This window comes from Lactuca virosa, chromosome 2 (assembly GCF_052849685.1).
Source record: "Lactuca virosa cultivar CGN04683 chromosome 2, Lactuca_virosa_CGN04683_v6, whole genome shotgun sequence".
NCBI lineage: Eukaryota > Viridiplantae > Streptophyta > Magnoliopsida > Asterales > Asteraceae > Lactuca > Lactuca virosa.
The window spans coordinates 127,437,827-127,509,915 of record NC_136427.1 but is presented as its reverse complement, the minus strand read 5'-3'; the positions used below and the strand labels follow the sequence as shown (position 1 = coordinate 127,509,915).

The following is a 72,089-nucleotide window of genomic DNA, read 5'->3' as shown; positions in this document are numbered from 1 at the left end:
GAATTGTTGAATCGAGTGTTCTTCTAGCAATTTCGGTTTGATTCAACTAGTTTGTTTTCAAATTTCCAAATCTTCTTAAGAATTTTCAAAATCAACTTCCGTACAACAATGGCGAGTTTCAATCTCAATTCGATGACCTCGTTTTCTCATTTGTTAGGATCATCAACCAAAATTCCAATGCTAATCCCTGAATACTATGATCAGTGGGCTGATCGTATGCAGGATTATCTGAATGGTCTTGATGAAGAATTATGGTCGTGTATCACTGAAAATGTTAATGTTCCAGTGACTGTTCAAGCAATTGGTTCATCTACTACAAGTTCTGTTGTTAATAATCAAACTGATCGTCTGAAGAAACTGGAGAAGAGGTGTATAAGAGAATTGCGAGGAGCTTTACCTCCAGTTGTGTACAATTATGAAAGGAGTTGTACAACTGCAAAGGAGATCTAGAACAATCTGAAAGATAAGTTTCAAGGAAGTGAGAAGACTAAAATCAATTCAGTCAAACAATGTTTGGTTGAGCTGAAAGATTTCAGACAAAAAGAAGGTGAAACAATTGAAGTCTACTATGATCGACTGAACGAGTTAATCTATCGTTGTAATCGCTATGGAATTACCAGGACTTCAATGGAATTCAATCTCATTTTTGTGATGGGTCTTCGAAAAGAATGGAGAAGCGTAAGTATGATGGTGAAGAATCAGCAAAGTTTTGATACATCAACTCTCAATGATTTGTACAATCAGTTGAAGACACACGAATCTGAGGTAAATGAAATAGCTGAGGAGACGAAGCTGAATTTGGGAGGTCCATTGGCACTTGTATCAAAGATATCTGAGAAAGAAGCTGAAAATGGTGATTCTGAGGAAGAAGAAGGATTCATCATGAATTCGGATGATGAGACAATAGCTTTTTACTCGAATAATCGGGTTAAGAAGTTTTTCAAAAAGCCGTTCAATCCGAAGACTAAGCTTGCTGAGGTAAAAGGAAATGTTGTGAGTAAAACTGCTGTTGAGGAGAAAAAGAAAATTGAGAAGAAAGATTCGAAAATGTCTGAAGGAAAAATCGAGAAAAAGTTGAAAGGTGATGCTGGTGTAGATTGTCATTATTGCAACGGAGCTAATCATCTTGCAAATGATTGTATGCTTCGAAAGAAGGATGAGAGGAAAAATAAAGTTCAATATGAGGCGTATTATGCAGAGAAGCTTGAGGAGGTTCGTGCAAAAGCCAAAAACTTGTCATTGGTTGCAAAAGGTGAACATGAGGATGAAGATGGAAGTCATCCGGATCAAATGATGAAGAAATGAGGAATCCAACACATGGAGCAATGTATGCGAAAATGGAGGAGGACTCAGATGACGAGGAATTTGAAGTGAAAGGACGATGCTCCATATCCAAGACAGCAGACAAATCACCAATGACAACAAAGGTACGTAAAATTCTCGAATCTTTCAATATTCCTACACATGCTTATGATTCTGAACTAATATCTTTTGATGAGACGGTTACTTATTTTGATTCAATTGTTGTGTCTGCTAGCAATGAGGCCAACAAGTTGTCAATGAAGTTGTTAGAGACCAAAAAGCGATTAGAAATGAAAATAAGTAAAATTGATTGTTTGGAATTACAAATAACAAATATTATGTGTGATAGGGATACTTTATCAAGTGATGTCAAACTTTTGCTAGCACAAAGAAACATTTATTGTAATGCTGCTAAAAGACTTTATGGAAAATTAACTGATTTACATCATTCATGTGAAATAAGTAAAGAGCAACATAGAAAGTTACTACCTTTTCTAGCATACGAAAGAGCTAAGGTAGATAATATTTCGTATGATTGTGAGCAAATTATAGCTGATTTTGACAAAGTTCCTGATGATAGATATAAATATGGAATTGTCAAAATTGATGAATGTCTTGATGCGAATGAATTAGTTAACATAGTGAATGATACTTTGACTAAATCTGAACAAATTCAAATTTTGAAAAAGACTGAGAATTCAACATCTGATTCTCAATCTAATTTTGCTGATATTGAAGACAATTCTGACAATATTAGTGAAATTAGTGAACTTGAGGATGTTGATTGTTCCCAGTTGTCTATTGTTAATGTTGCATCTACATTTAAAGGAAAATAAAAAGTTAAGGATTTGATGGTTGAGAAAGAAATTGATATATCTTCAACTTCGAAAGTTTGTGATATGAACTTCGTGGATATCAAAGACAGTCAAACTGATGATAGTGATGATGAAAATGAAGAGAAAATTTCGAAGGAAAAGAAATCTTCAAAGGAAGAAGAAACTCCACGAATAGTGGTTGATCAGGTGTATGGTGATACACAAAAGTTCGAACAAGTAAAGGCTGAAAAAGGTGAACATTACCTTGAAACAAATAGTGTGGTTTATCCAAATTTCAAGTGTACAGATGATGTCATTTTTCCAAATCAAGTTTTCGTAACAACTGGGAATGTTGAGAATATCAAACCAGAATTAAAGAAATTAGTTGAGGAGGATAATTCAAGAACAACTGATGAAGGTTTTTTCGCAAATCAAAGCACAGTTGAAAACAACTTAACAAAGAATTCGTACGTGTTTCAACGTCAAAAACCACAAAGAAAATGGGTTGAAAAATCAAAAATTGAAAAAGAGAATTCAAAACAAGTTATAAAGGAAAATGAAAAAGTTGTCAAACTAAACTCCAAGGAATTCAAAGATCAAATTGACAGATTTTCGAAAGAAAACAACATTTCAAAAAGACAAGCAAGAAAGAAAATATTTTGGCAAAATGTTGAGTCTCAAAAGATGTCTGAATCACAATCACCCAAAAATGTTTTTAAAGTTAAAATTTCCTCTTTTTCAACAAAACCTCAACATTCATCTCAATCAAATCATTCAAAGTCTGAAGTGAATAAACAACCAAGGTTTTCGAAAGTTTCAGAAACTAATATTCCAAGAACATTTTCAAATAACTCAAATCCAAATCAAAAATTTCTTCAACGTCAACATTTTAAATCAACAGTTGATACATCATATGCTCAATCTTTTATAACAAATCCAAAAGTTGATTTTGTTCCTCAAAAGCCAAATTTTCCAAATCAAACGAAGAAAGAAACTATGAAAATTTCACGAGAAAAAGGATTGACTTCAAGGAAGAACATTGATCATTGGCTTGAAGGCAAAGGAAAGATGTATCAGTCGAATACACTTTCAAAGGAGCAAATTCACGAAGCTTATGAGAAGGATGTGAATACTTCATCAAACGGCAGTTCATCTTCTAAGGATTCGAACATATCAGTCAAAGCTTGGAAACCAGTAATAAAAGCAAAAAATGTTCATTCACAAACTCAGAATTCGAAGGGTAATGTCATTGAACAATCGAAACCATCAAAAACTTATGTTTCGTTTCCTTTAAATGAAGATGTAAACTTAATTGATAGTCTCAAAACCAAAGTTTGTGATTGGGCTAAAAGTTCTTCATTTCATTCGAAATTGAAATCTAATTTCCAAGGACCCAAAAAGCCTTGGGTACCTAAATTTTTCCATTGATTGTAGGTACTATGTGACAAGCAATATGATAATAAACGGTACATCGATAGTGGTTGCTCTCATCACATTACTGGGAAGAAGGAGAATTTACGTGATTTTCGAAGTCTAAAAAATGCTGGAGTTGTGAAGTTTGGGAACAATCAAAAATGTCAAGTCAAAGGATATGGGAAGATCACGAACGGACAATTCACAGTGAATCGTGTGGCGTATGTTGAAGGTCTTCAACATAACTTGATAAGTGTTTCCCAACTTGTTGTGGGCACTGGCAATCAAGTTCTTTTTAACGAAGAAGGAAGTGTTATTTCGAATGTCAACACAAAAGAAGTGTTACTGAAATCCAAAAGGAAAGGTGACATGTTCACTTTGGACATCAATCCGATAGTAGGGAAACCTGCTATATGTCTTCTTTCGAAAGCAACATCAGACTTAAGTTGGCTTTGGCATCGAAGACTCTCTCATCTCAATTTTCGAAACATCAATAAACTAGTGGTACAAGATTTGGTCAGAGGTTTACCTATACTTAAATTTGACAACAATTCTTTATGTGCAGCTTGTGAAGTTGGAAAGCAACATAAACAAGGTCATCCAATTACGATTGATTCGAAAATTGTTGCACCTTTGGAGCTCTTACATATTGATTTGTGTGGTCCTTCAACCGTTTCAACTCTCAACAAGAAAAGGTACATTTTAGTTATTGTTGATAACTTTTCCAGATTTACGTGGGTTTATTTTCTCAGGCTTAAATCCGAAGTTGCACAAATCATGATTGACTTTATCAAAAAGATGAAAACAACATTGAAGAAGATTGTTCGAAAAATTAAGAGTGATCATGGAACTGAATTTAAGAACAAGGTCCTTGATTTATTTTTGGTGGACAAAGGAATTTCGCATAACTTTTCATCTCCATACACACCACAACAAAATGGTGTTGTTGAACGAAGAAATAGGTCTCTATGCGAAGCGGCAAGGACTATGTTGGCATATGCGAATCTTCCACAATACCTTTGGGCTGAAGCAGTATCCACTGCATGTTTCACTCAAAACAGATCTTTCATTCATCGTCGTTTTAACATTACTCCATATGAAATTCTCAACAATCGAAAACCTAACGTCAAATTTTTTCATGTTTTCGGATGCAGGTGCTTCATTATGAATCTCAAGGATAATCTTACGAAATTTCAAGCTAAATCAGATGAAAGGATTTTCTTGGGATATTCGCATAATTCAGTCGCATATCGTGTGTTGAACAAAAGAACACGAAAAGTTGAAGAAACTTTTAATCTTACATTTGATGATTACTACATAAAATAAACTACATTGCAGTTTGAAAATCATCCTATTCTGAAAAACATAGAAGATGAATCAGAATCCTCACAAACCTTAGATATTGATTATGATTTAATTTTTGGAATTTCAGATCATGCTGTTGATGCTGAAATAAATGCAAATGATAATCATTTCTCTGAACTAACGAAGCTTACTGATGATTCAACATCAACTTCTCCAGAGAAAGGCGAAAGTATGCAAAACAATCCAGTGGAGGGGGAGCAATTGGATTCGAATACTCTAGTTGAGGAATAACATTCTTTCGAGGGGGAGAATGGGAGAGTGAATGCTAATGTTGAGGGGGAGCATGATGTTGAGAGGGAGCATAATGTTGAGGGGGAGCATTTAGAAAACATTGAGAATAATAATGATTTTGATGATGTTTGTTCGATTGCAGGTTCAGAGAATGATGATATATACGAAGATGCACCTTTGGAATTTGATCCAGCATATCTGCCAATGGAAAAATGGACAAGAGATCATCCGAAGAATCAAGTGATTGGGAATCCACAAGAGGGTGTTTTAACAAGAGCTCAAGTTCGTGCAAAGAATGAGGTATTGAATACTCATCAAGAATTTTGCATGTTCAATGTTTTCATCTCTAAAATTGAACTAAAAACAGTTAAGGTTGCAATGGAACACTCAGATTGGGTTGTTGCAATGCAATCTGAATTGTCTGAATTTGAACGAAACAAGGTTTGGAGATTAATTCCTAAACCTGAAAATGTTTCGATTGTCGGGTTAAAATGGATTTTTAAAAATAAAACCGACAAAGATGGAAATATTGTTCGAAACAAAGCCAAACTTGTTGTTAAGGGATATTCACAACAAGAAGGAATCGACTATGACGAAACTTTTGCCCCTGTCGCAAGACTCGAGGCGGTTCGTATATTTCTGGCTTATGCAGCTCACAAAGACTTTGATGTTTATCAAATGGACGTAAAGTGTGCATTTTTAAATGGAGAGCTTGAAGAAACAGTTTACGTGGAACAACCCCCAGGTTTTATTAATGAGGAATTTCCAAATCATGTTTATATTTTACATAAGGCAGTTTATGGTTTGAAACAAGCACCACGAGCATGGTATGCAACTCTTACTTCATTTTTGAAACAATCTAAATTTAAACAAGGATCTGTTGATCCCACATTATTTCGAAAGAAAGTTGGGAATCATCTAATGCTTGTTCAAATTTATGTTGATGATATTATTTTTGGCTCAACTGACCCTGCTTTATCTAGAGAATTCGAAGATTTGATGAAAAGTAAGTTTGAAATGAGCATGATGGGAAAAATCAATAATTTTCTTGGTTTGAATATTCGTCAAAGAAGAGAAGGAATTTTTATTAATCAAGAAAAATATACGAAGAATCTGCTAGAAAAGTTTGGATTGACGAATAGCACAAAGTTACGAGTTCCAATGGCGACTGGCATAAAGTTGACACCTTCGTTAGATAAACCTGCAGTTGACATAACTCTTTATAGGAGCATGATTGGTTCATTACTTTATCTTACAGCAAGTAGACCTGATATCATGTTTTCTGTGTGTAATTGTGCAAGGTATCAGTCTAATCCAAGAGAACCACATCTCACTGCTGTGAAGAATATATTTCGTTATCTTAAAGGAACAATTTCGTTAGGATTGTGGTATCCTTCGAAAACTGGGTTCTTTGTACAAGAATATTCGGATGCAGACTTGGGTGGGTGTAATCTTGATCGAAAAAGTACAAGTGGTGGATGTCAATTTCTAGATGGCAAATTGGTGAGCTGGCAATCGAAAAAGCAAACATGTGTATCCATTTCAACAGCTGAAGCAGAATATGTGGCTGCTGCTGCTTGCACTTCACAAATTATATGGATTCAAAGTCAATTGTGTGATTATGCAATCAATATGAAAAAGATTTCATTATATTGTGATTCTCAAAGTGCAATAAGAATTTGTCATAATCCTGTGCAGCATTCGAAGACTAAACATATAGCACTTCGTTATCATTTCATCAAGGATCACGTGGAGGATGGGAATATTGAAGTACATTTCGTGAAAACAACTGATCAGTTAGCTGATATTTTCACGAAACCTTTAGATGAAAAATCACTTGTGAAAATTATAGAAAGACTTGGAATGATCGATGGAAGTTCTGTTCCATGTGAAAAAGGTGAATGATGAATGACCAGGAATGATGAATGACCAGGAATGATTCATAGGCGCTGAATGAAAGACAAGGCAATATCCGTCAGCATTCAGAGGTTACTGTTCATAGTCAACGCTTCGACCCCTTCGAATTCGTAAATTTGTCCCTTATTTTAAGGGTTGATTCAGAGGTTACTGTTCATATTCAACGCTTCGACCCCTTCGAATTCGTACATTTGTCACTTATAAGGAGATGATAAAATTTCGTATTTTTGCAACAATTACAGTTTATTTTTAATTTTCGAAAAATCAAAAATCCAAAAAGATTTTCTTTTATTCTGTCATTCAATTTTCTAAAAATCAAAAATCCAAAAAGATTTTCTTTTGTTCTGTCATTCAATTTTCGAAAAATCAAAAATTCAAAAAGATTTTCTTTTGTTTTGTCATTTAAGTTTTGAAAAATTAAAAATCCAAAAAGATTTTTGTTTGTTCTGTCTCTACTTTCGAAAAATTCAAAACAACAAAAATATTTTGAATCTTATTTCTTTTTAGTATTTTGTTGCAGAACATCATGAAGATATAGAGTGGATTATGCTTGCAGTTCTAGGGTCAGGTACATTTTTTTTCGTATGAATCAATACATTTTTCATCACTTGAACTAGCTAAGTTGTCCCTAGAAGCATGCTGCTGCATGTTGTCCAAAAGCCTCCAATGACTCAATGTGTGTGTACGAAAGCCTTAATGAAATTATTCATACGAAAATTTCTTCCCAATCAGGCTTATATTCACATTAGTCTCTGAGCTACCTGACTCTTCTCAAAATGAGTTAAGACTTTACTGTTTGGTCCAAAAATAACAGAGGTACTTTTCGTGTCTTAAATCAATCTTTTTCACCTATAAAGTTCTTACACGATCACACACGAAGACATATGTCCGAGAGGTCTCTGATCAAACCCATCGAGACTTAGACATATCAAAAATCTGTGTTTATGATCTGACATCATGAGACCGTGATGAAAGTGAAACCCAATTTTCAATATACTTTTAAGGAATTGACGGGGAACAATGTTCCAGATTTTCACGAAACATTTGTTTCAGTACCAAAATTCGAAACTCCAAATCATATTCATTTCAAATGAGTGGTCTTGATCATACATTCGAAAACCATGATGTTTGTTACCCAACAAGATCCAGCACAAATTTTTTTTCTTGAATATGATTTCCGTGTGAGTTTCATTCGAAAGTCCATGTCACTTAAAATTTTCAAAACACACTTGTCACTGACTACACCGGTTAAACAAGTAATTTATGTTACAATTTTTCACCTTATGTTTAGGTTGATATGTAACGAAATTTTTTCCTACCCACGAAGCATTATAAAAGAAACCCTTCGATACTTATCAACAAGTACTCGATTGTAATTCATGGGAACCTACACAAGCTGTTGATCATTTTTCTTAATGACTAACAAAGCAATCTTTGCCCGGGATTTCATCTGCTTTTGTGTCAAATTTAAATTTTGACATCACAATATCCCAAATTTTTCTTATCTTTGTTTCTTGTCTACATTCTTTGGAACACTGCACTCACGAAATCCTTGAGGTTTTGAGTAATACCAACTCAGGTTGATGATTTCAAACATCTGGCATATGACTTCGCTTTTCATCTTCCATACGAAGGGTTCTGACGGTTACAATCATCATGGGGATAACAATAAAGGTTGTCTATAAATGACGTATGGTATTCTGTCCGATTTTCAAGGAGATGTGACAGCTACTTTTTGACGCATGGCTACTTTTACGCAGTAATGGTCCGATTTTCAAGGTGCCACGTCGGATATCATTAAATACCTATCCCACTTCAAATTCAAACTTCAGGGTTACATATAAAAGGGGATTCAAGGGGTTCATTATCAGTTTACGCGATCAAAAAGAACAATTCCCAAATTCCCTAATCTTCAAATTCTTCAAACCCTAATAATGGCGACTTCTGTTCATGTTGATTCTCATACCACTGAAGATGCCTCTTCATTACCAATAATGAAGATTCAAGCAAAAACCTATCACTTGGAGGGTGATGTTTCTCAATATCCGGAAGAATTGAAGATGCTAATCGTTGCCTTGAAGAACTCTGTTTTGTCTAAGGCAATGTTCATTTCATTCTCTGTTCCAATGTCCTGGCTTTCTCAAGCAGGATCAATTGCTACTTACAACAAAGCTTCTGATACGATTACTTTTCATCTGGTGAACGACAAAAAGGTCAGGCTATCCAAGAAACTCTTTTGTCAAATTCTTGAAATTCCGAATTCACCTCCATATGTTGCTTTCACATTTCCTCAAATTGTCAATATGTTTAATGAGATGGGATATGAGCCTCCACTATCAAAGATCAGTGATTTTAAGAAATCTGGTCTTCCACGACTATCGAATTTCTTATTTGGAATTTTTCTAAGATGTTTAACTGGGAGAACAGTTGGTCTTGATAAAGGAAGAATGGAGGTTTATGCAATGGTTGCTGGAATCTATTATGATCTTCAAGTGGATTATTCTACACAATTATGGAAGGAATTCCAAAAGGGTGTAGCATACACGAATGCTATTCATGGTATTTCGTGTTCAAGATACTGGAGCTTGATTTTGCAATACTTTTACAACAAGGAAGGGATTTTGGTACCCAATGATGAAGAAAAAGCCGTTTTTCAATCGTACCACTATCCGAAGGATGTCACAGATAGTGCTGAAGTTTTTCCATCAGTTGCTCGTATTCCCGATGCAATGCTTAAACGAGTTGATCCTTCGAATTCTGTCTTGGTGGCATATTTGAAGACCATTGATTCTACAATCGAAACTGGCATACTATTGGGAAGAGATGATAAGAAATCCAAGAAGACGAAGAAGACTGAAACAGAGTTAAAATCTTCGAAATCTCCAAAGAAGAAGCCTGAAACAGTTGAAGTGTCTGTTGCTGAGACTCAAGTGATTGAGCCTATTATTGAAGAAACACAAGAGCATGTTGTCATTCCTTCAAAGACTGGTATGTTTCGAAGAATCAAAATGAAGTCAACCCATAAAATCAAGTCTCCTACAAATAAAGTGGTTCGAAAACCTCAAATCACTCATCAAGGTGTTTTAATTAGAGAAGAGCCAGCACCTGTTTCTCCGGTGTCCAAGAAACGAAGGGCTGAGGATATGGCAAAACATTTGTCAAAGAAGAAGAAGAAGAAGACCCGAAAACTCGTGATTTCTACTGAGTCAACAGAAGACGATGATGAAAGAATTCCAGAAACACCAGAGTTAACTCCTCACGCAGGAAGTTCAACTCCTGAGCAGACAGTTGTCATACCACCTGAAGATTCGGTTGCCAAATCAGTTTCTGAGGCGGTACGAACTTCAGGCATCCCTGCAAACGTATCTGATACATATGCAAATGTCAATATGGGTGACGGAGATGCGAAGAATGAAGATCCAGGTCAATCTACTTCTGCTTCCTTCGAAAGTATTGTTTCTTTACCACCATCCATTATTCCCACTACTTCAACCACTGATTCTCCTACATTCGAAAACATTATCAATCAACCATTCACTTCTATTTTTTCTTCTCAATCCACTGACACACCCAAACCGAATTCGAATGTTCAAGAAATGGAGACAGAAACTGATACTGAGGGGTTTTGAGGTACGTTTGAAGAATTAGAATTTCATGAAGAGGAAGAGGCGTATCCAGATCATATGCTGCTGACCATGAAACAATTTAAAATTCTGAATCAGAAGTTGAATTCTATAATTCAATCTCAAGCTGATCTGGGGGGTGGGTCGTCTGTTTCAAGTTTGGAGGTTGATTCATTGTTGAAAATGTTCGAAGCCAGAATTGTCAGTAAAGTATCGGGGATGATTCAAGACTCTGAATCTCGAATTTTGGAGAAGGTTGATCATAATGATCAAAATAATGAACTTCGGATCAATTCTCAAAATTCAAAGTTTACCAGTGATGTGAAAGAATTGAAGAATGTCACAAAAGAACGGCATGTTCTTTTTGTTCAAAAAGTGAAGAAAGTAAGGGAGGATGTCAATTTGCAAATTCGTGAACTCCGCGAAGACATGCAAAAAGAAATTGGAAATTTTCAACAAGATTATGCTTCTCTGAATCAAAAGGTTGATATCATTTGTGATGCAGTCACAAGATTTGTTAAATTGTATGAAAATTTGACTCCACAACTAACTCGACTTTCAACATCCGAAAGTGACAACTTTTTGGAAGTGATTACTTTGTTAAAAGAGTTAAAAGATCTATCAGCCAAGCCGGTTTCTTCTTCCCTAATTACTCCTGAATATTTATCACAAAAATTCATACAATTCGAAGCACTTCTCAACAAGCAACTCGCTCCTATATTTCGCATTACAAGCCTTTTTCCAACAACATATGCCCCACCTGTTTTCACAGGGGTGCAAGGGGGAGAAAGAAAAACTGGTGAATCGAAGGCGAGTGATGAAGATGCAAAAGTTGTAGGAAAGGTATTTTCTTCAAAGATCCCAACAACAAAGCCAGTTATAGTTTCTGCTGGGATGGTTTCTTCAACAGTCGTTACAACGTTACCTATTACAAGACCTATTTCGAAAGGAATTGTAATTGGTAAATCTACAGAGACTAGTGAGAGTGGTTCGAAACCAAAAGAAGTAATTGATACTTCAGCCTTGAAAGATAAAGGGAAATCGATTGTTGTGGAAAAGTCGAAAGAAGAAAAGAAGGCTGAAGCAGAAGCTGAAATTGAAAAACTAAGGTTGATTCAAAGCATTATGGCTCAGCGTGCTGGTGATCCGAAGGGAATGGATAAAGGTGATCCATCCAAACACTACAATTACGAAACAATTGAGGCCAAGGTAGCGTATAATCACATGTATTCGTTTGAGAAGAAACCAAAACAAAGTTATTTGGTCACGAATACTGATGCCAGCCAGCTGGATTTTCCAATAAACGAAATGATGTTCATCATGCCTCAGTTCAAAGCAGAAGGAAATTTTAAAGAAAAGGATGAAGGTACACACATGAAAATTCGTTTTCATGTTGTTCTTGCAAAAGCCCCTGAGGAAGTGTGGTCATTGATTAAAATCAAGAAAGTGATCAGTATGAAAAAGGATGTGGTATTCGAAAACACAGTCCAAAATTTCAAGTATGTGGTTGCCAGGGCAAATGGAAATATTTGTGAGTTTACTGTTGTAGATTTTCCATTAATGAACTTGTATGATCTTATACAAGTTGCATTAATTTTAAAAGACAAATCATTTTCATACCTTCAAAACACAGAACCTGATGAATTCAAGCTTGGGGTTGCTCACATCAAGATTTTCATCGAAAATTACTATGAGTGCTTAGCTCTTACAGATGTGGAGTTAGCTACGGCTAAAGGTATGGAAATTAAAGCTCCAATGGCTCCTACGAAGACTCAGGCAGAATTGAAGAAGTATGCTGATGGTGAAATTTGCTTGAAGCCTTTTGGAATGGTCTTCGCAGGAAAAGACAAGGCTGGTAAAGCAAAACGTTTCTTGTTCCAGGCATGCGAAGTGGAAAGGTATTCAACGTCTCAATATACGAATTTAATTGTTCGTATGAATCACTGTAAGAAGAACAATGAAGGATATAAGAAAGAGCTGAAGAAGATAATCTCCTGGTACACGGAGATTCGAAGAGTAATGTTGTATTCCATCCAGCTTCTTACAAATTAAGTAGTTCGACTTTGATTACAAAGGGGGAGATTGTAAGGGTCGAATTATCGTAATAAGTCGAATTGTATTCTGTACTCTTCGAATGTCTTGTAATGTAATTTACTAAGGCGCTTTTATTCGAAGCGTTAGTGTCTATGCCTTAGTATATTTTTTGTACGCTTTCTGTTCCCTATAAATAGGGATATTTACTAGAGTTAGATAAGAGTTTTTACAGACCTGTCTTTATTCTCTGTAAACATTCGAAAGCGTAATAGAGCTGAAACTAGATCATATTTACATCTGGTGTTCAATCTCGCATTCATTGTTTCATCAAAGTGGACATAAATAGATCTAAGAATCTATAAGTCAAGATGAAGACTTGATTACCTGAAAATGATGGAAATGAGATGGTGTTGCTGGATCTACAAGTTCCTCCTTGAACCTTCAATCTCCTTCTTCTTCTTCTATCATCCAAGAACACCAAAATACCCAATAATGGCTCACACACTCACCAAATGATCTAGGGTTTCGTGGGTTAAGTTCTGGACAATGGGGGCTGGGAATGGAACCAAGAGGAGGAGAATAAGATGCTTAAATAGGGTGCCAAGTCCCGAATTTAGGGTTTCCCAAACCCTAACCAACTCGCCGAGTCGGTCTTCCGACTCGTCGAGTAGGTCACTTAACCCGCGACCCGGAACGCGCTCCTACTCGTCGAGTCACCCCACCTACTCGACGAGTCGCCTTCTGATTTTTGAGGTTTTCCTTTTCCTTTCTAGGTATTCTGAATTTGGGGTGTTACATATTTGTAGGAGTTTTGGGTTGCACGTCGCGCAATATGTGCACAAAACAACCTGATGCTGACACGTTTCCTCTACCTATGGGGTCATGTCATCCATATCCTGGAGGATTGGTGCGTCAGAAAGCCCTGCGCGCATGGCGCGCGAGTGCATGCGAGAGTGTTTTCTAATCTTTGAAAATTCATAACTCTCACATAAAAAATCCGTTTTAAAGGACTCATATATTCTTGTAGATTTCATTGTTCTCTACAACTTTCCTTTTGGTCTTTTTCGTTGGTTTAGACTTTTATTTTTCAGCTAGTTTTTACTACCGTTATGATTTTGTAAATATCATATCTTTCTTATATGATTTCCGTTTTAGGGGTTCTTTGCTCCATAATTCCTACTTTAAGTTGTACTACACTTGTCTAGTTGGCGACATTTTCCAAAAGTCAACCATTCTCCTTGTAGTTTTCATCGTTGCAAACTTTTAAGTACAGTTGAACTTTATTTATTGCGATAGTCATATCTTACTCATATCGAGTCGTATTTTTGTGAAATTTATATTTTTGGAATTGCGGTAGCGTGTATATCTAAGTATGTTAACCTGCTCGCAAAGTGATGCGATTTTTTGCACATTTATTTTGCACACTTATTTTTAAGCCTATGGTTTGACGTCAATGAGTTTTGTAGTTGAAATTTTAGGCGTTTGCAAAATTCTATTATCATTTTTTATGTTGGCTATCGACAGCGTTTGAGGTCGTATTTTCTAGGTTGTCATAATTACCGGCCGATCAAGTATAGGGTTGCACACACGGCTCCTTAGGTGCATGAACGTGGGGGTGCATTAGTAACCCCAAATGGCATCACTACAAAGTCATAGTATACATACCGAGTTCGGAAGGTTGTCTTGGGTACATCCTCCTCCCTTATTTGCGTCTGATGGTATCCCGAATGTAGATCAATCTTGTAAAACCATGATACACCCTTAAAGTTGGTCAAAAAATTTGTCAATACTTGGCAGTGGATAACGATTCTTCACTATAAGTTTATTAAGTTTTGTGTAGTCAATACACATTCTGTGCGACCCATCCTTCTTCTTGATGAATAAAATCGATGCTCCCCAAGGTGAATTGCTCGATCGAATGAACCCCTTATCTAACAACTCCTGATGCTGAGTGAACAGCTTCTACATCTCTAGTGGTGCAAGGTGATATGGTGCATTGGTTACCGGAGCCACACAAAGGATCAAATCGATGCTGAACTCAACCTACCTCTATGGAAACACACCCGTCAGATCCTTGGCAAAAAAATATGGAAACTCATAAGCCTACTGGTATGCTGTAAACCGACTGCTTCTTTTCCATCTAAGTGTCGACAACATAAGCAAGATACCCCGCACAGCCATGTTGCTTCTGGTACCCTCGCCTTGGATGGTAATTTCTCCCCTACTTGGGGTTTGAACTCATACTAACTTTTGCTTACACTTAATTTGGGCCTGAAAATGGCTCAGCCAATCCATACCCATCACTATGTTCATTTTACACATAGGAATGGGAATGAACTCTATCGGGAATTTGACACTATAAACCTTTAGGGTACAGTCACGGTAAAGTCTAGATGATCTAACCATCCAATTGTCATCTATCTTGACCTCTAAAAGGTGGTCCAAATCTCCTATGGTGACATCGCAACTCTACTAAACGTAAGAGATACGAAGGAACGGCTAGCCCCCGAATCAAACAACACTAATGCAGACATATATTTGACTAGGAACGTACCAGTCATGACATCTGACACCTCTCTTTCCTCTTATGGTGTGTGTTGAAAAACTTGTCCCTTGGCCTTCGGAGCTTCAGCTCTGCCCTTGCATCGATCGGTTATCCTCAAAGTTGCAAGTGTTGGAATCTAGACTGCACCCGCTAATCGTAAAAGGGTATAGTCGACCTTGAAATTGCCCAACTGGGTATAGTTGAAACAAACATGCATCTCCTGCTTATAGTCTAGGCTGAAATGCCCCCTCCTTACTAGACTTGCTTGCTTGATTCCGAGAATCTATTTGCGAAGATTTGAAACTCTCTCTTCCGAGAAGTATTTTTCAAGAAATAGTTTTGCGATCTCATTTCATGTGGTTATTGAGTCGAATGGAAGATAATACAACCATTATTTAGCTGAGTCTTACATTGAAAAGGGGAATTCCCTTAGCTCTATTTTATCCTTTGTGATGGCGTGTGGTTTCATTCTAGAACAGACAACATGAAATTCCTTGATGAATTTATGCGGGTATTCGTTTGCAAGGCCTCAGAATGTAGGGAGGAGGTGTATCAACCAAGATTTAAGCTCGAAATTTTGGGATTCAGGGAAAGTGATGCAGGGAGGTTACTGAGTGACCTCTTGTGTAGCCTACTGTCTGAGAGTCTTATCTTCGCCTTCTCCATCACTCATGGATAATTTGTCAGATTCAAAGTCAGAAGGATCAGTAGATTTTGATCTGACAGATGGTGATGGGTATGTCTCTTGTTTACTATGAGAGGGTGAAGATGGTGGTTCTTTTGGGAAAGAAGAGAATGTTGGTTCGGGTTCATTCCACAAGGGACTACCTTATGGATTAGTTATCTCCAGGGTTAGAGAAGATGATGAAGCAAAGAAACATGTTGAGTATTTTTGAAGTGTCGCTTCTTTCTTCAGTTTTCTCACTGTCTGCTTAATCTATGGATCTAACCTTAGTGGTGTACATGTACATGAAGATCATGGCATAAAACGATTAGTGTTTGTCATCTCCCCGACAACGGCACCAATTTGTTAAGCGTGTCGTAAGCGCCTAAAAATAAATAAGGGGTATAAATTTTACTGTTTGGTTGCACAAAGGGTTAGCACATGAAAGCATGGTCAAATCCACAGGGACACGTCCTAATAGTCTATGCCCTTTTTGCGTAAGTCACGTACTAGTCTGGTAGTAAATTAGGGGGGAGGGGTGTTGATGATTAAAACTAATACTAAACACTTATTTGTATTAAATAAAGTGAAAACAAATAACTTATAAAAATTCAAATAATTAAAAGCAATTTTAGTTATGTAGTGGCTCTCCTAATCATGCCATAACCTTCAACTTGATTGTTTGAATTGTGCTCGGTCTAAAATGGTACTAAAAATCATAACCAAGCTCTAATAATCTTCTTTTACCAAATACTCTTTAAATTAAACCTTAATTTTTACTAAGTTAATCCAACATACGCTTAATTAATTTAGAAAAGCAGCATTAGTATCAGTGTAAAATTCCAAGTCTAGTGCAATACTTCTCGTAAGCTAGGAAGCGTAAAAACTTGTTCAATCAATTTATACTTGAATTAAATCCTAGCACAAGACAATCTAATATCCATTACTTATTATCAGTTGATTAAAAAGATTACGGATTCTAATAAACAGTTAACTAGAATGATCAAATATCAATTCAAGTGGCGAATACAATATTGAATCAGTTTTTCTTGGGGGCAAGCAAAAGACTAGTGTGGGGTAGTTTGATAACGTCTATTTTATACATATATTTATGAAATTTTCTTATTATTTTATACTATGTTTTTATGTTATTTAGAACTAAAAGATACTTAATATGCTTTGAAATGTTCAGTTATAGTTAAAATGGGAGCTGGAATGCAAAAGGAGGAGAAAGGAGCTAAAAAGACACAAAAAGGATATTGTTAGACAGCTTGACCCCTCATCAGTGTTTTGGCCATATCTCATTACTCGTAACTCCGATTGACGAGATTCAAAATGTTCTGAAAACTAGACACAATTTCGGATGACTTTCATGTTTTTAGAAATGATGATTCCCCTACAACCATGATGTGGTGATCCAACCACGACTTTTTATTGCTTTATTTTATTTAGTATAACCTATAATCAAATTTTCTAATATTAGTTCACCATCATTCCCCTTGTGTTCAACACCCTTGCTTATCAAAATTATATTATACTCGATCAGGTTCACTTCCAGTAAGGTGTAGTTTTAATGCGATAGACTAGGAATTATAAATAAAAAACTAGTGCATTAAATATATACATCACCTCCCAAAGCTTACACCTTACTAGTCATCGTGTAAGGAAAGAATTGGCATCGGAATCAAAAGGGAATTGCGAAGATGACAGGAAGGGAAAACTAAACAAAACTAGACTAGACTAAACGGAAACCTAAACTAACACGAACAATAACCGCATACAAAAAAAAATACGAATATGCATGCAAAATGATAAACAAAAAGAAAACAAAACATAACTAAATAACTAAATATTTTTTTATCTTTTCACACTATCAAACTTTACGCTAAGGAAGCTCGATTGGAATCACTACCTAAATGACAATTTCAATACCTCCAATGCACTCCACATTTCAAGGTCAGAAAGACGCTTAACGGTGTAAACTGATAAACCAACCATAAATTTTCTTTAAATTTTATACTTTACTTTACCTTATTCACAAAATTAGCATATTTTAGTGTATTTGAGCCAACATACGTTTTAGTGTATTTGTGGTTTCCCTATCCTAGTGAAATCATGGAAGAAAAACACGACCTTGCTTAGTTTGAGGGTCGCAATATGTTTTGCATCGTGTGCCAGAAATGTATCCAGGAGAGCTTATCTAGTCATTGCACCTTAGACTAATGCCTCTAACCAATAAGAGTTGAACTTAAGTTCCCTTGCTTGAGCATATGTTTTTTTTATGACTTTTTTTAGTTTTAAGTGAAAAAAATGAGAAAAGAAAAAAAGAGGAAAAAAATTGTAAAAGAAAAAAAGTTGCAAAAGTTTGAGAAATAAGAGTCTACAAAGCTATGAAGATCAAGAAATATCATGAAGAATGACTTAAAATTATCGAAGGCTCAAGAATAAGTCAAAATTTTGTCAAGTATTTATTATTGTAATCTTTTATTTCTATGTTATTTTTCCATATGTATGCTTGGGGGCTTAACCAAAAATACCTTGAGGTTAAGAAAGTTTTATGCGGATGGATTCGGAGGGATGCATAAAATGAGTATTGTTCAAAAGAAGTGAGCAAATGTTTATGAAGATTGTGAGTATTTAGGATAGGGAGGTTCTTAGGAAATTTTACAGACAAATACATGCATTGTGGTCTTGGAGAAACGGAGAGGCTCAAAATGGATTTTCATGTGCGATGTTGGTATCTAAAGTGTTGATATAATGATAATAAAATCAATTTTGCTTGGGGCAAGCAAAATGTTAGTATGGGGTAGTTTGATAATGTCTATTTTATACATATATTTATGACGATTTATTATTATTTTATACTATGTTTTTATGTTATTTAGAACTAAAAGATACTTAATATGCTTTGAAATGTTCAGTTACTGTTAAAATGGGAGCTGTAATGCAAAAGGATGAGAAATGAGCTAAAAAGACGCAAAAAGGATGTTGTTGGACAGCTTGACCCCTCGTCAGTGTTTTAGCCATATCTCGTAACTCGTAACTCCGATTGACGATATTCAAAATGTTCTGAAAACTAGACACAGTTTCGGACGACTTTAATTTTTGAGAAAATGATGATTCCCCCTCACCACGACGTGGTTATCAAACCACGACTTTTTATTTCTTTCTTTTATTTAGTATAACCTATAATCAAATTCTATAATATTAATTCACCATCAGTTCCCTTGTGTTCGACACACTTGCTTATCAAAACTATATTATACTCGATCAGGTTCATAGCCGATAAGGTGTGGTTTAGATGTGATAGACTAGGAATTATAAATAAAAAACTAGTGCATTAAATATACACATCACCTCCCCAAATTTACACCTTACTAGTCATCGAGTAAGGAAAGAATTGGCATCAGAATCAAACTGGAAATGCAAAGATGAAAAGAAGGGACACCTAAACAAAACTATACTAGACTAAAGACAAACCTAAACTAACACGAACTATAATCATACAAAAAAAGAATATGCATGCAAAATGATAAACAAAAAGAAAACAAAACATAACTAAATAACTAAATATTTTTTTTATCTTTTCACACTATCAAACTTTACGCTAAGCAAGCTCGAATGGAATCACTACTTAAACAGCAATTTCAATACCTCCAATGCACTCCACATTTCAAGGTCAGAAAGACGCTTAACGGTGTAAACTGATAAACCAACCATAATTTTTCTTTAAATTTTATACTTTACTTTACCTTATTCACAAAATTCATTTCCATTTAACTTCACCATGAAAACTAAACCTGGCCAATCCATAAAGACCTTCATGGAAAATAAGCTTTCGCCAAAGAAGTCGGCCCACCCGAAGGGGCCACATTCTCCTATGCTTTCACTTTTTTGAGAGCATCATATACCATATCTCACAGTTCTTCTCGTGTGTCAGATTTAACTTGGAGGTGGTGTTTGGCTTGATTGAATCTTGATGTTTTTTTCATATTTTTAATCGTCTTTGAGTATGTATTGAGATTTTTTCGATTAAGTATTTGAGACTTGCTTGCGTACCGGGTTTGACAATTGGTACCCGCAATGAGCTCAGATATGATAGTTTTGCTCATTTCTTCGTTTTTATTGGTTGTGTGAATATGATATAATACTCTCAGTTACTCAGAAGGGTAACGTGTGTCAACAAATAGGTCCCAATTCTATGAAGTGAAGATTTATCTAGTCGAGTTCTCTCTTAAAAGTTTCAAGAAATTAGTTCAAAAACTTTTTTTCATACGCAATGCTTCGATATACTATTTATTTTATTTTTACAATTGCCCTAGCAGCCTACGGTGTCTTGCAATCCCCTAGTTGTGGAAACTGCTAGTACACTTACCACTAAAGAACTTGTCATATTCGGACTTTTATTTTCCACATTCACAAATCTATTGAATGTAAAGAGTTCTATCATCTCGTGCATTTAAAAAAATTTATGAAGAAAAATGCTAAAAGAAAATATTTTTGGGATTTTTTGTATATGCAAAAACAGAAAAATCTTTTTTTTTTGAAATGCAAATAATTCTAGGCACATGCAATAATAAAGAATATTATTTTTTGTTGTTTTTAACTAAGAAACCAAAAAGGAAAATCTTATTGGGATTTATTTATTTATTTATTTCGAATAAAAAGTCAACTAATGCAGATAAAAAGATAAAAATTTTACAAATAGCCTCCTCAAGCTTAAAATCAAGCATTGACCTCAATGAGGTCGAGGGTGCGGATAATGCATATAATGCAGAATAGAAGGAGCTGGTGGGTGTTGGGATGAAGAAGCATGTTGCAGATTAGGCCGATTACTTACGTAACTGATGTGGGTAGAAATTTTGACTTACCATTTCAATATCTTGAACTTGAACTAACATCTCGGGCAAGCCCAAGATCCTGGATTTTGATTAGTATCTTGGCTTGTCATCGTATTTCTTGTAATATATTATGCATGAACTTAAGGATTAATGAAAAAGTAATAGACCAAGTCAACTACACGTGGTCAATGCCTCATGAATGTTGAAGACTCTTGAGAGAGCCGAGTCAAACAAAGATCAAGGAGAATCCCAAGAATGTCGAAATTTTAGTTATTATTGTTATGTATTTAAAGACAAGATGATCGATGCACACATTGAGACTTCCACTTCTTCTTCTTCTCTGATTCTTTCGACACTTGAGCACATTCACATTATTTCTTAAATCAGCTAGCACCTGTAATTTTATTTTAATTTAATACAAGTTCTAAGGCATGTGATTGCATCAACTCCCAAAGTTTTATGTCGGAGATCCAAAAGGATTAAGGGATTTCTTCGTATATCACTGTGTTCTTACATTGATTTTACTCATTTATTATTGTTTGATCGATTACAACATTTTTGCATACTTATTTGATGGTTAATCTGTCTTCGTATCACATTATCAAGATACTATGTGGTATCTTGATACCTTTTTGAGTATCTTAAAACTCTCTTATGCAAAATCACTTTTAACACTATTTTTGTCTGAAATATTTCAAAAACACTATTGATTACACTTTAAAACAAATCAACCTCATCATATAATTTTCTGAATATTATTGCTTACTTCCCAGGATCTTGGGCACTACGAAGATCTTCGACATATTTCAAGATTTTTAGTATCTTATTTCTGACATCACACCACACTTATTAATTTGGTTACGAAATTAGTTTGTTGGTTTTTGACCAAAAGAATTTGGCGCCCACTGTGGGGAAAGTGGTGTTATTATATTTTTCTATTTAAAATTTCTCAACAACGTTTTTCAGATTTTTGATCACTTACACATTTTTACTTAAAAAATGTTTTCTTTACCAAAATAAGGAGCGTTGAGATCCCTAGAACAACTATTCCAACATCCTCGCCAGTCCAGTACTTAGGAAGTGCAACTCAAAAAAATACCAATTATGGCCTTGAATAATGAGATCATATCCATTCTGACAAAGATGGACCAGCACATCACTGAGAAAAGTGAAACCAACAAGATGTTATTCGATTGGATGGAAGAACTAGGCTCAAGCTTGTAAAGAACTGTGGAAACTACGCCAACTCCATACTCCATCTTACAACCCCGGATCCTGACTTTCGAGACTTGTGCATCCTCAGAATTCCAAGTTGGACACCTCGTATCAAGGCAGGCTCCCATCTTTACAGATGAAGAAACTCATAGTAGAGGAGGTCCTATCTCCTAAGATCTTGGAGGGATATTCAACATCCCACGTAATACCCAAGATCATGGGATAATTCCAATCATGGCAGAGGAACTCTAGCAACTAACAGATATGATCTCAAATGTATTGGGTGTCATTCAACCAATACCATTATTTCACCATGTCGCCCAATATAGAGAATGCATGGAGATAGTCCCAATTCTGCAACATCTCAAGGAAGCTTTCCTATGTAAGGATTTCGGTTCAACCCTTACAGGATCCGCATTAAATTGGCTCCAAAATGTTCCCCCTTAATCTATTACTTCTTTCGTACATTTAGTTAACTTGTTTAACAACTAGTTTTCTTGTTGTAGAAGCTTTATAAAACTAACAAGTGATCTTTACATAGTAACTCAAGGAACTGATGAACCCTTGAGATATATCCTACATCTAGACTTAGCAACAACTGTGAAAGCTTTCAATATGGGAATAAAGAAAGATTCACCATTTTACAAGGATCTTGTCATGACCCCATGCAAGAAATTAGATGAAGTTAGAAATAGATCCTTGAGATTCATCATGCTAGAAGAAGACAAGAAGATCCAAAAGAGGACAAACACTTCATATGATCATCCTAATAGGAAGAATGAATCTTCCTCCCAAAAATACTATACAGATAAACCTTATTCAAGATCCGAGAACCATAGGGTCAATTCTCTAGAGGATGAAGACGAAGATGAAATTTATCCTAAGATATCTTATTACTGTTTTTCGTTTAATGTTTCAGGTCTACTATATGCAATACAGAAACTTGGTTACAAGGCAAGATGGCCCAATAAAAGTGATAAGACCTAATGATGGAAAGACAAGTCCAAGTGGTGTACATACCACGAAGACTTCGGACATCTTACTGAAGACTACTTTGAACTCAATAAATAGATTACCTATCTATTGAGAAATGGACATTTTAAAGAGCTCTTCAGAAGAAAAAAGATAAGACTTCCCAAATATCCCAAGATCCTGAAATTCTAACACAGAAAATAGCATTTCCTCCCTCGGACGCAAAGGTAATCAACTTTATCTCTGGTGGATCTGACATTTGTGGAACCTCTTATTCTATAGCCAAAACACATGCAAGAAGTTCCAAGATTGAAAATGAATATGGGACAAGAAAGAATGCATTCTTGATCGACAAGAAGGGGATCTCTTTCGATGAAGATGACAGGGAGAATATCCTTGATCCACACCATGATGGGCTAGTCATAACACTATATGTGGCTAACCATTTAGTTCGAAGAATCTTATTAGATGGTGGCAGCTCAGTGAACATCATCCTATTAGAAACACTCAATAAGATAAACATCCTGGAACCTGAGATAGTTTTAATACCCTCAATCTTAGTAGGATTCAGTGTAAAAACCAAGAACACCATTGGAGCGATCAAATTACCAATATAAGTAGAGGGAGTTAACTATATCCAACATTTTGTATTGTTGATTATTTGTCTTACTATAATATTATCTTAGGCATGCCCTAGATCCATGAAATGAAAGTTTCCCCTCAACTTACAATCAATGTGTAAAGATTCCAACACCATGGGGAATAGTCGAGATCCATAGCAAGCAACAAGAAGCTAAATATTGCTATACCATTTCAATGAAAAACTCAACTACTCCTAGGCAAGCATCGCAATTAAATAAAAAGGAACGAGGTGTTCTGTAAGTCAAGGAAAGTGAAGTCAAAAAGGTCTGCTTAGATCCTGAGGATCTTGACATCAAAGTGCTACTAGGCACGGATCTTGACAAAGATCTTGAACACGATCTTACCAAGTTTCTAAAATACAGAAAATCAACCTTTTCTTGGAAAAATGAATATTTTACAAGTATATCTAAGGTTGTAATAACGCATAAGCTTAATATTGATCCAAGCTTCAGGTCAATTCATCAAAAAAGAAGAAAATTTGCACTTGAGCGGAACTTGGTCATCCAAGAAGAGGTTGAAAGATTTATCAAGGCTAAGATGATCAAAGAAGTAAAATTTCCAAGATGGTTGGCCAATGTGGTGGTAGTCAAAAAGAAGAATGGAAAATGGAGAGTGTGTGTAGAATTTACGGATCTTAATAAAGCATGTCCTGAAGATCCATTTCCTCTTCCACACATAGATTCTTTGGTAGATGTAACTGAAGGTCATGAGATCCTTATCTTCATGGATGCTTCACCCGGATTTTAACAAATCCCAGTGGAGCCTTCAGACCAGTGCGGCATACCAAAGACTAGTGAATAAGATGTTAAAACATCAACTTGGAAAAAACATTGAACTCTATATAGATGACATGGCCGAAAATCATCTACAAGATCTTGAAGAAGCATTCAACATCCCGATCAACTCAACATGAAGCTCAACCCTTCCAAATGCCAATTTGGTGTCAAAGAAGGGAAATTCTTGGGCTATATGGTAACAAAGAGGGGAATTGAATCTAGCCCATAATAAATTAAGGTTGTCTTGAATTTACAATCCAAATCTTCTACCAAATATGTCCAAAGATTGAAAGATAAAGTTACAGCCCTAAATAGGTTTATATCCAAGGCATCTGAAAGATGCAAACCCTTTTACGATGTCTTGAGGAAGAACAAAAAGTGTGAATGGACATCAGACCATGAAAGGAATTCCAAGAGCTGAAGAAATATCTATCTTCGGCTCCTTTGTTGTCCAAGCCTGAAGTTCGAGAACCGTTGCATCTATACTTAGTTGTGTCCAAGAATATAGCAAGCTCAATCTTGTTCAAGGAGCAAGATGGTACTCAATGTCATGTATATTACGTAACTAAAAGTTTCTTAGACACTGAAACTAGGTACTCACATTTTGAAAAGCTAATTTATCTCTTGTTAGCGCTTCAACTAAACTACGTCACTATTTTCAAACTCACCCTCTTTGTGTGAAAACTAAGTATCCAATAAAGAATGTGATGAGAAAACATGAGATGTCAGGGACAATGGCTAAGTGGTATGTATAATTAAGTATATACGAATTAAGATATGTGCTAATATTCGCAGTAAAATCACAAGCATTAGTAGACTTTGTGGCTGATTTCAGTCTGATTCTTCAACCTGAAGCCAGAAAAGATGTTCAGTGGCTTCAAGATATAGAAGAACCAAAGAAATGGGCCGTCTTTATAGATGGAGCTACTAATTCTACGGGATCAGGTCTTGGATTCGTACTAAAATTGCCACAAGGGGACATGATACCCCATGCAGTGAGTTGTGATTTTCAAGCAACCAACAATGAGGCAGAATTTGAGGCATTTATCTTGGGTTTACAAATCGCTCAAGATCTTGGGATAAAAAAAAACTTCAGGTACATGTGGATTCATTACTAATTACTAACCAATTTAATTGTAACACCCAAAAAACCAGAAGTCCAATTAAGGAAAGAAAAACCCTAAATCAAGAGGGCAACTCGTCGAGTTCCAGGAGGAGAACTCGACGAATAGGAGCAGATTTGGGACGCGGGTTGGGAAACCTACTCGACGCGTTGGAGGGACCAACTCGACGAGTTAGTATGAGTTTGGGAAACCCTAAATCCGAGTTTTTGTACCCTATTTAGGCATCCTAATCCCCACCTTTCAGCATCATTTTTAGCCTCCATTGTCTAAACCCTAATCCATTTTGAGAGCTTGTGAGCCATTTTTGAGTGAATCTTGGGTGCTTTGGAGCTTGAGGAAGAAGGAGAAGCTTGGGGATCTAAGAAGAAGCTAGTAAATCCAGAAACACCTTGCCTTTCTCATCATTTATGGGTAAGAAAGTCTTCACCTTGCTCAATGAGTACTTAGATCTTCTTAGCACATTTTCTAGTGGATTTTTGGTCCAAGAAGCTAGACTCTTGGGATTTGGACGTCCTAAATGAGGAACACTTCAGATCTAGTGTCTAGAGGGACTCTCATGGCATAAAGGTGCCAACTTTATGGCCATGGAAGTCCCATGCAACCTCTAAGCCTCTATTTTGGCCGTTTTAGCTCCAAAGGGCCATGCATGTGGATAAAGCTTGAAGCTTTATGTGATTTGATTACCCCTAGAGTCCAGATCTACTACCCCATGGGTTATCTTACAGTTTTGGTGAAGTTTGGATTAAGACCTTAACCTTTTTGGGTTAATGTTTGAGCTTAATCCCTTTAGGAGAGGTATTAATGGGTAAAGTTGGAAACATTACTGTTCTAGTAGCATTTATAGCCCAGACTCGGAGTATAGAGTGTAGATTTGAAGGATAAGGGCTTAATGCATCAAGAAGAGCTAACAGACTAGAAAACTCGACGAGTTCATGGAGGAACTCGACGAGTTGGCTTGGAAATGTCCCAATCCTGAAAAGGAAGAACTCGCCGAGTTGGGTATAAACTCGACGAGTTGGGTCGCGATACATCGATTCTGATTAGCATGAAAACTCGACGAGTTAGGAAATAACTCGACGAGTTGAGTCAACTCGGAGCGTTGACTTTGACTTTGACCAAGTTCGACCTAGTTTGACTTTTGAGGGCATTTTGGACTAAGTGTTATTTTGGTATTGATAGCTCGGGGAGCCGAAGGATTAACAGTTCGGGGGAATTGCCAGTTAGCAGCCAGAGGATTATCTGCAGGACTTCAGCAGTGCAAGGTGAGTCTCATCACTGTTTGCATGGGTCTAGGGCCACAATACCGGCCCATTTAGTTTATGCATGATAGGAAGACCCGGGGGTTAGCCCTAGGCATTGTATGATGGTATGTTATTCCGGACCAGAGTCCGATGTCGGGCGGTGCCCGAGGAATGTTTACATGTTAGATTATACGTGTTGTCTGTATGATACTTGTATGCGCCTGGTAGAGAGGTGAGTATGGGTGAGGCCCCGTATCTCATCACTAGTGAGTATGGACGGGGTTCCATATCTCATCCATAGCAGAGTAGGGGCGGGCCCCATGATAGGAGAGAAGTGAGCGTGAGCGGGGGCCCGTATCTCACTATCAGTAGGAGTATGGACGGGTTTACATGACTCATCAGTAGCAGGACAGGGACGGGGCCCAATATAGGCGAGGCCTTAGGACAGGAAATACATCTAGTGAATGTTTCTTTATGTGCTGGTATGATTATGTGAAATTGTTGTATGCGTATAGCGGGCGAGGCCCAGCGACAGGCAAGGCCAAAGAGAGACAGATCTGTATACTGAGCGGGGCTCGATGCTAAGCGGGGCCCGATGCCGGATATAGTGCAATGTCGGGCGGGGCCTGATGTAAGGGCGGGGCCCCAGTATATGTGGTTATGTGTATGGTATGTGGTAGTATGGGGAACTCACTAAGCTTCATGCTTACAGTTTTCAGTTTTGGTTTCAGGTACTTCCAGTTGCAGAGAGAAGAGCTCGGGGTGACTACATTGCACACACCAAGATGTTTTGGCCTGGGATGTTTACTCTGATGTTTTAATACTCAAATAATAATGTTTTGAGATATTTTGAATGTGCTTTGATGAAATTATTTGATAACTACGATTTATTTAATGATTTAAAATGAAACTTTTGGACCGTATTTTTGGGATGTTTCAAGTTGGTATCAGAGCCTTGGTTTGAGGGATTCGGGCACACTCTCGGGTGTGTCTGGACTCAAACTGAGGACTTGGTATGAAAATTTTCAAAAGAGAATCATTTTTTATAAAAAGAATTTTGGAAAGGCATTTTTAAAAAAGAGAAAAGAACTTTAAAAAGAGAAAAAGGTGTGGCGCATGCAATCAGCCGAGCTCAAGTAAGTTCTCCCAAATTACCCATACAAGTTTATGTTATGTTATGCTTATGAGAACTACATACTAGATTAGGTCTAAGGATCTAGGAAGGATGCCTTATGTGCCTGTTATATGTGTATGAGCTTTATGAACTGCATGCTAGTACAGATTAGTCAGTGATATGATGGCCTGATTAGGATATGCTTGATTTTGTTTACTCAATGCTCGAATGTTGCTTGCTTTGTGCTTTTAGGAGTTCTAGTTATCTCTAACTAACTAGTAAACGAATATGTTAAGTTACATATTACAATGACTAAATAATTTCAGAAGGTTAGGTTTAGGGGTTGTTTGATCGTTGTTGATCAAGTAAGATCTGACTGAGTAAGAGGCCTGACTGGGTCTAAAATCTGACTGAATCTACGTCTGACTGAAACCATACTGTTTGATTATATATCTGACTGAGTGTGCAGAATGAAAACAATGACCATTTTACCCTTTTGTTAAAACATATTATATTGTAAAAAACAAATGATCTATAACTAAGCCTCATAAAACCATTCTAAATTAGACCTAAATCAAACATCAATAACCAACAAAAAAATAAACTTGGTTATTACATTCAATACGTTCTAATAAATGAAATTTGAGCCAATTTAGAAGAACAAAGGATAAGCAACTTAACCAATAAAACATTTATACATAATTTTCTACAAGAATTACAAAGAAAATTGCAAAACCAATGGAATCGATTAACCATTCAACCCCACCCATCTCCACCCATTCCAGAAACATTCATGTATTGTTCTGCAACTTACAAGTTTGTTGCCTGCAAACACACACCCAACCACCTTTTAGCTTCAATCATCACAAATTCCAGATGTATTGTAACATGACAAGCAAAAGCAAAGACTGGACATGCTCAATATAAACATCATCCCACAAACCAATCAAGAAAAAAAACAAGAACAGGAAGAAAACATAAAAAAACGACCCAAAATAGTTCATATTGTTACAAGATCTTCGTCAAAATCATCATTGAACATCAACAGTTACAAATACTCAAGAAGACCCACAAGTTAATTTCAGAGATGATGGCATGGAGGCGCGATTTCAGGGGCTGTTTGAGGGGTAAGCATGTCCTTTTTTGAGAGTCGATTTCAGCTTGGGAGTGTCGAAGGTGAGTGTCGGTCATATGAGGAAGGCGAGGGGGAATTGCTGGAGGAAGAAACGATGATTACTAATGATATGAGCGGCGACGCGGGAGTTTGATTGTCTGGGGAAAAAACAAGGAGAAGGGCACGTTAGGGAGAAAAGATTAATGGTCTCGGTCAGCATCTTTTTTTTTCATGACCGAGTCAGCTATCTATGGACCGAATCAGAGAATTTTTTACATAAATCAAACAAGCTGACTGGATTGGGTCAGACAAAAATGTCTTACCGGACCCAATCAGACTATAATCAAACAGGCCCTTAGCCTTGTATCACAGCTCTCGTTTGAGTCTAACCGTTATAGGGTAGAACCTCGCATTCGAAGAATTATCTAGTCTTAGTGATATGTAATGGTATTCGCGAGCTAGGTAGGGGGAGATAGCAGGGACTTCTTATGTAACTGGTGGCAGAGAGTGGGTTGGTGATTACCCTAGGGCAAGCCTAGGATGAGAGTAGTGCTAGGAGCAATAGTAGGAGTGAAATGGACTTGGTGGAGTCGAGGCAATTCTTGAGGAAAGTACGGATAGATGTGGAAGGTAGTATGGGCCCATACTACTGAAAGTAGAGGAACCGTACTCGAGTCAAGGAGGGCTGAGATAAAACCAGGAAACTTGTAGTGTGTATGTGTGTGTGTGATCCCTCTAGTTATGATGAGTATTCTGATGTTTGATATGGCGTATTTTCATAATGGTGACGTTACGCACTAGACCAGTTGGCAGTTCAGGTGCCGGTGAGAGATCAGGCTTGGGCTCTGGAGCCGGGCAGCTGGATGAGCAGATGAAATAGTTTATATCATCTGCGATTACGCGCAATATTATGGACCAGACTTCTGTGATCTTCGGTACGGTCAAGGAGGGCATTTTGGAGATTGTGAACGAGAGGTTGGGTGCATTCCGCACCGAGATGGCGGCCATGATGGGGGCGCGCATATTGAACTTCAGGGAGTTCAGAGCCTGTGGAGCTCCAGACTATCATGGGGTTAAGGACCCCATTGCTAGCAGTCGGTGGTTGGAAGATGTCGCCAATGCTTTTCGTACTAGCCGGTGTCCCGAAGGGGACAAGGTCCGACTCGCCTCCTGTCTTCTGAAGGACAGAGCACGTGATTGGTGGGAGGAGGTTGGGCATGCCATTGGTGATGATGTCGCGTTGGACGCGATGACATGGAGTGACTTCTCGTCCCGGTTCAGGGTTGAGTTTTCACCAGTGATTGAGGTTTAGCAGTTGGCACGGGAGTTCCAGGACCTCCAGCAAACTACAGAGACGGTGGCTGAGATCACCGCTAAGTTCAGGGAGAGGGCCCTTCTTGTTCCGCAGTATGTGGCAGACGAGGAGATGAAGAAAGCTCAGTACCACGAGATGCTGAGGAGTAACATTAGACAATTCGTGAGTCAGTCCAGCTGCAAGACGCTGGAGGAAGAGGGAGATCGACTTAGAGGCAGAGAGGAAGAGGAAATCAGATGAGGTGCATACATCTGCAGGGTAGGGAAAGAGGAACAAGGTATCTGATTCTAGATCGAGAGGTCATCATGACCGTAGCCGTTGTGGCAAGTGCGGCAGGACACACGAGGGTGTGTGTAGGATCGGTAGTAGTGGTGATTTTGGCTGCTTCAAGTGCGGTCGGATCAGTCATTATAGCAGGGATTGTACTGCTACCACCACCCATGGATTAGACCTGATCTGCTTCCATTGCAGTCAGCGGGGCCACAAGAAGGCCCAATGTCCGAGTTTGACGGCGGCGGGACAGGTGATGGCACCTACCCCTGCAAGATTGAGGATCACTGACGGCCGTCAGGGCCGGGCAGAGGCGCTTGCAGAGAGGAGCAAGGCTTTCCAGTTGACTACAGAGGAGGCATGAGCGGCTTCCGATGTTGCAGGTGTGTATCTTTTGCTTTCCTATCAGTTTTTATCTATGGTTTTATTGCTATGGTCTTGCATTTATATGAGTAATTGTACCTTGGAGTTATACTTCCTGCTTATGTTCGGGTTATATGCCATCCGCATACCATGAGTCTTAGGGTAGTAGTGTGAGGTCGTCTCCTTATATAGTGGGTTCTCAGGATGCGGATGGCATATAACCCGAACATAAGCAGTGAGTTGATTGGATTGAGGAGTAAGTGAGTTAGGAGTTTGGGAAACTTCCCAACGTATGGTTCACGTCTTTTAGTGTTTGATAGTTGGATTTGGGGACCAGGTTGAGGAAATTCTCGTCAGGATGCGAGTTCAGCCAGAGTGTTAGGCCGTGTGCATGCTCGACATGGAAAAGTGTTGTAAGACTGCGGGATAGTCGTAGCATTCACCAGCAGCCAGACAGCGTGGAAAGTGTTGTAAGACTGCGGGATAGCCGTAGCATTCACTAGAAGCCAGACAGCGTGCGAAATGTTGTAATACTGCGGGATAGTCGCAGCATTCATTAGCGGCCAGATAGCGAAGTGTGTGCGGGGGGCCGTATCTCCCAGTTAGCGAAGTGTAGGCGGGGGCCTGTATCTCCTAGTCATCAGAGTGTGGGCGAGGCCCGTATCTCTAGTTAGCATGATCGGAATCATGAAAGGATAGGTAAAGGGGAGTCGAGGTGGAGTTGGACCTGTGTAGCCCTAGATAAGTGAGACCTGTGGACAAGGCCACTCTGTAGCATGATTTGGGCGAGACCCATGGGCGAGGCCCGTGCGATCATAGCAAGGCAGGTGGGACCTGGAAGAGGTCGTAGGGTCCAGGTAGGGGATCAGGGATCCCAAGATTATAGAGCCATGAGTGGCAATGTAGATAGAGTAGTTCGATAGTCGAAGTTTTCTTTGGAGGTCGCTGGAAGCGACTAAGAAGGTGTTCTTTAGTTCAGCAACCGGGTGGGAGTCCGGTGTTCCAGATAATGGCAGTTAAGTTGGGACCTTGGAGGTCTCAGGTCGGTTGGAAAGTGGGTAAGAGGCAACAGGATCTTCGGTCAGGTAGTGATAAGAGAATTCTTATGTGGAGCAGCCAGTTGAACGAGAGATGCTAAGTCACTCACAATGGGATTAAATAATCTCAGAGTTAATGATTTGACTCTGTTCCGCAGCTCTCGTTTGAGTCTAACCGTTGCAGGGATGAATCTTTTACTCGAAGGATTATCTGATTTACATGCTGAGTTGGGCGTTCAGCATCTGGACATAGTAAGTGGAATCATTCAGTGGGTAATGATGAAATGACCGGCATTGGGAGTGGCTGGGATTTCAGTAATGGCAGAGGATTTATCCTTCATAGAGATAGGAAAATGTTTTGTTTCTTATGTACAGTTGCCTTGTGAAGGCCATTGACTGCGCAGGGTAATGGTTGTACCCCTTAGGATGCCAAGTATAAGTACTCGGGGAGTACCGGAAGGATTGTCGGCTAAGGTGAGAGCAATGTATTCAGGGTTTATAGTGATTAAAGTGGTCTCAAGATTTTACCTCCAAGGAGTAGCATTTTGCTCAGGAAGCAGGGTGGAGGGCCAAGTGTAGCGGTCCTTTCGAGGATTGGACCGAGCAAACAAGGTGTTACATTGTATAGAAAGTGTTGTGAGCTTTCAGGCTAGCTCAGAGTGACAATTGTATTCCATGAGAGGCATCAGTTAGTCTGGGGTAGATTATGGAAGCCGAGGGCGGGACGCGTGAGAAATATCTGAGATCGGTAACTGCAGGTGACTTCGAGGGAGAAGTCTAGTTTAAGTGGGGGAGAGTTGTAACACTCGGAAAACCAGAAGGCCAATTAAGGAAAGAAAAACCCCAAATCAAGAGGGCAACTCGTAGAGTTCCAGGAGGAGAACTCGACGAGTAGGAGCAGATTTGGGACGCGGGTTGAAAAACCTACTCGACAAGTTGTAGGGACCAATTCGACGAGTTGGTGTGGGCTTGGGAAACCCTAAATCCGGGTTTTTCTACCATATTTAAGCATCCTAATCCCCACCTTTCAGCCTCATTTTCAGCCTCCATTGTCTAAACCCAAATCTTCGAAACCCTAATCCATTTTGAGAGCTTGTGAGCCATTTTTTAGTGAACCTTGGGTGCTTTGGAGCTTGAGGAAGAAGGAGAAGCTTGGGGATCGAAGAAGAAGCTAATGGATCCAGAAACACCTTGCCTTTCTCATCATTTCTGGGTAAGAAAGTCTTCACCTTGCTCAATGAGTACTTAGATCTTCTTAGCACCTTTTCTAGTAGATTTTTGGTCCAAGAAGCTAGACTCTTGGGATTTGGACGTCCCAAATGAGGAACACTTCAGATCTAGTGTCTAGAGGGACTCTCATGGCATAAAGGTGCCAACTTTATGGCCATGGAAGTCCCATGCAACCTCTAAGCCTCTATTTTGGCCTTTTTAGCTTCAAAGGGCCATGCATGTGGATAAAGCTTGAAGCTTTACGTGATTTTCTCACCCCTAGAGTCCAGATCTACTACCCCATGGGTTATCTTACAGTTTTGGTGAAGTTTGGATTAAGACGTTGACCTTTTTGGGTTAGGGTTTGAGCTTAATCCCTTTAGGAGAGGTATTAATGGGTAAAGTTAGAAACTTTACCCTTCTAGTAGCGTTTCCAGCCTAGACTCGGAGTATAGAGTGTAGATTTGAAGGATAAGGGCTTAATGCATCAAGAAGAGCTAACAAACTAGAGAACCCGACGAGTTCATGGAGGAACTCGACGAGTTGGCTTGGAAATGTCCCGATCCTGAAAAGGAAGAACTCGCTGAGTTGGGTAAAAACTCGACGAGTTGGGTCGCGATACATCAATTCTGATTAGCATGAAAACTCGACGCGTTAGGAGATAACTCGACGAGTTGAGTCAACTCAAAGCATTGAATTTGACCGTTGACTTTAAATTTGACCAAGGATTACCTAGTTTGACTTTTGAGGGCATTTTGGACTAAGTGTTATTTTGGTATTGATAGCTCGGGGAGTCGAAGGATTAGCAGTTCGGAGAATTGCCAGTTAACAGCCAGAGGATTGTCTGCAGGACTTCAGCAGTGCAAGGTGAATCTCCTCACTGTTCGCATGGGTCTAGGGTCATAATACCGTCCCATTTATTTTATGCATGGTAGGAAGACCCGGGGGTTAGCCCTAGGCATTGTATGATGGTATGTTATTCCGGACCAGAGTCCGATGTCGGGCTGTGCCCGAGGAATGTTTGCATGTTAGATTATACTTGTTGTCTGTGTGATACTTGTATGTCCCTGGTAGGGAGGTGAGTGTGGGCGAGGTCCCGTATCTCATCACTAGTGAGTATGGACGGGGTTCCATATCTCATCCATAACAGAGTAGGGGCGGGGCCCATGATAGGAGAGAAGTGAGTGTGGGCGGGGGCGGGGGCGGGGGCCCATATCTCACTATCATCAGGAGTGTGGACGGGGTTCCATGACTCATCAGTAGAAGGAAAGGGGCGGGGCCCAAGATAGGCAAGGCCTTAGGATAGGAAATACGTCTAGTGAATGTTTCTTTACGTGCTAGTGTGATTATGTGATATTGTTGTATGCGTATAGCGGGCGAGGCCCAGAGACAGGCAGGGCCTAAGAGAGACAGATCTGTATGCCGAGCGAGGCTCGATGCCAGGCGGGGCCTGATGTCGGGCGGGGCCCGATGCCGAATATAGTTCGATGTCGGGCGGGGCCCGATGTAGGGGCGGGGGCCCAGTATATGTGGTTATGTGTATGGTATGTGTTAGTATGGAGAACTCACTAAGCTTCGTGCTTACAGTTTTCAGTTTTGGTTTCAGGTACTTCCAGTTGCAGAGAGAAGAGCTCGGGTGACTGCATTACATGCCAAGATGTTTTGGCCTGGGATGTTTACTCTGATGTTTTGATACTCTGATAATAATGTTTTGAGATATTTTGACTATGCTTTTATGAAATGATTTGATAACTATGGTTTATTTAATGATTTAACATGAAATTTTTGGACCGTATTTTTGGGATGTTTCATTAGTGGAAATTATGCAGTAAAAAATGAAAAGCTAGCTTCATTGGAGATATGGTATATTTAGAATACTACATCTATATAGTGGTGCACTTTCATTCATGTTTTGTTATAACTAATTGATACTTTCCTCACATTATTTAATAAAAAAGTTATTTCATTGGACGTTGGGAGTAAAACAATGCATCTTTCAAACATTTAAACAATTATGAGCTTTTGTCACTTGATTTATAAATTGGTTTAAAACTCATTTGACCTATGTAACGAAAATTATTGTCATGTTATCTTTTCACTAGCTTTAACCTTCTTCAATGGTTAACCTCTTCTGATAGCTAACTTGTAACATCCCAAAATACGGTCCAAAAATTTCGTTTTTAATTATTAATAAAACCATAGTTATCAAATCATCACATAAAATCATTAGTCATTGTATCTCAAAACATCATAAACATCTGTCAAAATATATCAGAGTAAAAACATCCCAGGCTAAAATCATGGTGTGTGCACTACAGTCATCCCGAGCTCTTCCCCTTGCTACCGGAAGTACCTGAAACCAAAACTGAAAACTGTAAGCACGAAGCTTAGTGAGTCTGCCAAAACTACCACATACCATACACATAATCATATAATCACATAATAACATATCATGGGCCTTTCCCACTACATCCCCATGTAATGTTCGGTATACTTAGTTCACTATAAACAAGAGCTCTGATACCAATCTGTCACACCCCCAAACCGGAACGGCGGAAACGTTCGGGGGTGGAGGACGTCATTGTAGTATCACAACCATTGCATCATAGTAAGCATAGTAAACACAACCAAACGTCGAATACACATATGAAAAGGTTTACATTGATTTAATACATAGTTTCATTCTAATCAAAAGTGAAATAGAAAGACGTGACTCTAACGCGCCGACTTCTCCAAAAGCCTGGAAGTACCTGTCTAATAAAACCCTGAGAATACAAGCAGTTTGAAAGAATATCAGCATAAAGCTGGTGAGTTCATAAGCATTTAAGTTTTATGGAAAAGTGTTCCTTTGGTTCCTTTTGAAAAGTGTTTCTCAAGAAAATCCTATATTTTCTTATGAAATATGTTTGAAAACCCATTCCTTCCATGACTCCCAAATCCATGCAAGGTATGTACGATCCAAGGTGTCATGGAGTGAATATGGATATTTGTTAACTTCTTGTAAAACAATCCATTTATGAAAGGTCGAGTTATCCCAGAGAAAATCCTATATTTTCCCTAAAGTTGATGGTTGATTATCCGTTCTAAACTGAGGTGTAAAAGTATCTACCATACTTGTATCGATGATCGAAGTTTCCTGAAAAAGCCTTGATTTCTCTCGATGGAGTATATTAGCCTTATTTTATAAACAAAACTAATAAGAACGGGGTGAACTAGATCCTAAAGGTATTATTAATACCTTCTAGTAATCAAAACGGTTATTACTTTGAGGTTAGTTCACTTGATTCATTATTACAAAAGTAAATCCCTGTTATCTAAGTTGCGAGTGTCATAACCATACATAAACTTGATATGGCACGTAACGGGGCCAGTATCCTTTATGACTTTGTCACCCCAGGCATGTCTGCCTAACTGTAGCTAGCAGTTCAGGTGCGGGATAGTCAGTCTCGTATAGATCTATACACAACAGTCACGCTCTCCCTACAAGAGATTCTGGTTACAAGTGCTAGTCCTACACCCGGATTCCGTTGGGGTGTTACTAAGGACGTGTCTCCAACCTTAGACTAACAAATTTACTAGTAACAATACCGAAAATTCTGTTTATGATTTGCATGAATCCTTTATAAAATAATACATTTTACTATAAGATTCACAAGTTAATTATCCTGGTTTTGAAAACTGTTTTCTACGAGTTGATTTCTTAATCGGTTGGTAAAAACTGTTTTCCGTGTTAAAAGCATACTGAGCATATAATTAACTTATACATCGTAAATTACTTTGAACACGAGTTTCCTCATGTTTTTGCTTGTATTCCCCCCCCCCCCCCCTGAAAACATGAAAAACTCGGAAAAGCGTAGGGGTATGAACTCACAGTTTAACGTAGGATTCAGGTGTACGATCGGTTACGAGTGCTGAGTGTCAACTGATGTTTCGTATGCAAGCGGATCCTATTAACATATAGTACACATATATGTATTAGATTTAAGGTATTCCATGACAAAACATGACGGTAAACCACCCTAAAGACTTGGAATTGCTTTAACTAAGTGTCGGAGCCATAAATGATCGAACGGGAGAGGTGTATGGCCATAAGAGTGTGTGTGCGGCCAGGGTGTGCGGCCAGGATGTGTGTGCGGTTGCACACAGGAGTGTGCGGCCGTACAGAGTGTGTGTACGGCCGTACACAGGGGTGTGCGGCCGTACACTCTTCGTTTATGCTCCAAAAGTCGATTTTCCAGTGTTTTAAGGTTCAAACCAAGTCCAACTAGAAGATAGGGGATCAAACTCTCACTTTGGAGGGTCCTTGAGGTGTGTACGGCCACCTTATGAAGGTGTGCAGCCGTACACCTTCAAGTGATGAAGAACACGAAGAACATGAAGAGTTTTAGGCTTAGATCAAGGTGTCTTACCAGTATAACAAGCTGAATGATGGATTACTTCATGTTTTTGAGGCCTTTGGAGGGTCCTTATGTGAAGATTCTAGAGAGAGAAAGTAGTGTGCAACCAAAAGGGAAAAAGAGTGAATGAAGGGGGTCTCCTCCTATATATAGAGGTGGGTGTACGGTTGAGGGGTGGGTGTGCGGCCGCACACCCATGTGTACGGCCGTACCCTCCTCCCAAGAGGGTGTATGGGCCGATTTTGCTACCTTACGACTTTACAGTTCATCCCTAACCTCAACCTTGGTTGTACTCAAGCTTAGAACACTTAAACGGACCCTTAAACGGTGATAAAAGGTGACGGAGTCGAGTTTAACCTTGATAGAAGTTTCGGGTTGTCACATTATCCCCCCGTTAGAGGGAATTTCGTCCCGAAATTCAGGCATAGAATACAAATGGCAGACTCAGAAAAAGATGAAGATGATTCTTCCATGAAGTGTAAGCTCTCGTCTAGCTCTGAGCGGTCTTCATCCTGAAGTTCATGATAGGACTCATACCTAGTCCATCCATCATTGTCTTGTGTACACAAGTCGTATATAATTAAGATTGATAGGATGGTCGGATGGGTGACTCTGCCCTAGGTCCACAACCAAACAAGGAACAGGAGATAGGGCGGAAACACACATCCTAAGTCCGTAGGACCTTAATTATATACCACCCTCGCGTGTACATTTAACATTGATAGGCTAACCGTATTTGTCCCTAGTCTCTGTGCTTGAACTTGGCTTACTGCGCGAGTGGGAATCCTAGATTGGTCTATCAAGAATGTTTAAGGAAGGTTGCGGTTGGATGACATACTTTTCACGTTCATACTTTCGGGTTTCGGAAGGGAGATGTACTTTTCGAAGTTCGCATCTATTTTGCCATTATGTGCGACGTGGGTTTTGGGATTCGAATGGTTTAAGGCAAAGGGTCTTCTTAGGGACGTACGGGTTTGGTATAACGTAGACTTAGTCGGTCTAAGCGGAATGACGTCGTTGAATTGCGCATTAAGTTAGTTTGGATGGAGCGTTTTTGTTAGAACATTAGTGCCTCGGGGTGTATATTTCTGATGTTTCCTATTTTTGGTTCGACGTTAGCGGGTATTACTGGTACGAGGGTTCTGATACTTCGGAATTATGAACTTTTTATGAAATGATCCTTACTACGTCTCTCTAAAATCGTTTGGTGTATACTAGTCATTTATAACTGCCCCTGACGTATACATTAACCCATCATAGTTCACCCATTAGGGCTTCAAAGTTTATACGGATGTTGGGATTTAACTTGAACGAAAGAGTAATCAGAATTATAGGCAATTATTGGGGTTTTAAAAGCGTACCAAAATATGGCAGAGTTCCCTGTTGTTTCCCCATTTCTCTGGGGGGGTCAAACTCCTCCTGCTTCTCCGTCGTTCTTCTCTGTTGGACAGTCTCTCTTAAAATGTCCCATTCTACCACATAGGTGACATGTTGGACTAGCCTTATCATTGGTAGTCGGAGTGATGTACTCGACTGGAGTCCTACAGGTGCGGGCGGTGTGTCCCTTTTTGTTGCATCTAGTGCAATGCGGCACTCGACAGACTCCACAGTGATCGTAGTTGCATTTTCTACAATACGGGAGGTTTCCCAAGTAGGTTGTGGGTTGTGTACGAATAGCAGAGCTGACGGAGGCATTGATTGCCCCAATTTGTTGTCCTTCAGTAGGTCCTTGAGTTGAACAACTCCCTATCTCATTCTCTAACTTGCGTTTCAGGGTATTGGGTTTAAAGTCAGGTGTGTCTTTTCTAGCAGGCACTGGTTGCTGAAGTTGGTTATCACCACGATCAGGATTGCCGCTAACACCCCCATTAGCATTCGCACAGCTAGGGTTAAGGATAGCCATGGCGGCTGCTACGGCTGCTGTGACGGCAGCTTGGAACGTAGCTGAATCCATCTGAAGGTTTGGCGTTTTACGAGCGGGTTGATTACGTTTCTTCGGAGGCATGATCTGCTACATGTCAAGAAAATGAGTTTGTGAGCAACAATGGTTGCCTCTGGATGTATTCTAAAAGTATATATATATATATATATATATATATATATATATATATACATGAAAATTTCTCATTTTGTCATCTGGTTCTCATGGATTCGACCCACATCCCTATGATGTGGTCCTAGCAGGAATAGAAGTAGGTTTTTCTAGAATGATTAGATATCGAGTGTTATCCGAACTAAGTTATCTTCGATTGGTGAACATTGATTTTCGATTTTCCAAAAAGATTTGGAAACAATCCATAATAAGATCCACATAGCACAGTCTTATGAATCCTTCGCTGATCAGTTTAGTGGGCTGGCTGGAAAAAAAAATTGGATTCCCACCGGCGTTAGACGATATGAAGGTTTAGCTACAGGGGCAGATCTGGGAATTAGGTCGATATGAAACTGGACTTGACGTTCGGGAGAAATCCCTGGAAGATTATTGGGGAAAGAAGTCAGGAAAATTGCAGATTTCGGGGAAAGCTCTCGTGGTCTTTAACCTTTGCATTCCATCCACTCTATGAATTAGAAATGCAAAGCATTCCCTTCAGTAAGTACTTCGGGGTTTTGATGTATGAAATGATACGAATTTCGAACTGAGCTTATCACGGAAAATAGTGAGGGCTTCGTCAAGGGGAAGATTAAGACGAATCGTTTTCTCGTAACAGATGTTATTAACGTGATTGAAGTTCATCCCATCCATGTTGATTATAACATCGAAGCTTTCTTTAGGGAAAATGGCATGAGTTTGATGGGAAAAGAGTGATCGTCCAGGGTAAGAGTACAGTCTATGGATACGTTTCGCAGATGAAATGTTTAGGGAAAATGGTGATACGACTTTGATAAAGTTACTTAGTTCGCAGGTTACTGATCTGAGATATATGTTTGCTAACGATGACCTTTAACTGATTTAAGACTATTGTCTCTATAGTTGGTATTAAGATTACACGGAGCTAGGAAAATTTTGACCTGTGAGTAGGTCTACAACATACCAACAAAGGGAAAACTTGACAGCATGAAGAACTAGTAAAACAGCACTTTACAATACAGGGATGTTTACGGGGGAAAAGTGCTACTTAGAGAATAGGTAGGAAGGCCATTCTTAACTAAAGGAAAGGATGAGTAGAGTATTTCCTACTAGCGATGGATACTCCTCGAACGGATCCTTAAGTTAGCCAACTGGCGCTCCATGTTAAGAAGGTGTCGCTCGAATACTCTTTGGCGTGCTCGGAGTTCTATGACTTCAGCTCGAGTTGCAGCAAGCTCTCGCTGCAGGGCCTCGTTGTCTCTCAAGGACCTCTCACGAGCATCTTCAAGGCGGATGGTGCGGACTGTATGCATTCTCGCATTGGCATTCACTTCCATGATTCTGTTGAGGGCTGTCCTACCCTGTATTTCGTTCCGAGCAACCCTGCGGACCAGGATTGGTAGGACTCTATCTGCTGAGCCCCCTGCGCTCGAATCGTAGAAGCTTCTGTCTCCATTGAAGGGCATAGGTTGATCCTGTTTTTGACTCCATGTTTCCAGACTTTCCACCCATGGAGGCGTCGGGCCTTGAAAAACCGGACGAGGGTTAGGATTTGGGACAGGAGCCACCGGAGGTAGATTAGTGACTTCGGGCTCGGAGTCGGAACCTTCTGAATAGTTCTCGGCGGAATGATCATCTAAGGGGATTGCAAGTTCTTCTGGCTCATCATCGAGCCACCCACCATTTCCTTGGTTGGGAAAGTACGGGTCACCAGGGAGATGGAATCCGGCCATGCTATCTATGCGAGATAAGGGTAAAGGGATAGTTAATAGGCATTGACTCTAATAATACTTCCAGTGTATTATAGCTACATGATTGATTCTTGAAGAATGGATTCTTGGGTAAGTTTCTAGTTCGGTCATTATAGCATCCTAAAATACTCCTATAGTATTCAGACCATTATGTTTGATTCTAGAATTCTTCTGGTATCTAGGTAAGTTTTAGGCTTGCTGCAACACCACAGTCACTCCCAAGCACATGTCGTTCATGTCTCGAATGAATATAGTTGATCAGGCTATATTGATCCTAGACATGATTACATAACTGCCCAGGTTTAACCGCGATGTCCAACATCCAAATACTTTTGTTTTGTTCTACTTATGACACTGATTCAGGTACTTAGGTATACTTGTATACTTTTTATAAAATACTTATATTTTGAAAGTATACTTTTAGTTTAGAGCACTTAGGCCCCTTAGTGTTTATAGTTGTATACCATGTAAGGTTCGGTATACTTAGTTCACTATAAACAAGAGCTCTGATACCAATCTGTCACACCCCCAAACCGGAACGGCGGAAACGTTCGAGGGTGGAGGACGTCATTGTAGTATCACAACCATTGCATCATAGTAAGCATAGTAAACACAACCAAACATCGAATACACATATGAAAAGGTTTACATTGATTTAATACATAGTTTCGTTCTAATCAAAAGTGAAATAGAAAGACGTGACTCTAACGCGCCGACTTCTCCAAAAGCCTGGAAGTACCTGTCTAATAAAACCCTGAGAATACAAGCAGTTTGAAAGAATATCAGCATAAAGCTGGTGAGTTCATAAGCATTTAAGTTTTATGGAAAAGTGTTCCTTTGGTTCCTTTTGAAAAGTGTTTCTCAAGAAAATCCTATATTTTCTTATGAAAGATGTTTGAAAACCCATTCCTTCCATGACTCCCAAATCCATGCAAGGTATGTACGATCCAAGGTGTCATGGAGTGAATATGGATATTTGTTAACTTCTTGTAAAACAATCCATTTATGAAAGGTCGAGTTATCCCAGAGAAAATCCTATATTTTCCCTAAAGTTGATGGTTGATTATCCGTTCTAAACTGAGGTGTAAAAGTATCTACCATACTTGTATCGATGATCGAAGTTTCCTGAAAAAGCCTTGATTTCTCTCGATGGAGTATATTAGCCTTATTTTATAAACAAAACTAATAAGAACGGGGTGAACTAGATCCTAAAGGTATTATTAATACCTTCTAGTAATCAAAACGGTTATTACTTTGAGGTTAGTTCACTTGATTCATTATTACAAAAGTAAATCCCTGTTATCTAAGTTGCGAGTGTCATAACCATACATAAACTTGATATGGCACGTAACGGGGCCAGTATCCTTTATGACTTTGTCACCCCAGGCATGTCTGCCTAACTGTAGCTAGCAGTTCAGGTGCGGGATAGTCAGTCCCGTATAGATCTATACACAACAGTCACGCTCTTCCTACAAGAGATTCTGGTTACAAGTGCTAGTCCTACACCCGGATTCCGTTGGGGTGTTACTAAGGACGTGTCTCCAACCTTAGACTAACAAATTTACTAGTAACAATACCGAAAATTCTGTTTATGATTTGCATGAATCCTTTATAAAATAATACATTTTACTATAAGATTCACAAGTTAATTATCCTGGTTTTGAAAACTGTTTTCTACGAGTTGATTTCTTAATCGGTTGGTAAAAACTGTTTTCCGTATTAAAAGCATACTGAGCATATAATTAACTTATACAACGTAAATTACTTTGAACACGAGTTTCCTCGTGTTTTTTCTTGTATTCCCCCTCTGAAAACATGAAAAACTCAGAAAAGCGTAGGGGTATGAACTCACAGTTTAACGTAGGATTCAGGTGTACGATCGGTTACGAGTGCTGAGTGTCAACTGATGTTTCGTACGCAAGCGGATCCTATTAACATATAGTACACATATATGTATTAGATTTAAGGTATTCCATGACAAAACATGACGGCAAACCACCCTAAAGACTTGGAATTGCTTTAACTAAGTGTCGGAGCCATAAATGATCGAACGGGGGAGGTGTATGGCCATAAGAGTGTGTGTGCGGCCAGGGTGTGCGGCCAGGATGTGTGTGCGGTTGCACACAGGAGTGTGCGGCCGTACAGAGTGTGTGTGCGGCCGTACACAGGGGTGTGCGGCCGTACACTCTTCGTTTATGCTCCAAAAGTTGATTTTCCAGTGTTTTAAGGTTCAAACCAAGTCCAACTAGAAGATAGGGGATCAAACTCTCAATTTGGAGGGTTTTTGAGGTGTGTACGGCCACCTTATGAAGGTGTGCGGCCGTATACCTTCAAGTGATGAAGAACATGAAGAACATGAAGAGTTTTAGGCTTAGATCAAGGTGTCTTACCAGTATAACAAGCTGAATGATGGATTACTTCACGTTTTTTAGGCCTTTGGAGGGTCCTTATGTGAAGATTCTAGAGAGAGAAAGTAGTGTGTAGCCAAAAGGGAAAAAGAGTGAATGAAGGGGGTCTCCTCCTATATATAGAGGTGGGTGTACGGTTGAGGGGTGGGTGTGCGGCCGCACACCCATGTGTACGGACGTACAATCCTCCCAAGAGGGTGTATGGCCCGATTTTGCTACCTTACAACTTTACAGTTCATCCCTAACCTCAACCTTGGTTGTACTCAAGCTTAGAACACTTAAACGGACCCTTAAACGGTGATAAAAGATGACGGAGTCGAGTTTAACCTTGATAGAAGTTCCGGGTTGTCACAGTGGGGAAAGATTAGGTCCTTTAAATAGGGTGCAAAACCCTGGAAATTAGGGTTTCATTCCAGTCGGTCTACTCGTCGAGTTGAGGCCTCTTAACTCGTCGAGTAGGTTACTTAAATCACGCGGTCCTGATCATTCCTACTTGACGAGTTTGGGGCTTCCAACTCGTCGAGTTGCTCAACAAACATGAAAAATTATAAATTAAATGCATACCAGGAACCAGGCGTTGAGAGGTGAAGATACATACCTATTCTAGTTTACTAGTATGTTTGTTTGAACTATTACTCATTTGTAGAAAAGACTCAATTAGCAACTTAGTTAAGCATGTACTTTAAATATGGGGTTTTATAAACAACAATCTAACATCTTTTAAAAGTGTTTTTGAATTGATTTAATAACTTATAAAAGCATAAAATTTCCTTTTGTGTGATGGTTATCACAGGTAAATATTAACATAATTTAATTGTGTTCAACTTGCATTCCCCCTCCCCCCCCCCCCGCCCTCCTTAAAAGCATTTAAAACCATTTAAAAGGTAGATTATAGGGGTATGAACTCACCTTATGTGGGTGATTCAATTGAATATTCGAATAAAGATGATAAGTTCCACGAGTGAAGTCCCGGAGCACAAACGAGTCATAAATAGCATGTAATGATACATATAGGCATGAAATTAGTGAATCTAACTACAAAGGCGATTAGGAAACAATCTAGGATGCAAGAATAACTCACCAAAGGAGTGTTAGAAGCAAGTTAGGATGCTAAAAGGGAGTTCACGGCCAAGCTAGAAGGGTTCACGGCCTCATGAAGGGTTCACGGCCCATGAGGTGTTCACGGCCCTATGATGGTTCACAGCCCTTATGAGTGGTTCACGGCACAACTTCAGGGAAGAACACTTGAAGATCTTGTTGTTTGGCAAGTGTTTGAATATCCTAAGTTGTATTCTAAGGAGATACAAAGAAAAGGGATGTTTAAGAGTGAAATTAGTGTTCTTGTTATATGATACTTGAGAGAGAATGGGATGTTTGCGGCCAAGAGAAGAAGGAGTGAAGGAAAATGAACCAAACTCATATATATGCATGGTGTTCACAACCTAAGGAGGGTTCACGGCCGTGAACATGGTTTGCAGCCGTTAACCTCATTTGTTGAGGTTTATGGCTCGAATGATGTTCTTGGCTCTCGGTTCTTACGTGGTTTACTTCCTAACACACAACCCCTACGTATACTAGGTCTAGAAACCTATAAGTTTGACCTTCAGTTGATGTGTTTGACCTCACAAGATAGAATATTTTGGGTTGTGACATCATCCCCCAGTTAGATGGAATTTCGTCCCGAAATTGGCTTTCTTAGCAGGACTCTTGGGGTCGTGCTCCTCTAAATGGTAGAATATCCACTCGTAGACTTGGGCAACTTTTACCTGAAGTTCATGATAGGATTCATACCTTGTCTGTCTATCATTACCTCGTGTATACAAGTCGTATATAATTAAGACTAGTAAGACGGTCGGATGTGCGACTCTGCCCCAAGTCCACAACCAAACAAGGAATAGGAGATAGGGTGGAAGCACACATTCTCAGTCCGCAGAATCTTAATTATATACCACTCTCGCGTATACACTTATTAGTGATAGGTTAACCGTATTCGTCCTTAGCCTCTATGCTTGAACTTGACCTGTTGGACGAGTGGTAGTTCTGGAAGGTCTGCTGGGTATACGTCGACAAGGTTTCGGAGGTCCAAGTACTCTTCTCATGAGTACTTCGGGGTTTAGAATACAAGAGACAATTTTGAGGTCTTGGTCGGGTTGTCGTTACGAGCGACTAGGGTTTCGTTAATCGGTTGGTTAAGGCGGTAGGTTTTCGTAACACATGAACTTGGTATGGTGAGGACCACGCCAATCCACTTCAAATGACGTCGTCGGACTCTTTATAGAAACAAGTGTTAAGTCGATTTGAAAGAAACGTCTGATATAATGATGGTGTATTTCGAGTGTGCTCGACAGTGCATTCTGTGTAAACTTTCTAGTGCTTTCTTGATATTATCACTGCCACATATCGTACCGCAATGAGCGAGTACTAGCAGTGAAAGTGCTTTGAACTAGTGACGATACTTTATATTATGATCCGTCTCAGGTACCTCTATGATCGCTTGGTATATACAAGTCATGTATAATTAAGATGAATAAGACGGTCGACTGAGTGACTCTGCCCTAAATCCACAACCAGACAAGGAACATGAAATGAGGCGGAATCACTCACTCTAAGCCTGCAAAATCTTAGTCATGCATAACCCTGATGTACATACTAAGCCATCATAGCTCACCTGAACGGATCTTTAGTTCCCTTATGAGTTCTATGACTTGTTCGAGTAAATAATTTATAACTACTTTTTAATTTCCCTAATTTTTAATCTTAATATAAAATATAAATTAAATCTTTAAAGTAATTTTATTTAGAAGACATACCAAAATCTCAAAAAAGGGGTTCCTCGTTGCTCCCTTATGTCTTGTCGTTAAACTCCTCCTTCTCCTCCGTCATTTCTCTCGGTTGGATAGTCTCTCTTGAAATGTCCCATTTCACCACATGCATGGCATACTTGAATTATACTAGCATCGGTGGTTGAAGTGATGTGTTGAGTCGGAGTTCTATAGAAGCGAGCTTCTTAGTCATTTCTCTCTGTTGGACAATCCCTCTTGTCCAGATTTGTCGCACCTATAACAAACCTGGTTTACTTCTACTCTGGGGATTTGGGAGATTGGTCGTGCTGGCGCCCTGCAGAAACGGGCAGTGTGCCCCTTCTTGCGGCAATTTGTGCATTGCATCTCCCGGCAAGCTCCGGTGTGGTGGTAGTTGCATTTGCTGCACTTTGGAAGATTTCCAGCATATCGTTTGACGGGGGTTGTAGTGGTAGATGTAGTGCCAGATGTTGTGATTGCTGTTGCGACTGCTGTTGTGACCGTAGGGGCAGTCACGGGCTGTCGTCTCTTGGTAGGACCTTGAGCCGACTTTTTCCCCTTTTTGTCCCAGAACTTTCGTTTCTTGTTCTTAGGTTTGTTGTCTGGGGTGTCCTTGTCAGCAGACACTCATTGGTTCCCTTAATTGTTACTACGATTAGCATAACCGGCACTGCTTCCGCTTCCGCTGGCATTATTAGCATTGAGCTGTGCCATGACGGCTGTCACAGCGGCTGTGACCGCAGCCTGAAAAGTAGCGGAGTCTATCTGCAGAATTGGTGCCTCGCCATTTGGTTGGTTTCCTCCTTGTGAAGACATGATTCTGTTGCATGGCGAGAAATGATCTCATGAGTAATGATGGTCATTGCTAGTTGTATTCCACCAATTTAAATATACTTATCAATTTCACGCTTTGCTGGACTATTCTCAATGTTTCTGACAACATTCCTGAGATGTATCCATGGTAGTGAGTAGAAGTAGGTATTGTACGAGTGTTATTTAAACTAAGTTATCTCTGTTTTTCGAATGTATCATGTTCCGACTTTTCTAGTATTCTGAAAACAATTCATAATAGAAGTCTATATAAAATAAACTTATGAATTAGTAGTGACTACCCTCGAATGAATTTTTGTGAATTGAATAACTGTTACAAGTTGTTACGAAAGATGAAGTTAACCTAACACATAGTGTGAGTAGTGTATTCACTAACTCACTAGGTCATTTTAGGTTATTAGTTATTAGTGTGACGCATAGGACGTTTGGTTTCTTCGGCTGTTCCCTTCTCGGAATCCTCCTGATGAATCTCTTCTTGTTCCTCCCTGACTCCTCTGTTGACTGCTATGATGAAGTAGTTACATCTATCTAGGTTTGTTGTGCGAGAATGAGAATGTCTACAAAAATCTATGAGATTAAGTGAAACATTATGGGGTGATCCTTACCAGGTCCTCCTATAATTGTGCAGTGTATACAAGTTTTATATAATTTAAGATTAAATAGACCTTCGAATAAGAGATCCCACTCTAAAACCACAACCAAACAAGGAACAGGAAGTAGAGCATAGATCACCAATTCTAAGTTTATAAAATCTCAATTATATAAAACCTTGGGAGTATACACTCCAAAATTATAGACCTACCAGTAAGGGTCTTTTAAATTTTCACTTAAGTTATTTATAGTGCCTAAAATACTCCTATAGTATTTTAATGGTATGAACTTGGTAAGTTTTAAACTTGTTGTTATCTTATAGTATCATAAAATACTCCTATAGTATTTTAACTTTATGTTCTGTTCTAGAAATCCTTGTGTATAGAGTTAGGTAAGTTTTAAGTCTGTTGCAACACCACATCACTCCCAAACACATGTTGGTCATATCTCAAATAAATATAGTTGATCAGGCTATATTGATCCCATATATCATTACATAACTGTCCAGGTTTGACCTCAGTGCCCAACCTTTAAATACTTCTGTTTTGTTCTTCTTGTGATACTTGTTCTAGTATGTATATATGTATGCAGGTATGTATACTTTTATAAAAATATTTTTATGTTTTAAAAATATACTTTTAGTCAGAGAACTTCGGCCCCATTGTATTTATAGTTGTATATCTTTTATAGGTTGATATACTTAGTTCACTATAAACAATGCTCTCATACCAATCTGTCACACCCCCAAACCGGAACGGCGGAAACGTCCGGGGGTGGATGAATTCATGTTTAAGTATCACAACATGCATCATAGTGAAACAAGCAACAACATCTATTGCATTAATATTAAAGTGTTCACATGTATTCAATTCACAAAAGGTTGACTCCAAAAGTAAAAAAAAAAAAAAACAAAACAAGGACATTAAGCTACTATGCTCCATCTTCTGAATCCCGATGCGTGTACATGTCTACTAGTTTCCTGAGAATACAAATTATTTTGAAAGAGAGTATCAAAATTTAAGTTGGTGAGTTCATAAGTATTTTAGTTATAAAAAGTATACTCTAAGTTCTTTAGAAAATTTCGCCTGATCCTCCAGAAAATCCTATATTTTCTGATATGATGAATGATAAGTAAAAACGACTCTTACAATTCCTTCTATGAGTACTTAATGGATACAAGTTATATAAAATCCAGATCAAACAGACAATCGATTGTGTGAATCTGCCTTAAGCCCACAACCAAACAAGGAACAGGAAATGAGGCAGAAGTCACACATCTCATTGTTTGTTAGATCTTCATTGTATATAACCCTGACGTATTCATTAGGTGCTTACGGAGTTAACTGTAATAGTTCTCTGATATTTGATTAAATATTCCTTAAGAAAATCATATATTTTCTTTAGTAAACTGGTAGCCACAATAGTTCCTTCTATAATCACTTAGTTTATACTAGCTATACATAACCTAATATAGAACGGACAGTTAAATGTGTGTATCTGCCCTAAGCCCACAACCAAACAAGGAACAGGAAATGAGGCAGAAGTCACACATTCCATTGCCTATCGGATATTATTTATATATAACTCTGATGTATAAACTAAGGAATTATAGAATTAACCATTTAAGGTCCTTTATGTTATACTAGTTTAATAATAAGTATTAAACCTTTTATAAATAAGTTTCTAGTTTCACCTACTTAATGTTCCATTCAAAAAGTATGTTTTTGTACTAGAAAGTGGTATGTTATAATTATATGTTATGACCTGACCCATACCTGTTACCCCCTATGATTACTTGGTGTATACGGGTTATATATATATATATATATATATATATATATATATATATATAACTAAGATCAAATAGATAGTAGACTGTGTGAATCTACTCTAAGCCCACAACCAAACAAGGAACAGGAAATGAGGCGGAAAGCACACATCCTACTACCTGTCGGATCCGATTAATATATAACCCTAATGTATATACCGAGGAATCATAAAGTTAGCATTATAGGCCCCTTTCAAATTGTATGTTCATGTTACTAGGAAAGTTATGTGGTGTAGTTCTATTGTTTAGGAAAACCACTAGAAGTTATGAAATCTCGTACTCTAAACGCCTTAGTCGATACGGTTGTGAGTTTTATATATTGTTATGCTTTATTTATTATTAACCGGTACTTTGTAGATGTACCCTTTTAAATAAAACTCGGTACTTTGCAGATGTACCCCATATATAACCCGATACTTTGTAGATGTACCCCATATATATATATATATATATATATATATATATATATATATATATATATATATATGTAACCATATACTAAAAGTATTATCATATTTTGTTTTAAACAAATGAATTGATGGTACATTCCTTTCCTAGTTTACTGGGAGTGTAAAGTATATGTACGTGAATCATGTATTGTTCCTCTGTTCTAGAATATAATATGCATTGATCCCCTAAACTATACCTATTATAGTTTACTAGTATGTTTGTTTGAACTGTTACTGATTTGTAGAAAAGACTCAATTAGCAACTGAGTTAAGCATGTACTTTAAAAATGGGGTTTTATAAACAACAATCTAACATCTTTTAAAAGGGTTTTTGAATTGATTTAATAACTTATAAAAGCATAAGAATTCCTTTTGTGTGATAGTTATCACAGGTAAATATTAACACATTTTAATTGTGTTCAACTTGTATTCCCCCCCCCCCCTTAAAAGAATTTAAAACCATTTAAAAGGTAGATTATAGGGGTATGAACTCACCTTATGTGGGTGATTCAATTGAAGATTCGAATAAGGATGATAAGTTCCATGAGTGAAGTCCCAGAGCACAAACGAGTCCTAAATAGCATGTAATGATACATATAGGCATGAAATTAGTGAATCTAACTACAAGGCAATTAGGAAACAACCTAGGATGCAAGAATAACTCACCAAAGGAGTGTTAGAAGCAAGTTAGGAGGCTAAAAGGGAGTTCACGGCCAAGCTATAAGGGTTCACGGCCTCATGAAGGGTTCACGGCCCATGAGGTGTTCACGGCCCTATGATGGTTCACGACCCTTATGAGTGGTTCATGGCCCAACTTCAGGGAAGAACACTTAAAGATCTTGTTGTTTGGCAAGTGTTTGAAGATCCTAAGTTGTATTTTAAGGAGATACAAAGAAAAGGGATGTTTAAGAGTGAAATTGGTGTTCTTGATATATGATACTTGAGAGAGAATGGGATGTTTGCGGCCAAGAGAAGAAGAAGTGAAGGAAAATGAACCAAACTCATATATATGCATGGTGTTCACGGCCTAAGGAGGGTTCACGGCCGTGAACATGGTTTGCGGCCGTGAACCTCATTTGTTGAGGTTTATGGCTCAAATGATGTTCTTGGCTCTCGGTTCTTACGTGGTTCACTTCCTAACACACAACCCTTATGTATACTAGGTCTAGAAACCTATAAGTTTGACCTTCAGTTGATGTGTTTGACCTCACAAGATAGAATATTTCGGGTTGTGACAACGTAGCATACACATAATCACATAATAACATATCATGGGCCTTGCCCGCTATATCGGGCCCCGTCCGGCATCGGACCGAGATCCAACGTCCGGCCCCGCCCGGCATCGAGCAAAGCTCGGTATACATATAAACATATCAATAAATACACATAAATAATCACATAACATAAACATATAAACATTCCTCGGGCCCTGCCCGACATCGGAGCGAAATCAAAACGTGTTTGTATACAAAACGTGTTTGTATACAAAACGTGTTTGTATACAAATGTGTATGTATAAAAACACTTACAAATATATACAAACACTTATTTTATAAAAACAAAACGTGTTTGTATACAAATGTGTATGTATAAAAACGTGTTTCTATACAAACGTGTGTTTGTGTGTGTGTGTGTGTGTATATATATATATATATATATATATATATATATATACACATACGTGTTTGTATACATTTGTTTTTTTTATAAAAATGTGTTTGTATATAAACATATTTGTATAAATATGTGTTTCTATACATGTTTTTTATATAAAAGCATGTTTGTATAAAAACTTTTTTTGTTATAAAAAACATGTTTGTATACATAAATATATACAAATACGTTTACTATGAAAACGTATTTGTATAAAAAAAATATTTTTTTATAAATAGGTATTTTGCATACAAAATGATTTAGAAAAAAGGTTTTTATATAAGTATTTTGCATAAAAAAAATGTTTTTATGTAAGTATTTTGTATAAATATGATTTTATACAGCAAAAGAACATACTTGAAACAAAATTTTGAAAAAAAAATGTAAAAAACAAAATTTAGGATGAATTTGTAAAAAACAAATTGAAATTTGGGTCAAAAGTATAATTTTTGAAAGTTTGATGACCTGTTGATCAGGTAAAATGGTCAAATTGAATACAGTTTCCGGTTTTGGGGACATAATTGAATAAAAATATATACATAAGGACTAAAACGATTATGAAGCCAAAACATAAGGACTTTTATGGAGTTTTCTCTTTATTAAAATAATATCATATTTTAAGACGAAAATATTTATTAAAAAGTATTTCTAAACATTACTATTTAAATACACCTATTTCGAGTCTTTATTTGAAATATATAAAATATAAGAAAAAACTTATTGCATTATAATTATAAAGATAAAAAGTGCAATAAAAATATTATATAATCATTATAAGTTTTATACTTTATAAATAAAATATTATAAAATATCTAATAAAATAAATTAATTAGTAAATAAATACAAAGTATTTTAAAATTTAAATATATATAATTAAATGAGTAAAATGAAATATTATTGAATAAGAATAAGTTAGATGCAAAAAAAATAAAAAAATATAAATATAAATAATAAATAATAATAATAAATCTAAAACTAAAATGAGCATTTGAATGGTCAATGAAAAAGGAAAAAAAAATATTCGGTCCATAGATGTTGAGAGTATTTAATCAAATAATAATTAATGTTTTTTTTAATGTCTGGTTAGTAGTTAGAAATTAGTATTATCCGGTTAATAGAATTCGTCACCTTCCGGAATAAAACGCAGGACCTTCAATTTAAGAGGCACAGGCTCTATCAAGTAGACTAATCTCACATTGACAAACATTTTATGTCCGCATATTAAATCATATTAGATAAATATTTGTAATCATTTCCATATTCATCTTACAAGGTATTACACCTGCTTACGTATCGCTATTGATATCAATGTCATACCAAGATATTTGTATATAATATACAAAGATATATAATTTACACACACACAACAATGATTGTCAAGTTCCATTCATCAAAAACAATCAGAATTCCTAATGATGTTTTTACAATCTTTTTTATGACAAGATTGCCAAATTACATCAAAACAAAATCTTCACTTTACAAAAATTGGCGCAACACGTATCAAGCACAAAATTGTTGCACCAAAAGTTTCCAAAGCTACAAAACATCTACTACTCTAAATTTTTCTAGGATGGTCTAAATTGTTGCAAAGCTGATGTGGCATAATTGAAAGATGAGTAATACTTCACTGATGTGGATGGCCTAAATTAACTCATTTTGCTACAAATCACACTAATTCATGTGGTCATTCATGAAAAAAAAAACATAAATTGAAATGCTTTATTAAGAACAAAACATAAATCACTAAATTATAAACTAATCTAAAACATCAATCGGTTGAAATCAACCGGACATAATCAAATAAGAAATAGACTCGGAAAAGAGGGTTTTTAGCCGATCATGGCTAAGAACATGGTTAAGAAGTGTATGATAATGGTTTTTACAAAACTAATGACAAAAAATATCTAATAGCAGCTCAAACCGTGTTCCTCAACGTTCTGATGCTCCAAAAATCAGATATATCAAGATAATAACATGGGGTTTGTTTATACAAATTTTAGGAAGCGTGGGGACCAAGTCACCCCTAACTTGGTTGAGCCAAAACTACCCATGAGAGTGACTCTACCGAGTCAACTCACTCAAAGATCAAAAATGCAAAAGTTACTTTTTTTACCATTTTGACTGCGACTCGACCGAGTCGAAATTCCCGAGTGTCAAAACGTGTTTTTTGACAGACTCAGCCAAGTAAAAGTTCAGGCATCATGTGACTCGACCATGTAATCTTTTGTGAAGGTCCAAATCTTTGAAATATTCAACTTGTGCATGTCAACTCCAATCTTCATGAAATTTGGACATTTTCCAAGCTTCAAACCACATAAATATCATATAAAAATGTGCAAATCAACAACTTCCACAAATTTATATAAAAGACTCGAAATATACAAAATGCATGAGATTTAAAGCCTGAATATGATGTAAATGCATGGAATAGTTGCTCATACATTAAAATGCATCTGACATTCGGGTATCACATTCTAGAAAGTCTAGCTACATGTGAGTGAAAACGTTAAGACAATGGAAGGTAGCCTAAAGTTGCACCCGTGTAAAAGATTTTGGCAAAATATAAAAGGGTCGAGTCATAGGTTCAGAATAATAATATATTGCATCTTCTTTGTTTACAATATTTACAAGTGATATTTATTTTATTTATGATGAGTATAAACCCCCATGTCTATCACTAAACTTTAAAAAACCCGACACATGTATTTTGTGATGTGTATCACATGTGCGTAAAAACATTTTATTTCCTTTAGGTTGTATTCGTAAGGGGTAACTTGCATATAAAACTCACACACATTGTCAAGCTCCATTCATGACTGTTTAAATTACACAATCAAGAATTCCCTTGATGTTTTTGCAATCTTTTTGATAACATGATTGCAAATTACACCAAAAACATCTTCACTTTACAAAAATTGGCACAACACGTATCAAACACAAAATCGTTGCACCAAAAGTTTCCAAAACTACAAAACATCAACTACTCTAAATCTACCTAGGAATCCATTAATCATCTATGTAAGCTTATACCTTGTACAGAAACATCACAAGTACCAAAGTTCCTATGTTTTCCATCAGCCACATTCGTGAGTTGAAACCCATGTTTAGGCAGCCGATTAATCAACAATGTTTCCAGCTGGCAAGCCACACTTTTCCCTGAAACTAAGAAATACAAAAAAGAAGCATTTTCCATTCCTGGCTTTCCCCGATGTGCCCTAACCCTTCCTTCAAGATCATCAGTCTGAAACAACAATTTTATCAACAAATTTAATAAATATTCTTTTAAACATAAAAAGGTAAATTGTGAACAATAGCAATGTTTTTTGCTTTTTGTTTCTTAACCCATAATAGCAACATACTTCCATTTCTTTACTTTATATTTTACCTATAGGGTTAATCTCATAAAAGACCTTATATTTTGTTTTTTTTTTTCCTGATTAGACCTCAACTTTACTTTTTCTTGAAAAAGACCTTGTTTATTTCCAAAAAAACCCTCGACTTTGTTTTTTTCCAAAAAAACGCTCAACATTGTCTTTTTTCTGAAAAAAAGCCCTCGACCTTCAAAATGCTTCCGAAAAGACCCTCAACTTTGTCTTTTTTTCCGAAAAAAAACCCTCAACCTTCAAACTATTTCCGAAAAAACCCTCAACTTTGTCTTTTTTCAGAAAAAAACCCTCAGCCTTCAAACTGTTTCCGAAAAAACCCTCAACTTTTTTAGTTTTTTTTTCCTACAAAACCCTCACATTTTACAAGTTTTTTCGGAAAAAATGACTAAATAAGCTGGATCGGAAAAAAAATGAAAAATCACAAGGTCCTTTTCAGGAAAAAAGTAAAGTTGAGGTTTAATCCGTAAAAAACACAAAATATAAGGTTTTTTACGAGATTAACCCTTACCTATAATAGCAACATACTTGTATTTAGCTTCATTTGTTATGTATTGCTATTATTGGTAAGGAAATGTAAATATGTTGCTATAATAAGTTACATATTGCCATTATAGGTAAAAAAATGTAATTATGTTGCGATTATAGATTAAAAAAACAAAGTATATAGCTTATATTGGTAAAAAAAAGAGTAAAGTCCGTTGCTATTTCTTCCAATTTGCTAAAAATAAAACACCATTTGTAATTTTACCAAGTGAAAAAAGTGAAACAGATACCTCTCCAACATAAAGCCTATTATCAGGCCTAATAATCACATAAACACTTGAAGCACCAATTACTGAAGGAGGTGGTTGTTTTCTAGGAGAAATCACAACACATCTAATCAAAACTTCTGATTTACTTTTCTTACATATCAAACTCACAGCTTTCTCCAAATCCTTCAAAATTTTATCCATTTGATCTGTTGATTCATTAACAATTGAAGAAGAAAAAGATGTTGATTCTTGAATTGATTCTTGAATTGTGTGATTGTAGGTTTTGTTTGAATTGATGTTGTGTGTGTAAACCGAGGCATAAAGCTCTTGAGCTCTTTGTATGATTGTTTGAGGGACACCTTCTCTTTGAGCTGTTTCAAATGCAAGACTTTCTGTGCATATTCCATTGGTCAACTTCCATGTGGGTTTAGTTTGACCATTGACAAATTCACTTCCCATTGCTTTGAAAACTGTGTTGTTTGTGTTCAATGGTAATTTGAAAATGTCATGTAAGTGAGTTGATACTATGCCTAAACAACCAATTGAATCCAGGGTTTCAATAAAACTTCCAGCAATACATGTCCCTTTTGCTGTTTCTGTACCTCTGCAGATTTCATCCACAAGAACAAGGCTGTTTGATGTGGCTCCTGTGATAATCGAACGCAATTCTGACATTTCAATCTGAAATCATAAAATTATGGGATTTTATTATTTTAATAGTTACAAGTTAGAAGTTATAAAGTTTGTTTCTTTTCTACATGATTGTTTTACCTTTACATTCCAAAAAACTAAATTCAGTATATTCATCGAATTTAACAAAAATGAATTAATTTAAATGTAAAAGGAAACATGTGAAAGAGTTAGTGTCTTAATACATTAAGCCAAGTTTTTTGGCTTAACTTTACAAAAAGAAACAACGTAATCTTGACAGTTATATATGAAACAATTTCTTTGACTTATTCTGTAAAAACTGACTTAATGAGTTAAGCCAAAAAGACAAAAACATGAATTAATGTATTAAGATGCTAACTTTTGACCTATTTTCCCTTGTGTTTTTCTTCCAACTCCGAACATTAATAAAAATGCATGAATATTGTGAAGTTTGTGTTTTTGGATGCAAGGGTAAAATGGTCATTTAGTATATGATTGTGTAAAAATTTAAACGATGACCTGGAATGAGCTCTTTCCATCAGAAGGGCTATCATAGGATTTCATGTGTAACATAATGGAGTCGAATTGAGGAATTATTGCTGACTCAGCAGGGACCATGAATCCACATATTCCAAATAAAGCTGCAGCACAAATTGAACGAAGTAAACTTGATTTTCCACCTCCATTTGGACCAGTCAACAGAAATATTGACTTCATTTCAATTGTGTTAACAACAGCACTTCCTTCAGCTGCATCAAACCAATAGGGTGATAAACCACTTATCTTCATTCCATCAATTTCTCCCTTTTCCTGTGAAAAATTACATATCAAACCTTCAAAAATAACAAAGCAAATAACTTTCCATTTGCTATAATTATAAATGGATGTTTCTTTTTTGACTTAATAGAGCTATATATGAGTGCTTCTTATTGACTTAAAGCATAAAGAATGACTTAACAGAGAAAGTTATGCAAAATCTAGAAATGAGTGTTTATTTTTGACTTGAAAGAAATTTTTCCCATTAAGCCCTAACTTTTTTTACAAATTTGCCCTTGTTTAACTTTTTCTTCCATTTCTCTTAGGGTGTCGTCTTTTTCTAAAATATCTTTTTAATAATCATTTATACAGACATCACTTAAAAGATGAAGAAAAAAACAAGGGGGGGGGGGGGGGGGGGGGGGTACCTTGGAACCATGGGACTGAATGAGAGTAGGGAACACCCATCTCCTCCTTTTCCCCTCACTGTTTCAGCATTAGAAAATGTTCAGTCTTTAAATAATAAAAGAAGCAATTATGACTAAACTAAAAAAAAACATTATGCTAGAAGTTTCTTGTTTATTGAAAAGCCTCTTAAATAATGAGAATATATGCAATAAACATGAGTGAATATAAACAAGGAAAAAGTAATAAAAAGGCATGAACATTCTTGAATTAAACCTTTAAAAAACAACACTTCATGTTCACAACAATTAACTTGATGTATTTATTTAATGAACAAAAAGAATTTGATTTAGAATCTTGCAAACTAGCATACAGTTGTAATATTTGATCTCTTACCTCACATGAGCAAATAATGCTTTTGCAATGACAAGCAACATGGAGGCAAAAATGAGAACATTAACTTTATCTTGCAATTCTGTAGAAAGTCCCCTTAATAATTCCAACACCATTGTCTTTGCATTAGCACCAGCTTCATGGTACCTGAAAAGACGAAAATGCCCTCATTATCTTCATCATTGAAAACAGCCTAAGAAACCTTGTCTAGTCTTAGAGTAACAAACATAGCCTTTCTTTTTAAAACAAAGTTTTTTTTCTTATTAAAGGTTAACCTTGTGAGGGCATTTTCGACCTTTACTGTGGTGAACCATTCTTCTCCGACTTTTCTACCCTTTGAGTCTATAGAAGGTTTGAGTTGTTTTATTTGTTCTTCTCCAGGGGTATTAGCCCAAACAGAAGGGGCAAATCTTTTTCCCTTAAACCAAACAGATTTATGCTCACGTGCATATGTGATTTCTCCTCTTACACCTCCAAATGGTGCTGTGGTAGCTTTTATTCTTGAAATTATAGGAAGGAAATCTTCTGTAACCTTAGGAAAAATGCCACCTGGCATCTGTTAACTTACTAGAAGATAATAATAACAAACTATGGAAGCAAAGGAAGAACACTTACTGCTAAAGATAAGGCTTCAGCAGCTTTATCAACCTCTTCATAGGATTCTTTTAGATGGATCTTTTTAACACGGTTTTTCCATGAAGATTCCATCTCTTCAAAAAAATCATTTGGTATGTTTGGATATGAACTTGTTTTCTGATCTTTTTCACCATCTAAAGAGATAAGTTCACCAATTCTATGGGAGATAGATTCACATTCATTCACCTGAAAATAACCAAACAAAGTATAGGTAACAGATAAGTCTCATGGTATATAAAAGAAAAAATATATTTATCATTTAAGGAAATTTCAGCACTTACAAGTGTCTCAAAGCCGATTTTCAATCCGGTTGATACCCAAGTGGGGTCCATTAATAATCTGAGTATCCCATGAAGCTCTGAGTCTTTATACAATTGCAAAATCTCATCAAGCACACTTTTTATCTTGCAAAACTCAACATGATTTGCTTCCCTTAACTCAAGTAACTTTACAAGCTGCAAGATTGGTGAAACAAATAAAAAAAAGGTTAAACTATGAAAATATGACAAGAAATGTATAGATACAGATTCATAAAGGGTGAAAGTTGTAATTTCATGCCTTCAATGAAGTTGGAAATGAGAAAGGAGTTTCATTACCTTTGATGGTGAGATGCAAGTAAATTGAGGAATTGAACATGAAACATTGCTCATGAGTTTGCATATCTCTGCAAATGTTGCAAAAAGAATACAAAGCTACTATTAAATTAAGAAAAATATCATAAATCCTTACATGTAGGACACAATCAGAACTAAATCACTAATGAACATGAATAATCTACTAATTGGAAACTGACCTTGAATTGTAGATGCAATTGCATAAGCAGGAGGATTTAGAAGAAGATCTCTAACATACCTGTAGATAGAACCATAAAAATATAAACAAATAAAAAAGATAATGAAAGAAAGATGGAAGTAATGGAATGAGTCATTACATATTTACATTCCATGATAATGTTTGGTTAGAACTTGGATGTAGGAATGGAAGAAATTTTCTAATGTGGTTTTTCATATTATATGTAAATAACTAAAGACATTGTGTAGTTTGAACTATATTTATATGCAGTATTGAAAATTCAAAGTAATCAACTCTTGACTTACATAGCAGGTAACCCCGTGCAATTTGAGGGTAGCAAAATTTTTAACAAAAAAGGTATTCCTTCAGTCTGAATAGCACCTATTAAATTAGATGAATGACAGGTGTCAATGTATAACATAAATGTTACCATGTATAGCAAAACAAGACAACCTAAGAGATTAGGGAAATCTCCTATAAAGTCCCTATATTTTGACCTCATATTCAATTAAGTCCCTATAAAGTCAAAATGTAGGACTTAATTGAATATGAGGTCAAAATGTAGGGACTTTATAGGAGATTTCTAAGCATGAAACCAACTAATCTGAAAAAACTGTCCACAATTGAATAATTTAACCGGTATTCAGGACTTAATCAGAAGAAAAAAAAACAATATAGGGACTTAATTGAATATGAGGTCAAAATATAGGGACTTTATAGGAGATTTCTCAAAAGATTATAGCTGACCAATTTGTGAAGCTGTTCCAAGGTGCAATGAACGTGGCCTGTTTTCTGAAGCAACAGTGACATTCCTAAATGTGACCTTTTCATCAAGGCCATATAGCTCTTTTACCTGAGGTTACAACATAAATGGTAAAAAAAAACTACGTATGTAGCTTCAATAGTCAATACCATGTTGATAAATGGAAGTATAAAAGTATATAGAAAGGGGATTAAAGATGTATCGAACCCTAAATAAGATCTCATTAACAAAATCCCCTTCAAGCCATTCAAAGTGTCTGCCATTGCATTCAGACCATAGTAATCCACCTTCACCAAATTCTCTCCAATTAGAAGTCCCTATTAAAAAGATATTGCCATTATTGAGGATCAATTAGTGATTCTTAGGGTTGTTTCTTTTTTTTCTTCCATTAAGTCCTGTATAGGTAAAGTGACTTAATGGGTAGTGATGTTTGTCTAGATAAAGTGTTTCTGTTTCTTTTCTAGACTGAATAAACCGTTTGAATGAGACTAAATGACCATTTTACCCTTACATTATTCAAATATTAATCAAAGTTAACATGAGAGGAGGGAAACAAAAAAGGGAAATAGGTGAAGGGTTAGTGTATCAAGACACTAAGACATGTATTTTAGCTTCAATTCATTAAGTCATTTTGTATGGATTAAGTAAAAAAGAAAAAAGTATATATAGTTGTTGTACAGATTAAGTGCTTAACCCATTAAGCTCATTGAGTTAAAAAGAAACAGCCCCTTAGGTTTGTATACAAAGAATTGTTCTTCTAAACTTGTTGTCCTTTAATCAACCAAAATAGAAAGTACCTGAAGAATTGTTCTTCAATGAATTATGAAGATACAAATGATGATAATGACAAGTCCGAAGCTTTGTAACAATTGCCTCTTCAGTTAAACCATCCTCTGAAGAAAAAGTCTTCATAGTTTCCAACACTTGAACCATGAAATACCCTTTTGCACAACGTGAGATTCCTACAATTTAACAAATGGAAATTAGAATGTAAAGATTAACATTAAAATATTAAATAGATATTCAAATGATACAAAAAGAGTGAAATTTTACATACCAACAACAGGCATTGGCTCTGGAAACTCAAGATCATGATCATCTTCAACAAGTCCAAAAACATAAGGACTTCCAGGATGTGCATGACTAAATAAATCAACAATAACTTACTATTCAAATACTTATCATCAAGATTTCAAGAACGTTGAAAGAATGTAAAAAGTCAGAAATACCCTGATATAAAACGGCTTTTACGAGAACGTGCTTGAGTTGGACCTTGAACTTCTTCCACAATGCACTACAAAAACATTAAGAAAGAAACTTTTCCAGCTCACAACTCATCTTATTGAAGTCAAACAAGAAAAAGTCAAAGTGAACTTACTACTGAAAACCCATTACGTGTCAAATCATCCAATGTTTGGCGTAAATTCTACATAGGGAAAAATGAATGCAAGAAAATAGGCATTCAAAAAATGTTTGAAATTGATCATATTATAAATTTTAATGAAATAAGTATGCAATACCACAACAGGGCAACCAGCTTTTGGAATGCTATCAGAGCGTAAACCACCCATAGGGTTTAAACCAGCATATTCCACAAGAACACAAGCATCAAATCCAACAGCTTCATAAAACTCTCCAACCTAATGAGATGAAAAAAGATTCATGAATTTGTTCTTAATGTTGACTATTATAATCATTAATCAAACAAACATGAGAGAAACATGCCTTTAGTATGATATAATGAGATAGAAGAAGATATGGGACTATAAAAACATACCCTACAAAGTAAAACTTCACGTGGGAACCTTGACTTGAATTTCAGAACTTCGGAATTAAGAGTTCCTTCTTTTAAACTTCACAAAATAGAAAATAAAAGGAAAAGATCACTAACACATAAGGATCAAGATTCAAGAAGAGTTCATGTTGAGTGTTGACATCATGAGAAAGACTTGCCTTCCGTTCTTCAGGTTCTCATCCAAACCAAGAAGATTAGAGTAAGAAAGTTTTTTTACCAATTGGGAAGAAGATGTCTTCATACATGTTTGCATTTTCTGGAAGAAGGAATAAGAGTGATATTGATAAGTTTAGAAGAGATAAGAAGATGATCTATGAAAATAAGCAACTTTCATATCATGTTGCTTACATGGAGAAGTTAATGAGTTATCTAGATTACCTCTTTCCACCATATAATGTGAGGATAATTCTTCTCATCAAGATCATCCTTTAGTTCCCTCACCTTTTTTGCTGATTTGGTGCTTGTTGACTTTCTTTCTTTGGAGCAGTTGACCTGCTTTGGCTGCCTGGTGTTTTGAAGAAAACTCAACAAATTTCAGAAAAAGAGAAGAAGAAGAAGAAGAAGAAATGACCCAACTATACCCCTGGATTATGGCTTCAACAAAAAACCATCACTTTCACAGTATAATCTGTGGGGTAAACCAATCCTTTAACACTTATAACTAATTAATATCTATTACCCTATGGAGAACCATTTTTATTTCCTTGTATATAGTGTGTGGGAGCATTCAATTTAACTTTTCTTACTGCAATTTGAGCTCATTTAGTTAGGTTTTGCTCAAATCCCAGTTCGAAATAACATGGCGAATCTTTTCCAGTGCGCAATGACTACAAGTTCCACATTTAGAACACGAATTGAAGATTTTTGATACCTTTCAGAAACAACAAAATAAGAAAGAATTACAATGGAGATAAATAGTGTGCTAGCAGTAGCACCCCCATTTCACCTTTTCTTTTTTACTTTTGTCTATTTACTAGATAAACAGCTTATATTTTCCTACTTAAATGCAAACCAATGGTATATTCAACTAAAAAATGTGGAGAAACAGATAGAAGGGGAAAGAGGGTTACTACCATGGCGTAGAGGATGCAAAGTGACGACGGGAGAGGAGGAAGCGGGTGTGAAGGCCGATTGAGCACCACCGAGGAAATGAGAAGGCGACGGACTTGGCCGCGACCCAGCACATGTTGTTGTGAACCGGAGGCGGAGATGGGATTCTTTTCAAATTTAGGGATTTCCAGGGGATACGGTGTGAGAGAAGGGAAGTTGTTCCCGCCATAAAAATGGGGAGGTGGAATGGAAGTGGAAAGGGTTTTCTACAGGAACGAACGACGGACGAACAACGTGTATGGTTACAAGCAGAGGTCTCATTTGTCATGTTTTGATTTTGATTTTGAAAAAGTTTATTTTATATAAATTTAAAAGGTTTAATTTCATTTAAAAACAATCGATTAACTTATTAACTTTTGAGTAAATTACAGAAATGGTCCCTGTGGTTTGGTTGAATTTGCAGTTTTAGTCTCTAAGTTTAAAAATTGATAGGTTACATCCCTATGGTTTTTGAATATTACACTGCAGGTCCTTGCTCCATATAAAAAGACCAAATTACCATTTTTTTTTGTCTTTTTTTTAACAATTATATATAAAGGGCTAGGTTCATGTGTTCCTAACAATTATTGTATGCACGTAAGCATAAATCTGGACCAACGGATGGAATAAAATCAATGGTCATGATTTGAGAGTTAACATGTATCATATAATCACACAAATTTCAACATAAGGGCATTTTAGTCAATTAACCTATATTAAAAAAAAAAAAAAAAAATTCGGATTTAAAAGGATAATTAATTCCCTTATTTTTAAAAATCTAAATATTTTAAATTAATTCAAATTTGAAAATTCGATTTTATTCTGTCAGAATGTTAAACATTAACTAGTAAATAGATTTTCGATTTTATTCTTGCGGAATATATTTCCAATGCATATATTTTTGATAATTAACCTGATTTAAGAATTCAACATATATTCTTCATATACATCCGAACTTGAATACAAAATCATACATATTCTTACAGACTAATAGTTTTATACATTTTAATATAGCTATATATATTTTAACAGAATATCATCAAAAATGAATAAATATCTTAAGAAATAGCATTTTTAAATATGTAATTATTGAGCAAATACACTTGATCTTCTTCAATGGTCCAAATAATCAACTTGATTCCAACTATTATGAAAATGTGATGTATTAGCGTAAGAATATAATTCTTCGCAAATATACTTGTTGTTGAACTCGATTCCAAATCTTTCTCTTGTATGATCAATATTGAATTCCTTCTTCAAGCCATTCTGAAAGAATAACATGCATTACTCGTTAGTATTACCAGTTAAGCTAATGTACTTGTTGTTAACAAACATTCTCAAATACATTCTAACAGAATGCATTTATACAAATAAATTCTGACAGAATACAAGCATTACTTATCTAATAGAAACTATATAATAGGAATGATAGCATATTCTACCAGAATGTATTTCATTTTTCCTATCTTGCAATGTTTTTTACTTTTCCTATCCTGACAAATAAGGAGATTGAAATCGAATTCTATCAGAATAATAGGCATTCTGAGAGTTTTGACAGAATACATACCACATGATCAGATTCTCTTTTAGACATTTCCACAAACACATTTTGTGCAACATATATAGATAATAGAAAATCGAAGCTCAAAGCATAAAAAAAACAAAGATCCAGCAAGTGAAAAGGATTTAAAAACCAAAAGCAATTTTTTTAGGCATTTCTACAAACACTTATTGTGCAACTTATGAATATAAATATTACTTAAATTTGTTGTTTAGCAATAAGCTTTTAATACCAAACCCACTTGATTATTTATACACACGGATTATGAAATTAAGATAAATAAACAAAAACAACAAACAAATAAAAAAGAAATAAATAGCGATTTAGATAGAGTAAACATAAAATCAGTTTGCAACTTAATGAAAACATTGGGTGGTTGAGTGGAGATATTATAATAATCCAAACATAGCATAGCATCAAAAAAGTAATTTAATTTCAATTGTCGACAACAAACGTATGTAGCCTTCACAATAAAATAAAATTGAAATTAGAGCTTACCTTCGTTGATGAGTGTCGATCCATATATCTATCACATGCAGAATGAAAACAAATCCCTTTCCAAGTGGAGATTTCTCCGAGGATGGTGTAGATGGCGATGGCATCAAGTGGTTCAAGTGGCTTCTTTGGTCGGTGGAAGTGTTTATAGACGTTTGATGAAGGTGGGTTTTAATAGGGTAAGTAAGAAACCGATTCCTAAAATAAAGGGATATTAATAATTACTAAAATTAAATATGGTAAAGATTACTATTATACCCTTTAACAATTTAATAATTGTTTAATATTTACTAATTTTTGATTGGTGCATTGAGGAACACAATAGTTGTTAGAAACATTTGAACATATCTCTCTCTCTCTCTCTCTATATCTATATATATATATATATATATATATATATATATATATATATATATATATATATATATATATATATGTGTGTGTGTGTGTGTGTGTAAAAGATCAAATGAGAACCCTTAAAAGTTAAGAACTTTAACAACTATTTATTTTTGATGTATTTTTGTTTTCTTTTAATATTTTTTTCTGATAAATGCTAAAAACAATAGGGATATTATGGTCATTTTGAAACATTAACATCAAAACAATAACATCATTTATAAAAATAAGATCTGATGATTTATTCCCCTCAAACTTTTTTACAAACTTCCAAAAACTTATACCAAAACACTACCAATATCTCCTCCAAGTACCACCACCATCCAACTAGTCACCGCCTCTTTCCACAGCAGTTGCCTAACCACCGTCACTACAACCACTCTGTTGGCTCCTACCGTCAGCCAAACTTACCACCAATGAGCTCCGACCTACGAATTCCAACCTCCAACACATCTAGGCTAGATTTCAATCTCAGATCTGGAACTTTCGGCGACTCTAAGCTAGATCTGAACTTCTACACCTTCAGATCTGGAACTTTCGGTAACTCTCATAATCTCTCTCACTAGGGGTGTAAGCGAGACAAGCCAACTCGTGAGAAACTCGAGACCGACTCGAAAAATACTCGAAATCGACTCGACCTTAATCGAGCCGAGCTCGAGCTCGAGCTATTCGGGTACCTTATCGAGCCGAGCTCGAGTACTAAAATACTCATCTTGTACGGCTCGCGAGCTTAGTCGAGCTTAATGTAATTTACATATATGCCATTTTTTTTTAATTTATTAATTCTTAATCATTAATAACATAATAAAAAAAAACTAAAAAAAAAATGCCTGATAAGTGATATCCCTATCCGTCGATCCATGATCCATCTAAAGTCCTAATTCCCAAACCCAAAAAAACCCTTAAACCTTCATTCCCTTAGCTATCGGTATCGGCTATCGCTAATTCGCTATTCGCCTTATCCCCTGAGGCCCTGACCCCTATCGTTCGTTCAGACCTTCAATCCTTCACAATTCGAAAAACGCAGATCGTCGTTCGCAGATCGCCGGCACCTCCTGCACTGCTCCACATACCGGTTGCCGCCTGCCGGTGCACTATCTGTGCTCGTCGCCGCTGGTCCACCATTCATAATCGCCGGCCTTTAGTTCATCGATTGTTGCTGACTACTGAGTAAGAACGGAGAACGACACATACATACATATGATTGAATGTAAGTCCATATTTCTTTCTTTTTCTTACAGCAATATTCGATTTCTTTTTCTTACAGTAATATTCGATTTCCAGCTTTTAGTTCCTTTTGTGTCTTACAGTAATAGTCCATGTGTATGTAAGTGATAGTCTCTTACAGTAATCATTTGATTTTTAATCTGTAATCTATAAAACATGATAATTGTTTGATCTTATTATGTGATTTAAGAATTCAAAAGGGAAAAATTGAGTATGGGAATTCGAATTACATACCTGAATAAGATATATTGCAGATGTGATAACAGAAATGAGAGAGTCTGTTGCGCATTGGATACTTATGCACGAGCATCCTTTCACAATTGTTGAAGAAGAAGGATTTAACATGATGCAAAAGCGTGGAATGCTTGAATGGGAAAATGTCTCACGTGTTTCCATTAAAAAAGACTGCGAAAAAGTTTTTGAGATAGAAAAGAACAAGCTGAAGAATTTATTAAAGTCTATTTCAAAGATTAGTGTGACCACGGATATGTGGAAGTCTACCAATCAGAAAATCGAGTATATGGTTCTTACAGGCCATTTTGTTGATTCTAATTGGCAATTACAAAAACGTGTTCTTAGCTTTATTCACTTACCTCCTCCTCATCGCGGGCTTGAGATTGCTGACAATCTTTACAAGTGTTTTAAGGATTGGGGTATAGAGAATAAGGTGTTCACTATTTCCGTTGACAATGCCTCAAATAACGATTCGGCTGTTAGGATCCTAAGTGAAACTTTTTCAAGGGTTAAAAAGTTGCCTTGTGGAGGAAAGTTGTTTCATGTACGTTGTTGTGCACACATCTTGAATCTTATGGTTCAAGATGGACTTTCTAGAATTAGCTATATTATTGAGGATATTCACGAAACTGTCACGTTTATCAATCAAAATGAAGGGAGACTTAATTTGTTTTCTGAGATTGTGCAACAGTTGCAATTGCCACATAGAAAACTTATTCTTGAATGCAAGACAAGATGGAATTCAACATATCAAATGTTGTCGGCTGCAATCAAATTTAAAGAGGTGTTTCCAATGTACAAAGAAAGAGAGCCACGCTATCTTTGTTGTCCTAGCAATGATGATTGGTTGAAGGTGGAAAAGGTATGTGAAATCTTAGAAGTTTTTGACTCTGCGACTAATATCATCTCTGGGAGTGAGTATCCGACTTCAAACTTATTTCTTAATGAAATTTTTAGAGTGAAAGTTTTGTTGGATAAGAAGTTTGAAGATTCTAACGAAGATGAGTTTGTTCATGACATGGTTAAGTGCATGAAACTAAAATTTGATAAATATTGGGGAGATTGCAACTTAATGATGTCTATTGGTGCTATTTTAGATCCTAGGTGCAAAATGAGGGTTATTGAGTTTTGCTTTCCTAGGATGTATCCTGAAAATGAAGCTTGTGAAAATATAGACAAAGTGAAAAAAGCTTTATATGAATTGTATAAAGAATATGCAGATGAGTATTACTCTAGTAGTGGTGAAGGAAATGGCGAAAGTGTTGGTTTAAGAGGAAACAATGTGACTATTCAAGCTTCATCTTCTGGTTGGTCTGAGTTCGCTCAATTTGTAAGAACAGTTGAAAATATACAACCACAAAAATCCGATTTAGATAATTATCTTGAAGAGAGTTGTTACATTTGTGAAGAGGATCCAATACCATTTGATGTTTTACAATGGTGGCGGTCAAATTCATTAAAGTATCGTATATTGTCACGCATGGCTCGAGATATACTTGCAATTCCTATCACCACTGTTGCATCGGAAGCTACTTTTAGTGCGGGTAGTAGAGTTATTGACACATATAGAGCATCCTTGGCTACTGAAACGGTAGAAGTCTTACTTTGTGGTGGAGATTGGTGTCGAAGCCTCTATGGTTTGAAAAGAAAGAAAAAGGCATGATTATTTGTTTTTCATCACCTTTAATGTGTTTTTATAATTTCAATTATATTTATTATTCTTGTGTTTATACATTTCAGAAAGAGAAGCAACAAATGGAGATCATTCTTCCCATTCTATGATAAGTAAGTTTATTTAAAATGTTGAAAACAATTTTTTTTTTTGCTGTTTTTTTTTTCTCTTTTGCAGCTTTTTGTAGTTTTTTTACTGTTTTTATGGTTTTTGGTAGTTTTTTATTGTTTCTTTTGCAGTTTTTTTTTGTTGTTTTTACTGATTTTTATGCTGTTTTTAGGTTAATAGTTGTTAAATAATTGTTGTTTGCTGTTAAATATTTTTTTTGCTGTTTTTTTCCTTTTTTTGCAGCTTTTTGTGGTTTTTTTTTCTGTTTTTTCTGGTTTTTGGCAGTTTTTTTGTTGTATATTTTGCATTTATTTTGTTGTTTTTTACTGATTTTTGTGTTGTTTTTAGGTTACATAGCTGTTAAATAATTGTTGTTTGTTGTTATTTCATCAGGTAGAAGCTGAAGAAGCTGTTTTGGTGCTGAGTTGGTATAGTTTTGAAGTCTTAAAAGTTGTTTTGCATTGAAAAATGTTTATTTTTTGTATTTTGAAAGTATGCAAAAACGACATAGATGCTTGAATGGTTGATGCTATTTTGCATTAAAGATTGTTTATTTTTGGTATTTTGAAAATATGTAAAACTTATGACATATATGGACTATGGGTGATGTTTTATTGATATTAGACGTTTAATTGTGATTTTTTTGGTAGTTTGGACATTAGAATATGGAATGTTTTAATAGTTATTACTTAATTTAGTGATTTTAAAAAATATATACATATATTAGTCGAGCCGAGCCGAGCCGAGCTCGAGACTGTCGAGTATTTCAAGAGCCCGAGCTCGAGTTTAAAATCAAAGCTCGAGTCGAGTTCGAGCCGAGCTTCGAGCTCGAGTATTTTTGTCGAGTCGAGCTTCGAGCTTTATAGTGTTCGGCTCGACTCGGCTCGTTTACACCCCTATCTCTCACACATGTAGTACTCTCTCTCTCTCTCGTATGACATCACACCCCCTTGTAAATGAAGGAATAAATTATAAAATAATATGAGTGTTTTGTTTCTCTAAATATCTGATGTGCAGTGTATGGTCATTATCATAGCTTTTATGCTTACTGTGACTATCTAGATATATGATAAATTTTTAAATAATTATTGGTTGTTTTAATTTTTGTTTATTTAGGTGATTATAATATTTGTACTTGTCTTTTATCTAGGTTTAATTAATATGTGTTTTCTCCTGATTATACATAAATATGATTTCTCTAATTTTGAATAAAGTATGTAAAATTTAAACTATGAATATTGTGTAAGTTAAACTTTGAAAGAAGCACTAGCCTCAAAGGTATTATTATAAGTATTAAGTTGAAAATATGTTTGTGAATGTTGTTTTTTGTGTACTAAACTATGAATCTATTATCTTGTGAATTCTGTGTGTTAAACCATGATTTTATGTTTTAAACTATAAATTAATTTCATTAAGTTGTGAATTTTCTATTTAAACTGTGAATTTACTATATTAAGTTGTGAATTTTGTGTATTAAACTGTGAATTTGTTGTATTAAGTTATGAAATTTGTGTATTAAATTGTAAGTTAACTGTATTAAGAGTTTTAAGTTGATAATATGGCTGCGAAATTATAATTTTTGTGTATTAAACTATGAATTTATTGTATTAAGATGTGAACTTTTTGGATTTAGTTATTATTTTTGTGTTTTAAACTGTGAATTAACTACATTAAGCTGTGAATTATCTGTTTAAATTATTGATTGTCTATATTAAGCCGTGAATTCTATGAATTAAATTTTGATTTTTGTGTTTTAAACTGTGAACTGACTGCATTAAGTTGTGAAGTTTCTGCTAAAACTATGAATTGACTGTGTTAAGTTATAAATTTTAATGAATTTTATGTTAAAATATGAATGATTTATATATGAATGTTTGTATTAATTTTCTTGTGAATATATTTTTTTTGTTATATAAATATATAAGAATGTATTAGTTTTTATAATTATTTTGCATTAAACTCTGAATAAATTAATTAATTGGTTTATTAAATTGTAAATAGAGTATTTAAGCTCTCGGTTAATGATTTTGATTTTAAATATACAGACCTGAGTTGGAAGGAAGAATGATTGCGATGGACGACGGTGACACATGTGGTAGGTCCTGGCGTGTGGTAGTTAGTGGTGGTAGAGTTTGGATTTAACTTTTTTATATATGGGAATTAGTGTATAATGGATTGCATTATTTATGTTGTGAAGTTTATGTATTAAACTAAAAATGAAATGTATTAAGTTGTATATTTTATATAAACTTTGTCTTAAAAAAATGAATGAAGGTATGCATGAAATATTAAACTGTGTATTAGTGAATTTATATGTTTATTAAACTGTGAATATGATATTTAAAATTGTGAATACACAATATTTTTCTTTAAGAAATTTACAGTTTAGAAAAAAAAAATGAATTTGTCGAGGCATAATTCTATTTATTTATTAAAATTTTGTATGCAAAAATAAAATAATGTGCTAAAAAATATCACAAAAAAATGAGAACTACAAAGTTTGTTCTATTAAGATGTGAATACATCCAGAAAAATGTCATTAAATTTGGTGTTACTCCGATGAGGGTCTGAAGTTGGTCCGGCGGCGGTCCGACGACGTTTCGACAACAAGTGACAACTAGTTGTAAAGTACAAAATGGAAAAGTTTTGTTTAATATAATATATTAATTTTTAGTTTGTCGAAAATGCCCTAAATGAAAAAAATAAATTAAAATTGGTTCTTAGGGTTTTTAACCTTTTTAGGTTATCATTTGAACCACTCCATATATATATATATATATATATATATATATATATATATATATATATATATATATATATATATATATATATATATATATATATATATATATCGATCTTTATTTTAATAGAACTAATATAAATTATTTATAAAATTATTTTTATTTTTTTAAATCAATTATCTAAGTTATATAAGATCGCATTATTATTTATTTTTAGATTTATTTATTTATCTTTCTTCTGGTGATTTATTTATTTTTAATATTTTTGACGTTTTATTTTAATATATTATTTGATATTGTTTTTTTTAACATTTTGTT

The 72,089-nt window shown here is 36.4% G+C and overlaps 2 protein-coding genes across 2 annotated transcripts; one reads left to right on the top strand and one right to left on the bottom strand.

The window, feature by feature from the left end:
- Positions 1–54,700: 54,700 nt before the first annotated feature.
- MSH1 (MUTL protein homolog 1) lies at positions 54,701–63,617 on the bottom strand. The gene is made up of 22 exons (XM_079078476.1): positions 63,322–63,617; positions 62,627–62,753; positions 62,407–62,504; positions 62,231–62,306; positions 61,974–62,093; positions 61,832–61,879; positions 61,683–61,747; positions 61,511–61,596; positions 61,251–61,415; positions 60,661–60,770; positions 60,438–60,543; positions 59,996–60,071; positions 59,692–59,750; positions 59,495–59,562; positions 59,180–59,353; positions 58,878–59,084; positions 58,538–58,794; positions 58,266–58,409; positions 57,893–57,950; positions 57,228–57,518; positions 56,079–56,738; positions 54,701–55,160 (listed from the first exon to the last, which is right to left on the bottom strand). The coding sequence occupies exons 1-22, from the start codon at positions 63,525–63,527 to the stop codon at positions 54,930–54,932; spliced, it is 3,432 nt and encodes a 1,143-aa protein (XP_078934602.1). The 5' UTR covers positions 63,528–63,617; the 3' UTR covers positions 54,701–54,929.
- Positions 63,618–67,292: 3,675 nt separating this feature from the next.
- LOC145157747 (zinc finger BED domain-containing protein RICESLEEPER 2-like) lies at positions 67,293–69,032 on the top strand. The gene is made up of 2 exons (XM_079076742.1): positions 67,293–68,907; positions 68,991–69,032. Exons 1-2 carry the CDS (start codon positions 67,315–67,317, stop codon positions 69,030–69,032), a joined length of 1,635 nt encoding a protein of 544 aa, XP_078932868.1. The 5' UTR covers positions 67,293–67,314.
- Positions 69,033–72,089: the final 3,057 nt, after the last annotated feature.

What these genes read in the sequence shown, in the direction of transcription:
- MSH1 (XM_079078476.1), bottom strand. Translation starts at nt 63,527, where the DNA reads ATGGCGGGAACAACTTCCCTTCTCTCACACCGTATCCCCTGGAAATCC. An exon ending in GTCGAAAATGCCCTCACAAG is followed by an intron (nt 58,410 to 58,537) that starts GTTAACCTTTAA and finishes TCGTCTTTTCAG; the next exon opens with GTACCATGAAGCTGGTGCTA. An exon ending in ATGGAAAGAGCTCATTCCAG is followed by an intron (nt 56,739 to 57,227) that starts GTCATCGTTTAA and finishes TTATGATTTCAG; the next exon opens with ATTGAAATGTCAGAATTGCG.
- LOC145157747 (XM_079076742.1), top strand. Translation starts at nt 67,315, where the DNA reads ATGCACGAGCATCCTTTCACAATTGTTGAAGAAGAAGGATTTAACATG. An exon ending in GTTTGAAAAGAAAGAAAAAG is followed by an intron (nt 68,908 to 68,990) that starts GCATGATTATTT and finishes TATACATTTCAG; the next exon opens with AAAGAGAAGCAACAAATGGA.